The 72,089-nt window shown below is 34.9% G+C and overlaps 4 long non-coding RNA genes across 5 annotated transcripts; 1 reads left to right on the top strand and 3 right to left on the bottom strand.

Moving 5' to 3' along the window:
* Positions 1-33,361: 33,361 nt before the first annotated feature.
* Positions 33,362-35,240, bottom strand: LOC127851693 (uncharacterized). The gene is made up of 3 exons (XR_008035889.1): positions 34,684-35,240; positions 34,218-34,538; positions 33,362-33,839 (listed from the first exon to the last, which is right to left on the bottom strand). It is a non-coding gene; the product is annotated as an uncharacterized LOC127851693 (long non-coding RNA).
* Positions 35,241-39,107: 3,867 nt separating this feature from the next.
* On the bottom strand, positions 39,108-44,434 carry LOC127850322 (uncharacterized). Of its 2 annotated transcripts, none has more exons than XR_008035200.1 (4): positions 42,549-44,434; positions 40,539-40,749; positions 39,690-39,900; positions 39,108-39,221 (listed from the first exon to the last, which is right to left on the bottom strand). It is a non-coding gene; the product is annotated as an uncharacterized LOC127850322 (long non-coding RNA). The 2 variants fall into 2 exon arrangements; XR_008035201.1 differs by having other exon boundaries at positions 42,584-44,434.
* Positions 44,435-45,359: 925 nt separating this feature from the next.
* LOC127850323 (uncharacterized) lies at positions 45,360-49,050 on the bottom strand. The gene is made up of 3 exons (XR_008035202.1): positions 48,890-49,050; positions 48,187-48,252; positions 45,360-45,493 (listed from the first exon to the last, which is right to left on the bottom strand). It is a non-coding gene; the product is annotated as an uncharacterized LOC127850323 (long non-coding RNA).
* A 6,014-nt stretch (positions 49,051-55,064) lies between these two features.
* LOC127850319 (uncharacterized) lies at positions 55,065-57,937 on the top strand. Its single transcript, XR_008035197.1, has 3 exons — positions 55,065-55,594; positions 55,911-56,091; positions 56,449-57,937. It is a non-coding gene; the product is annotated as an uncharacterized LOC127850319 (long non-coding RNA).
* The last annotated feature ends 14,152 nt before the right edge of the window (positions 57,938-72,089 follow it).

Raw genomic sequence — 72,089 nt, 5'->3', positions numbered from 1 at the left:
ATATCTGAATCTCTTTGCAACATTATTGACACATGTAACATAAAACCAGGATTTATGACTGATCACTCTCTAGTTGAACTTAAACTGCATAATATACAACCTGAAAGAGGCCCAGGATACTTTAAAATTAACAACAGCATCTTATTGGATACACAATATCAAACACAAATAAAAGAGGAAATATTAAATACAGTTCAAAATAATAAAGATGCAAACCCAAACACCTTATGGGAAGTAATTAAAGGAAATATACGTAACACAACAATTAGATACACATCATTTAAACAAAAAGAAACACACAAACTTGAAACTGAAACCATCAAAACCATTGAAACACTTGAAAAACAATTGCATCCAACAAACACAAATGATACCACCGACATTGAAAATAAAATAACATTAAAAAAACACATATTAGATGGAATCTATCATACACGTCTCAATGGAATAATACTAAGAGCGCGTGCACAGCATGTTGAACACAATGAAAAAAATACAAAATACTTCGCAAACATTGAAAAACGTAGAAGTGAACAAAAAACTGTACACAAATTAGTAGTCAATGGCAAAGACATAACAAACATGACTCAAATACTAGAAGAACAACGTTTATTTTTCGAAACCCTCTATAAACGAAAAAATGTTGAAAATAACACCCTTTTTAAAAATACACATCACGCTTTAAACGAAGAGGAAAAACAACTGTGCGACGGATTGCTTAATGAATATGAATGTGGATTAGCCCTAAAAGATATGCAAAATAACAAAAGCCCAGGATCTGATGGCATCACAATCGAATTTTATAAAATATTCTGGAACGATATAAAAACACATCTAATTAATTCACTAAACTATTCATTTAACAACGAAAACTTAACCACGCTACAAAAACAAGGTATTATATCACTTATTCCAAAACCTGGAAAAAACTTAGAATCCTTCTGGCGCCCGATTAGTTTACTAAACAATGATTATAAAATTGCAACTAAAAGTATAGCAAACAGAATAAAAAAAATATTACCAGCAATCATTTCAAGATCTCAATCTGGTTTCATAAAAGGACGTTACATTGGTGAAAACGTTCGTCTTATCCAAGAATGCATAAACTATTTCAACAATTCAAATAATCCTGGTCTAATTTTCTTTGCAGACTTCGAAAAGGCATTCGATTCGCTTGATCATTCATTTATGTTCTCTTGCTTAGAAAATATGAACTTTGGTGAAAGTCTCATTCAATGGGTCAAACTATTTTATACCGATATTAACAGTTTAATCATTAACAATGGCTTCTTTTCAAACAGTTTTAACATCGAACGAGGGGTTCGACAAGGATGTCCACTCTCATCATCGCTATTTATTATCTGCATCGAGTATCTATCACATCACATCCAATCAAATAAACACATAAAAGGCATATCACTAGAACCTGACGAAGAAATCAAACAGTCCCTATTTGCTGACGATGCAACTTATTTTTTAAACGACACTTACGATTCTTTCCATAACCTAATAGAATCGCTAACCCTTTACGGAATGACATCGGGTCTGAAACTAAACAAAAGTAAATGTACTGTGCTACGAGTAGGTAAATTAAAACAAAATAATGTCCAATATAAAAAAGAAATGAAATTTAATTGGACATCCGATGAAGCCACAACGTTAGGAATTACTTTCACAAATAATGAAAAAGATACAGTTCTTAAAAACATACTACCTAAATTACAGAATTTTAAAAACTGCTTAAAATCATGGCATCACCGTAAACTTACACTTATCGGAAAAAACACAGTATTGAAAACGTTTGCACTTCCTAAATTAATTTATGTATTAACAGTCCTCCCAAATCCACCAAATGATATTATTAACGATATAAAATCAGCAATATTTAATTTCATATGGGACGGTAAGCCTGATAAAATAAAACGAACTCAGTTAATTCAATCTGTAGAAAATGGAGGTATCCAATTAACGAACATTGACTCATTCTTGAATGCAATCAAATGCAGCTGGGTTAAAAGATACCTAGATAATGCCAATACAAGTAAATGGAAATTATTCTATCAGAAAATTCTAAAAAAAATATGGTGACTCCTTACTCTTTGAATGTAACATCAGCAATACTATCTTACATGAAATTGCAAACGAAAACATATTTCTGTCTGATGTTCTATCAGCATGGAGTGATGTCACTCATAACCTAGAAACCCAAACAAGCAGCAAAACTATTCTATGGAACAATAAAGTCATAACTTCAAACAATAAGACGTTTTTCTATAAAGATTGGTTTGAACGAAGCATTAAATATGTCGACCAATTATATGACTACAGAATTAAGGATTTCTACTCTTTTAATGATATATGCTACATATACGGAATACCTTCAAATAATTTTTTGAAGTACTACACATTAATCAAAAGCATACCCATACATATTAAATCTGAAATCAATACAAATAATACACCATGTACTCAAACAACATTCGTAGAAAATATACTTGGAAGAAAAAACAAAACAAATAAAATATTTTACACACTACAAATTAAAAACCCTACAGAAAACTCAAAAACCCAAAATAAATGGCAAGTCCTTTTCGGAGTACATGAACTTAATTGGAAACACATATATACCATGCCATATAAAACAACTATTGAAAGCACTCTGAGAAATTTTCAATATAAATACATTCATAGAATTATAGCTACAAATAAATATCTCTTTAAATGCAAATTATCTAATTCAAATCTGTGTGACTTCTGCAGTGAAAACATCGAAACTATAGAACACCTGTTTTGGGAGTGCAAACACATCCAGCCTATTTGGAATCAATTAACATCTTTTCTTGAACAACAGCAACTAAACGTTAAACTATCTTTCTTAAATGTAAGTTTCGGAATTTACTCATTGAAATCAAAAGATTGTAATAATATTGTGAATTTTATTCTTATAATGATGAAATTGTTCATCTTTAAAATGAAGTTCAAAAAACAAGTACCAAATTTTAATTGTTTTATCCATAGTCTCAAACTTAAAGTCCAGATTGAGAAAGAAATAGCCCTCAGTAATGACACATTACAAAACTTTGAACAAAAATGGAATCGGATTAAATTCTCATGATGTTTGTCCACTTATATACATTTTTCTCTAATGTAAGTTTATCTTTCTAAAATATTTTTGTATGTTTGTTTTTTTTTCAATCTTATAAGATCATTTTGAATATACAACGAAACACACAAGTCCAGTATGCTTTCTTCCGACTTTATACAACTCATCATTTTTCATAACAATTCTTCTATTATTTTTTTCTTTTCCCTTTAAAAAAAATACATATTAGCATATCTTGTATAACATGTCTGAACTTTATTGCTTTGTACAATCACTATGTTGTATATATTCATGTTTACATTGTATGTATTATATTGAAAAAAAAAAAAAAAAAAAAAAAAAATTAAAAAAAAGAAAAAAGTAACCCTCAACGGGGCTCGAACCACTGCAACAGGAGTAAAAGTCTAAGGCTTAGACCACTCGGCCATCCTTGCTCGTAAAATGAATGATGTATTTTATACTTCATATAGCAATCCTCGTAGTGTCACACAATATAACGACAAAAACAGAGCTTTCCAAATTAGTAAATTGTTTCGCGTTGCAACGCTTTATTATTTTCAGGTTTGTAAATCGTCAAAAGATGCAAATATTGAATTTTTAGAGCATGTTAAATGTTCAGTATTACCGTTTCCTCACAAATATCATAACTACAACGAACATTTGCGTATCTGAAACCATTTTTGTAATTTGTCAAATTTCCAAAACATGAAAAGGCCCCTTTAATATTATAATACATGTATAGGTATGTTTAATTAAATGGCGACTGCAAAATTGCGAACCGTCTGCTCTTTTTTCTAGGTAGGTTTTATTACGCCACATTTGTCGTGTATTTACATCGTCGATACTTACGTTCGGTGATACCTGCTATTCATCTTGAAATCGGTGTATGTTGAATTTTGCCTCGCTCTGGAAAAACTGGTCTTGATTCAAGTGCGTAAAGCGACGTCCCAGATTAGCCTGTGCAGTCGGTCTGTGATAAGCCTGTGCGGGATTATCTAGAACAAAACTTTACGCACATGCATTAAGCCTCGTTTACCCACAGCGCGGCGCAATTTTAATGGCCGTTTTCAAAAAAGTTTGGGACGTGCGGAATACGCAACATACCGATTTAATGCAACGGCATTATGAGGTAAGTCTACAAAGGATATATGCTACAAGCACACAACTATACCAAATCCAGATTTATTTATGCGGTTTGTTGGCATTTTGTTCGGTTAACATTTTCTTGTTCAAAGTTTATGTTTAGTGTGTTTACGATCTGATGCTTTATGTAATCAGATTCTTAATACACACAAAAATAAAACATACAAAACTGGGACAACTGGACATAATGCACGTGCTTCCAGTATCGTCCTTTGTTAGTACGAGCAGGCTTCCGTTTAATGGAAATTTTCGTTTAAATGAAGTCTCTTTTGAGCAAAAATTCAATATAGGTGGAAAATCAGAACGAGGCTCAAATATACCCCAATTTACTCTGTCTGATTAAAAACATAACGGCTAATATGAGGTGCAATTTGATATTTAGCCCACAGCAAAACGTCACTTATGATGAATACTTTCATAAAATAACGTACACGAGAGATATTGTTTTAATACGTATTGAATTCCTGAAATAACATCATCATTTAGGTTGATTTGAAATGATTAAATCTTTTCAAAAAATGTAACGTGCATGTTTTGTGTAAATGTAATTTAAATGAGTTGTTAGAATAATAATTATTATAATTTTACATTCCTTAATATAACATTGTTATGATTTTAATTTATTTGTGTTAGGACAATCGTCTACGTCTACGCATTCGTCATCGTATGTATAAGAATAAATAAGGTAAACAACGATCATATGTGGACGAAAAGAAATCAGCACAAACATAAATATATACAAAAAATGACGTTATAAATGTAGATTTGTCAAAAGAAGAATCAGACTTTGTTACACTTTGGGACTTTTCTAACGCATCACTTTTCAAACTTGAATATCTCAGTTATGAGTAAAGACATTTATTTAAAATTTTACATACGATCATTTGACTACATTCTATGCAAGCTCACGATAAAATCATTCTTTCGTGACGATGGACGCTTTAGCACGTGGGCTAGGTGTGGTTCAATTTTTGCACGTGGAAATGTTGAAACGCGATTTAATTCTATTTTTATTTCAATTTAATTATTTAAGGAAGGCTCTTACATAAGGAAAACATAAAATTAATTTACAAAACAGTATAGCTCGTATAAATATTCAGGAGCGCAACACAAGCCGTTCAAAAATAAGGGGGCTATATTGATATAATAAAGTGATGTATTAGAAAAGTCTAAAAGTGTACTCGAAGGTTGTTGATAGAAACATGTTTCCTTTAATGTGTGTGTTTTTTCACTGAATTTATAAATATATGACCAGCGCTCTAGGAAAACGGCGCTTAATGCATGTGCGTAAAGTGTTGTCCCAGATAAGACTGTCAGCACTGGCTTATCAGACACAACACCCTCCGCTTAAACTGGATTTTCCTTTTTAAACGAAAACTTGCATAACAGCGGAAAGATTAGCCTGTGAAGTCCACATCTGGGATTACACTATACGCAGCATATTCATTAGTCCCCATTTTCCAAGAGTGCGCCTCATTTTTTCACTAAGCTCGATTTTGTTCACATAAAAAACTCTATACTTCATTGTAAATCAAATAATAACATATGAATGTCAGAAAAGATTGTCATCGCAAAGTATTGTCACGTTACACAATGATATAATGTAGACACGGAACCATTTAAAAAATTTGGAATGTTTACAACTAATCATTAATAAAAATAAATGACTAGTAAATATATTTAGTCCAAAAGTCTTAAGATCATAGTTTTTGCTTGTAAATGTAATTGTATTATCCGAAAATATATAAACATTTTGCTATGAAATGCGAGAATACAAGTTAATATATAGCCACGAATTGCTAGAATACAGGTTACATTATTTGAAAGAAGGATTATCGTATTGATGTTTACTGTTATTTAACGTGTCTACTACCAAAACTTATTATTATAATCATTTTTATATGCTAAAATTTTAACAATAATATTGGGAATATTTAAAAATGCATTAATCAGGAATCAAACTTTTTTTCTGGGGAGGTAAATCAAGCGTACTGGGCGATTCAGAGCCCTGTCCGTCACTACAAATAGTTCACATTCTACACGCTGTCATTTAAACACCGAGAGGTCACTTGTTCGCTCCCCACAGTGGGAACGTTCTTTCTCCCAAAAAGACACCAATTAGTGATGAAACCAGGAAACGGACTCGAGAGCGTTAAGTCTGGGGCTCTTCACGCAATCGAGCTACAATAAATATGTTTGAACTAAACGCTGTATGTAATGCAGATCGTATTGCTAGCCAAATTATCAATGAAAATGTTTACAAATGCTTCATAATTTTATTTATTTTGATTGACTTATTATCCATATACGAAGCGATGTCCAAATTGAAATCTATTTTTATGAATATATGACTTTCTTTTATTTATAAAAAATAATGTTTTGGGGTTTTTTGCTTTTAATATGCGGTTCCGTTGCCTAGGTTATACCAACATCCAGCCAGGCGCTCATAAATAAGAAAGGCGTACTGAAGGAGGATGAAGTGCGACCGACGTCGTCGGGACATCGGTCGGGATCGCAGTGCTCTGTGCCGACAGTTGTGAGGTAATATTGAAAATGCATCTGATGATGATGGAGATAGTAGCGATAGTGATGGTTTTGGTGGTGGTGGTGATGATGATGATGATGATAGTTAACATAATAATAATAATCATCATCATCATCATCATCATCATCATCATCATCATCATCATCATCATCACCATCATCTTCGTCAACATATCATCATTATCATCATCATCACAAATATGAGTTAAGAAACTCCTTGACAAAAGTAACCCTAACAAAGCCACAGGGCCAGACCAGATACCAGCTCGGATAATTAAAGAATGCTCTGCAGAGCTTGCACCTATCCTGACGCTGGTTTTCAACGAGTCACTTCAGCAAGGCGAAGTCCCAGAAGATTGGCGCCAAGCCAACGTCACAGCCATCTTCAAGAAGGGTTCAAGATATGAGGCCAGCAACTACCGCCCCGTGTCTCTGACCAGTCTCTGCTGTAAACTCCTGGAACACGTCATTGTCAGCTACACTTTAAAACACCTGGACGAGCTTAACATCCTCTCAAACTGCCAGCATGGCTTCAGAGCACGTCGAAGCTGCAAGATCCAGTTACTTATGCTAAGTCACGAGCTCGCGTACTCACTTGACAAAGGCATCCAGACCGACATGGTCGTGCTCGACTTCAGCAAAGCATTCGACCGGGTCCAACACCAGCGCCTTCTCAAAAAATTGGGCCACTAAGGCATCCGAGGAAACACAGATGGATTTCATCATTCCTGTCCAACCGTTTCCAGCAGGTCATTGTGGAAGGCGCCACCTCTAATCAGGTTCCGGTCGTCAGCGGCATGCCCCAGGGTACTGTCCTAGGGTCGCTGCTATTTCTCATATTCATCAACGACCTACCAGACGGACTGAAGTCATCTACAAGGCTGTTCGCTGATGACTGCATTGTCTATCGCCAAATCAGAGCCAAAGAGGACTGTGACACCCTGCAGAGCGACCTTCAAACATTATCTGAATGGGAACAAACATGGGGTATGGAGTTCCACACACAGAAATGCAGTGTACTAAGAGTCACCCGGAAGCGCCGTCCGATAGAGCATCCATACCTATTAAAAGGACCAACCCTAACTATGGACAAAACAACAAAATACTTTGGTGTGGACATCCACTCTACCCTGTCTTGGAACACTCATATTGATCGAACCACCAAGAAAGCTAACAACATGCTGGGCTTCCTACGTAGAAATCTTCGGCACAGTTTTCAAGCCACAAAAGTCAATGCCTATAAGACACTAGTCCTACCCCATTTAGAATATTGCGCTGGAACCCTCACACAAAAGAACAGGTAAAGAAACTAGAAATGGTCCAAAGAAGAGCTGCACCAACCGTTACCGCAATACCAGCAGCGTTACCGATATGTTGAATCTACTTCAATGGGAGTCTCTTGAGGACGGACGCACAAAACTCCAACTGGTGATTCTGTACAAGATAATACATGACCTGGTCGACATACCAAGCGATGCCTATCTATCAGAAGCACTAGCGCGAACACGTCGGAACATGCATAGTTTGACCTACAACCACTACTCAACATCATCAGATGTCTTTAAGTTCAGCTTCTTCCCCAGAACCATCCCAGTGTGGAACAGACTACCAGCTACAGTAGCTGAGGCCCCCTCTTTGGTATCCTTCAAGAGGGAGCTAGCGACGCTGCATTTATAACAAGGGGTTTCACTACCAGATGGTCGTATGACCAGCTGGGATTATCTCTCTTTATCCTTCCTTCTACTATGTATCTATCCTTATTATTCCTAATTTAAATATGAAGTATCGTGTACTTTATATGTATTATCTCTTCTAACCTTTTATTCCCTGAATATATACTATTATATTGTACTTAATTTGTATCACATCTTTTATTTTTATATCATCTATCTTTCTATCGATCTCTTTACCCTTTTATTAAGCGCCACTACCCGTTGAGTAATTGTCAAGTTTGACTGGTCAACGTACCGATGTAGATGTAGATGTAGATGCATAACATAAAAAAGAAATTAGTTTGACATCTACTGAAAGCAAATGTAATATTGGAATTATTTTTATATACACATGGAATAGAAAACTACGTCCATTACGGGAGGAAAAGGGGAGGGAAAAGCAAAAATATGACGAGCCTCATAATGGGAAAGCTGATCCTTATGTTTATGCATAAGAACCTTTCCGCTTATTGGATTTTTCGTTAAGAGGAAGTCTTTTCCAGACGAAAATTAAATTTATGCGGAGAGCGTCGTCCCTATTTGCTTGTGCGGACTACACAGGCTACTCTGAAATGACATTTTACGCGCATGCATTTATCCCAGAACGAGGCCTAAACAATAACGTAATAATGCACAATTTCTATTCTCGAAGTGGCGTGCGCTGGGCGGGACTGGTTCCTCAACGGAAGTTGATAAAGTTGACAGCCAGTCCACTTCCGGTCGATGTCGGCCCTACACCGCCGGGCTAGACAGATCGTCCATCTCTGCAAAGGTAAATGGTCGGTAATTGAATAGAGCCCGTCTTATAAAGCACCATACGATACATATGTATGGTCGGTAATTGAACAGAGTCCGTCTTATAGAATTTCATACGATACATATGTATGGTCGGTAATTGAATAGAGTCCGTCTAATAGAACTTCATACGATATATATGTATGGTCGGTATTTGAATAGAGTCCGTCTTATAGAACTTCATACGATATATATATATATATATATATATATATATATATATATATATATATATATATATATATATATATATATTTGTATGGTCGGTAATTGAATAGAGCCCGTCTTATATAACTTCATACGATATATATGTATGGTCGGTAATTGAATAGAGCCCGCCTTATAGAACTTCATGCGATATATATGTATGGTCGATAATTGAATAGAGTCCGTCTTATAGAACTTCATACGATACATATGTATGGTCGGTAATTGAATAGAGTACGTCTTATAGAACTTCATTCGATATATATGTATAGTCGGTAATTGAATAGAGCCCGTCTTATAGAATTTCATACGATGCATATGTATATGCTCGGTAATTGAATAGAGCCCGTCTTATAGAACTTCACACGATATGTATGTATGGTCGGTAATTGAATAGAGCCCGTCTTATAGAACTTCATACGATATATATGTATTGTCGGCAATTGAATAGAGCCTGTCTTATAGAACTTCATACGATATATATATGTATGGTCCGTAATTGAATAGAGTCCGTCTTATAGAACTTCATACGATACATATGTATGATCGGAAATTGAATAGAGGCCGTCTTATAGAACTTCATACGATATATATGTATGGTCGGTAATTGAATAGAGTCCGTCTTAGAGAACTTTATACGATATATATGTATTGTCGGTAATTGAATAGTGCCCGTTTTATAGAAATTCATACGATATATATGTATGGTCGGTAATTGAATAGAGGCCGTCTTATAGAACTTCATAAGATATATATGTATGGTCGGTAATTGAATAGAGTCCGTCTTATAGAACTTCATACGATATATATGTTTTGTCGGTAATTGAAACGAGCCCGTCTTATAGAACTTCATACGATATATATGTATGGTCGGTAATTGAATTGAGCCCGTCTTCTAGAACTTCATACGATATATATGTATGGTCGGTAATTGAATAGAGCCCGCCGTCTTATATAACTTCATATGATATATATGTATGGTCGGTAATTGAATAGAGTCCGTCTTATAGAACTTCATACGATATATATGTATTGTCGGTAATTGAATAGAGCCCGTCTTATAGAACTTCATACGGTATATATGTTTGGTCGGTAATTGAATAGAGCCCGTCTTATAGAACTTCATACGGTTTATATGTATGGTCGGTAATTGAATAGAGCCCGTCTTATAGAACTTCATACGATATATATGTATGGTCGGTAATTGAATAGAGCCCGTCTTATAGAACTTCATACGGTATATATGTATGGTCGGTAATTGAGTAGAGTCCGTCTTTTAGAATTAATACGGTATATATGTATGGTCGGTAATTGAATAGAGCCCGTCTTATAGAACTTCATACGATATATATGTATGGTCGGTAATTGAATAGAGCCCGTCTTATGGAACTTCATACGATATATATGTATGGTCGGTAATTGAATAGAGCCCGTCTTATAGAACTTCATACGATATATATGTATGGTCGGTAATTGAATAGAGTCCGTCTTATAGAGCATCATACGATATATATGTATGGTCGGTAATTGAATAGAGCCCTTCTTATAGAACTTCATACGATATATATGTATGGTCGGTTTTTGAATAGAGCCCGTCTTATAGAACTTCATACGGTATTTATGTATGGTCGGTAGTTGAATAGAGCCCGTCTTATAGAAATTCTTACGGTATATATGTATGGTCGGTAATTGAATAGAGCCCGTCTTATAGAACTTCATACGATATATATGTATGGTCGGTAATTGAATAGAGCCCGTCTTATAGAACTTCATACGATATATATGTATGGTCGGTAATTGAATAGAGCCCGTCTTATAGAACTTCATACGGTATATATTTTAGCAGCGCTCTGGGAAAACCGGCCTTAATGCATGACCATAAAGTGTCGTCCCATATTTGCATGTGGAATTCCCTAGATGCTCGCTAAGTCTTTTTTTTTCCTTCAAACAAATCATGCCATGCAATCAGAAAGTGTCATCCAAGATAAGCCTGTGCGTACTGTACAGGCTAATCTGGGACAAAAATTTTAGTTAACGCACACACATGAAGCCCAGTTTTTTCCGTTCGGGTTTCATATTAAGTTACGGTGCGCTTTCGGACGGAGTACAATAACAAGGTCTCGACCTCTCTAATAACAGTTAGAAGTGCAATAAAAAGTTTTTCACATTCACTACTCAGACATTTTCTGCTTTATCGCGATTTTCTTAATTAAACAAAAAACTTTGTTTTGGTGAAGTATCCGCTTCGACCATGCGCAGTTAGCTGACTTATCATATTTCAGCAGCCAGTCAGTCCTTTCCAATACCAGAAGTTACTCGCTCTTGGTTTCCGGCCCAGTACCCTCTTGCTGGACCCGGCCTGCGTGTATGATGTCACCTGCCACCGCGCCTGTAGAACGCATGCATCGTGATCCCGGAAGGAGAGCCCACAGAAACCAGACGCACCTAGCGGGATCGCGGCGAGGGGCGCTGTTGACCCTCATATGTAAGTATCACGTGTCATAAGTAAATGATTGATGATCGCTATAAATCTTTTACACGGTATTGATTTGGGTGTTTGTTTATCGTTTGTTCGCTCTCAGGTGCCAGCCTGTATGTTTAGATTACTTTTCTATCCATCGGGCGCTATATAGAAAATAGCACTGCACAAAAACAATCTTCCCTTTTTCCCATCCCCGATGAAATTTTACAATGCTCGTTCTGGGAATTCTAGGCTTAATGCATTCGCCTTAAGTGTCATTCCAGATTTACCTGTACAGTTCGCACAGGCTAAGCAGGGAAACCGCTTACCGCCTTACCTGGATTTTCGTTAAGATGACGCTTTCTATTACACAAATTTCCATTAAAGCGGATCGGATTTGCTAAACACAAAAAACAACAACAACCGAAAAATTCTAAATATACAGGCCAATTAACATATATTCTATAAAATTTATATTTAATGAAATTGTTGTCAATATAATAAACAATTTTATGTATACTCGTCAAACAAAACAGATGCAATGCTTTAATTAAATCAGTTCCAAATGAATAGCAAATGTATCAGATAGTAATTACCTTAAACAAGCGTTATTATATGAAAAATGGCGACCCCTGTCAACGATGACGCCTTGTTATTTCAATAATAATAAATGATAAACTCATGTTAAAAGTCGTTTTTTGAACACTTTTTTTATCCGCATCGATTTTGTACTCAAAACACGAATTTCATGTGCATGATAATGTTTCGAAAGCTGAGAGCACGAGCTAATTGTGACATTTTTTAAAGAAACTTAACCTATTAAAGGAAATGCATAAGATTATTTTTCACTTACAACGCAAGTATTTGAAATTAACGCAATGCTTTTGTCACGCGTTTCCATGTAATACGTTTGCCTCATTTTGATAAATGTCCGCCCCTTCAAATTGTATGATCGTTTTCTACTTCAATAATTTAGCTACGTAACTATGTTTTTCATACTTTTTTCTGCCGCTTAAGCCGGTCCAGCCCTCTTGGTTTCAGTGACGCGGCAACGCCGGACGATCTAGCTTGCCCGGACGCCAATGTCATGCGCAGTGACAACATCGACCGGATCGCCCCAAGTCTGCACATGCGCAGTGACAACATCGACCGGATCGCCCCAAGTCTGCACATGTACAGTGACAACATCGACCGGATCGCCCCATGTCTGCACATGCGCAGTGACAACATCGACCGGATCGCCTGAGTCTGCACATGCGCTGTGACACACCACCCAGTCGTCCGAACGCCGCAGTTTTCAGTTTCCGGAACAACGAAAACGTGTCCCACTCGAAGGTAAAAAATGGTTAAGGCTCCACTTACACGACCGCATCTTTTTACATTATATGTCCAGTTTTTGATAATGTTCTAAAACAACGTAACTTATTTAGTCCTGTAATGTTGGTGAAAATAAGAATTTAAGTTGTATGTACCAGATGATACTTTAAGAGATGCTCGATTGGTCAATGTAGACTGCACCCGAGTATTATTCCCGCCTTAAATTCGACGTAGTAAAACGCGCTACGGAATACTAAACAAAATCATCTTTGAAGAAAAACTCAACATGCCTTCAAGGCAGGAGTATCGATAATATAGTGGCTATTTTTCAGAATATTGAAATAAATATGAACATTATTAATATTTAAAAAAATAGCCGACAACGATTATTTTAGCTTTAGAATTCCCGTGTGCGAGTTACTAAATTCACCGTATCCGAGTCGACAATGACCAATCGAGCATAAGTGACACAAATCATAAAATGTATTAAAATTGCAAAAACGCACCTTGATTAAATTACATTCTTCATAACGAGTAAATAATAATTGTATAATTATAAACTACATATGTACTAGCCACGGATCGTATACTGACAGTAGTTGAATCGAGTATTTGACCCTTACTGTAGTAAATTAAATTGTATGCAAAAACTAACCATCCGATTTTATTGGTTTAAACGTTATCTTGTTGTTTATTGATTCCTCTTTCAGAAAAAGATAACTTTTAGTATATTTCCGTTGTTATTAATGGATTTATAGCGCGTTAAACACAAAAAATTAACATTTTATGTTTTACCCCGCGCGTTTAACTGTGTCGTAACTTAGTCACGTGACTGGTAGCTATCGATTAGCGCACATCAAATCGCCGAGGTTATACATTTGGATGTTCCCATATATCATTAGAAAGCCTACGTTTCGTAGCTTTCAGGTATATAAATATGTATATAAAGTTTTTTTCTGATTTGGGCAACGAGTTATAACTTTAACTTTTGCAAATATCATACCGTTTTAGAATCTAGATTTACGGTTAACATGTTCGTACTTTATACCGATTTGTAGCGTTTATAATTGGAGTTCGGTTTTTAAAACTACATCTTGCTTAGAAAAATAGAATTCTGTATACGATAGAAAAAAGGGTTTAAAAATGAAAGTAAAAAAGGAATGAAGGCGTACGAAAGTAGCGCGCGATCCTAACGCTCCGAACGTTTGGAGTTTTATAATCTAGGTTGATATGTTCTTACTTTATACCGATTTGTAGCGTTTATATGTGGAGTTCAGTTTTAAAAATTTCATCTTGCGTAAGAGAATAGAATTCTGTATACGACAGAAATAACTGCAATAACCACTGTTGCTGCTGCTAGTATTAATTCTAATAATAATTATGAGGAAATTTAAATAAAGAATGCTTCTACTACAACACCCAGTATATCCAGTAATACTACTATTACTGCGTCTACCGCTATTGCTGCTGTTACTGATATGACTACTACCCCTACTACAACCACTGCTTATAAAATCACGAACGGGTGCAGTACCTAATACAGACTCAACTCAACGTTCCGGTGCGAAGTATCCAGTTCGATCCCCTCGATATCCGGTCATCGCGACCAGGTGTCGAATCCCGCTGGGTCGTCGAATTTCGTACTACTGCGGATGTGTAAAAAGCTATACAGTCGGGATTTCTGGTGGACACGGACCGGTTGGTGTTTTACCATAACGATGACGTCACAAGACGCGAAACCGCGGCCTATAGAAACTACATGGAGGTTGTTAACGGCCATGCCGTGATAGCGGCGTCTGCTGATAACGCAGTGCGCGGGAAACTTAAACGCGCAGTTTCCAGCGGTCGATGTCACTCAAGACGTTTAAGATATTATGAAGATAACTAAATGGAAGTGACTCTTTGAAACTATGTGACTATGTCGTTATGTTAATTAAGGTTGTTTGGGATATGTACACTAGCATGTACCAACAGTGACTCGATTAGTACACATTCAAGTGGAATACCTACATAAACGCCATTTATATTCAAACATCCGCATTCATTTATGACAAAAATACGCTTCCCCTTTGTTGTCGAAGTTTTTGTTTGTTTTGAATACTTAGGAATATAATACATGTATTGATAATACTAACTTTTAACATATTGAATCGTTTCCCACTTCAAACACAAATTTATATCATGTATACATTAAACATATTTAGAACAAATATTTATCAGCTTAGTTGTCAAGACATTTTAGTTTAAAGCCCTCCCCGTCAGACAAATTGTGTGGACAAATTTGTGGACGGACCTACAAACTGACAGACAGACATGATGATGGACAGAGGGTTAGCCTACGGCCACCTATATCAGAACACATCTCTGAACACACAGTCGTGTGTTGTTTTTTTGGATCCATACAAACAAAACAATGTATTTGATTTTGTAACAATATATACAATAAACAAATATGGCATGACACACATATAATATTTATACTATAAAAACAGCATGTTTAATATATCTGCAAAACAAGATTTTGGTACCAAATATATATTTATAACTTATTATGTACCATAATATCTTTCCATTTGGTATAAATACCAATTTTGTTGACACCCTATAAAGATAACAATATATGATTTAAGAGCCCAAGAAAGTATCGCCCCTGATTAGCCTTTACAGACTGCACAGGATAATCTGGTACTACACTTTACGCACATGCAGACTGCACAGGATAATCTGGTACTACACTTTACGCACATGCAGACTGCACAGGATAATCTGGTACTTCACTTTACGCACATGCAGACTGCACAGGATAATCTTGTACTACACTTTACACACATGCATAAAGCCCAGTTTTTCCCAGAGCCGGGCTCAAATAAACAATTCAAACTTTTTCTCAACATTGTTTCATTCATAAAATCTTACATTAAAACAAACACAAGTAATAACAGCCACACTGATAAGGAAAGAACACTAGCTGTGGTTATTTGATACAAGTAAAACTCTTTGGTTGCTCACTGGTAAAGATTCCCACATAAAAAGAGATTGCCAAGCAATATTGTCCCCTACCGGTGAAACTCCACCATTGTCAGTATATTTTTTATATTTGCTGTCATAGCAACCAGAATTCTCGACGTAGGAATACAATGAAATGACAAGCATAGTCTCCATATTGCCATCTATCCATGTTGCAAGTTTCATGAAAAAATATGAAGAACTTTTAAAGTTATCGCAGGATTCAGAAAAGTGTGACGGACTGACAGATAGACTGACAAACAGACTGACAGATGGAGCGCAAACCATAAGTCCCCTCCAGTTTCACCGGTAGGGGACAAAAAGCAATAGACACAAAACACTTGGAGATGTCGAGTTTTGCAATTCATTAAGAAAGCAAGTTACTGCAGTAAAGTTTTTTCTCGTAAATTTTTTTTAGATACCAAACACTTGTTGAAAATTATGATTTATGCAATTCATTATTAAAGTAAGTTATCGAAAATATTTTACCGAATGAAGATAGTGGGCGTTCTATAAGCATTATATAACACAGGGCTAAAATAATTTTTATTATGTGAAAAATACTGAATAGCGGCAAGGTTTAGCATTTGATAATATCTACTGTTATCACTCATAACAAAATAATTGTTAAAAGACAAAAAAAGTACGTGTGTTTCAATTCCTTGAAATGCTCAATTAAAATGTTACTGTAGGCAATATTTTGGGTTTACGGACATAATGAGATATCACAACAAAGCCAAACGTACTATATTCTATATGAATGTTACTAGCTTGATTTGTAAATAGCAGAAACATTAAAATTTAATCAATTTAAGGTATAAAAACTAGCCTTGCTCTGTCAGTAAAGGCGTAATATTGTGTGTGTAAAGCGTCGTCCCAGACTAGCCTACGCAGTCCGCACAGGCTAACGAGGGACGACACTTTCCCCAAGACAGGATTTTGATAAGAGACTTCTTTAAAAAATTCACATAAATGGGATTATTGGGCTACATGCAAGTGCATGAAATGTCGGCCCAAATTATCCTTGTCATAACAGGGATGAAACTTTCCGCTTTTATGAAATTATTTGCTTAAACAAAAATCCAATCTGTGCAGAAAGCATCTTTCCTGATAAGCCTGTGCATTCCTGGGACGACACTAAACACACAATGCATTAAGCCTGTGCAGTCCCGGGACGACACTAAACACACTATGCATTACGCCTGTGCAGTCCTGGGACGACACTAAACACACAGTGCATTAAGCCTATGCAGTCCTGGGACGACACTAAACACACTATGCTTTAAGCCTGTGCAGTCCTGGGACGACACTAAACACACAATGCATTAAGCATGTGCAGTCCTGTGACGACACTGAACAAACAATGCGTTAAGCCTGTGCAGCCCTGGGACGACACTAAACACACTATGCATTAAGCCTGTGCAGTCCTGGGACGACACAAAACACACAATGCATTAAGCCTGTGCAGTCCTGGGACGACACTAAACACACTATGCATTAAGCCTGTGCAGTCCTGTGACGACACTAAACACAAAATGCGTTAAGCCTGTGCAGCCCTGGGACGACACTAAACACACTATGCATTAAGCGTCTGCAGTCCTGGGACGACACTAAACACACTATGCATTAAAACTGAGCAGTCCTGGGACGACACTATACACACTATGCATTAAGCCTGTGCAGTCCGGGGACGACACTTCTCGCAATATGCGTTAATCCTGTGCAGTCCTGGGACGACACTTCTCGCACTATGCGTTAAGCCTGTACAGTACTGGGACGACACTAAACACACTATGCATTAAGCCTGTGTAGTTCCGGGACGACACTTTTCGCACAATGCGTTAATCCTGTGCAGTCCTGGGACGACACTTCTTGCACCATGCATTAAGCCTGTTCAGTCCTGGGACGACACTAAACACACTATGCATTAAGCCTGTGCAGTCCTGTGACGACACTTATCGCACCATGCATTAAGCCCGGTTTTCCCAGAGCCATGCTCAATTTAGTCAATTTGTTGACACAGTAGCTTTCCTTGCAACTACCCTCAGCTAAGTAGCGGCTCATCTGTATACGTGTATGTTATTCAAATATTTTGTTCATATACCGGCATCTAATATTATTTTATTTACCTTAATATTTTGTTGATTAATTTGTTTTCAAGTTTCTTTTTTCAGGAACACTCATTTTTAAATGTGTATCTTATAATATTCAAGATTAAGGTATTGCTTGGGATGAACATTGAACTTATTGCTTAAGATGGTTAGCCCACTACTCATGATTCTGACCTAATAAGACTTACGCAATACTAATATGTCCTTTAAAGTTTGCTCATAAGACGTATAGTGAAGTGGCATAACAATTTCCCTGATCGTCTGTGTTCTTCGGAAAGTGCGTTAGCCATATTGGGTATTCTTTTCGAAAAACAGAAATATTAAAGATCAGTTAACACTGCCCAATATGATTATGCTATATTAAAACTAACCACAAGAAAAAGTGCTATACGAAGGTTAATTACTGTAGGAAAACCCTGTTCAAGAAACATTGGTGTAAGCATGATAGAGTACAAGCATTAAGTAACTTTTCAGGATCTAAAAACCGTTTCACGATGTGTAGTCTGAACAGGCTAATCAGGGACGATACTTTGCCATTACAAAAACTTGTCTTTTAGAAAAGACTGCCTATAAACGCAAAATTCCATAAAAACATTAATTGACGTCTCTGAAAAGCCTTATCAGACTTCGACGGGCTAATCTGACTTCAAACTAAAAGCGCATGCATTAAGCCCAGTTTTCCCAGAGCGTAGCTCAATGTTTCGACGAGGTTCCTGTCTCGACTGACTGTGACCAGGCGTCGACTACTTACATCGTGTTCCACCGATTGTCGTCCAGGAATTTTCTCGCAGACCATAGTTATGACTTATGATTATATATAATTTTCAGTATTTTTGCATAATGTCTAGCATGAAGCCACAGTTCCAATAAAATAAAATACAATACTCTTCAAAATTGACTTATTTAGTTTCCAGAGAACACAATCAACAATATGTTTTGAGAAGTCTGCGTTATTAAAAACGTGATACGAATACAGAAGATTGACAATACTATATTTGCTCGCTTAGTACGTATTTGTGTAAGCCTCGTTTTAAGACAAATGGGCTTAATGCTTGTTCGTATGCACAGGCTAATCTGGGACGGCATTTTCCGCCTAACCTGGATTTTCGCTAAGAATAGACTTCCTTGAAATGAAAAACACCATAAATGCGGAAAGTGTCGTCCCAGATAAGCCTGTATGCACTGCACAGGCTATTCCGGGACGAAACTGTACGCACATGCATTAAACCAAGTTTTCCGAGAAAGAGGCGAATTTCATGTTTGAATATTGGGAGAGTATACACAAAGAACCGTGGCAACAGGAGTATGAACTTATTAATCCACGGATATATTTGTATGCATCTACTAACCGGTTTATTTTATGCTTGTCGGTAGTTTATAGGGAAATATCAGTGAATTAAAACTGTGAAATGACGTCATTTTTTCTACGAAAAGATGTCATAAATCCAACGAAATTATACAGTTAAACTCTTTTACAATGTAAATAAACGGTGAATATGCTTAAAATGAAAAAAATTGTTGAATTCGATGGAATATCGATTTTTTATTCACTCGTGATCATACGAAATATTTATTTTCAGTCGTTACTGCGCCACTCGTGAAACTATTATTTTATATGATCATTCGTGAAATGAAATCGATATTCGATCGAATTCAACAAATATCCTATATATATAAATAAATACATTATTACATGCATTAACGTATTCATCAATAATGTATACACTAGTCATACTCATATTATGTAAATGGATTAGTATTTCTATGTTCTGAAAAATAAGCACGCAGTTTATTTTATCGCGTTTGAACAGCCTTTATATACCCTGAATGTACATCATATGTTATACCCTAAGAGATGAATCCATGCTTATTGTTGATCTCAGATACTTGTTTTGTATTAATAGTTACTCGGCTCCTTACTGACTGCCTAAGGTGTAATAGGGTTAGTAAATTCATACACGTTTACTTTCCTGTGTGGGGTATGTAAAAGGCAGTGCAATGAGTTTATCTTACCGAGTCAACTGAATTCTATAGAAAAACAGGACGTTAGTTACCGGTTTATTGTTTTTGAAGGCGTTATTCAAGGCTTCTGACTGCGTGTGAAAATCTACGGACTTTACATAGAAAAAAAAACATGGTCAACAATTGATCTTGCTTTGCAAATGAAAAAAGAGTATTCTGTAAGGTGAAATACTTGTCCATATAAGCTAAGAAGCCTTTCATATGCAGTCGGCAACGCTAACCAGTAAACGTTTGTCATGTTATTGCGTTGAATGCTGGATAAAGAAAGGTTCTCGATTAAATAAATTTTAAGTTAAGATTCAGCAACTACGCTATGTTATCTGTAACTTTATATTTTACTCCTTTTTATGTAAAAACCCCGCTCCATCCTCTTACAAAGAATAAGTCACCGCGTCTGGTGTCCCACTCGCCCCCTACTCGCTCATATTCCCCACGCTACCTCGACCAGAAGCGCCGCACACGTTTGTACCTGTCGTACACAAATTAACTTGTAAAATTAACGGTCTTGACTAACATCGTAAGGAGCAAAATTAATAAATGAACTCAATCTAAGACTCAATACTTTGTCCCAGCTTAATAGGACTGGTTTACAGATAAATGAGATATAAAAAAATGAGGTATATTAAAAAAGAAAGCATTCATTATGTTTAAACAAACGAAACAAAACATATGAAAATTGCATTTTGTTTCTTGATAGGTAAATCAATAGCGTTTGAAACTTTTTGTCGATAAATTGGAAAGCACATGCATTACAAACATATGTTATAAATTAAACGGGAAAGTTTAAAGCTTAATTTACTTAGTGGGATGGTTTAAGACGTGAGCACCCAAACGAAATACGGTCAATGAAATATTTGTATTCAACAATTATTCTTATTATATACCGCTTTCAAATGTTAAAGTTTTGTCTGTAAATTCATTAAAAAAAGGATGTTTTTGCTTCAAACTTCAGCGAACAAGTCCATTTAAAAATAAGCTGGTTAAAGAGCTAGGGGAATAATAATATTATTTTAAGGGCATAAATACTAGAGCCAACGAATATTTATCAATTTCTATCAGAGGGTATACTACATGTCTACCAAATACCAACTTGTGGGGCGGGTAGTATTTAACCGTCATAATGCTTGATAAAAATGTAATATCAAGAAGTGGAACTCCAGCTGCTGGAGGTTATTTGTTTGAGTATCGGTAATCACGCATTTTTTCCGTGTGTTATATACCATGACGGGCTAATAATCAATACTGTATCTTAATATGCTTACATTCTTATATTAGTAATATTATTATATATACGAAGGTTAACGCAATAACATACCACTTCGCACGAGTTCAGTACAGCAGTGTTTTTAACACTTTAAGTCAACCCATTGTTCGTGCATATCAGGTCCCTGTGCATGTGTACACATTGCAGGCATATTACAATGATTAAGGTAGCGCACCTCTAATGATTTCCCGCGATTTATTCGAAGGTTGAAGAGCCTTATATTAGGTGCCGTAACCTAGTTGTTAAGGCGATAGACTAGAAATCGTTTGGGATATTCCCGCGCAGGTTCGAATCCTGCCGACGACGTATACATTTTTGCGACGCGTTTTATTATTTTTCTAACGTTATTTGATTTGATATGGCAAATAAGCTATGTTTATTGTTAAATATGTTGCAATTTTTATGCACATTCTTAAATTTTTTAATTAAAACAACGTTATGTCTAAATTGGGTGATTTACTGCTAAAATACGAACCATGCATGCTGCATTTTTATTTATATTTCAAAAAGAAGATGGTAAATCTGTCTATTTCTTGTTATTTTTGCTGTATATACTGCACTTATAAAAAACTATAAAGTTCAAAATATTACTTAAACAAGATAAGTATTGATGCAAAGCATCAAAGGCGTCGGGAATTTCAGTGTAAAAGGCACTAAATGAAGTTACTATAATTTTGTGTTATAACCCCCAAATAACCATTATTTATGATGTTGTGTTATAACCCCCAAATAACCATTATCTATGATTTTGTGTTGTATTCTCCAAATATTTCTTAGTTCATTTTATTTACATTGGTTTCCCTTCTTGTTAATGACATCCGTACAAAGTTTTCATTAATGGTACAGAACTGTGTAGGTTTTACAAAATCTGCTTCATCTTGTAAGCGTAATTTCATATTTTTCTTAACTTCAAGGGGAGATAATTCTGAGCTTATTCTTACGTTGCTCATTTGCGATAGGCGTTGAGTACTTATTGGTATGAAAACACTGTAAAAGTTTGAAATTTTTTTGAATGAGAACTGTAAATTGCATAAAGAAGCTGCATTTCACAAAACTTTGAAATTCAGTAAAAGATCATAATAGATTTATTGCTCCGATATTCACCATTTTCAGTAGGGTTCGAGTAAGGCTGATATAAAAACACTTAACAAGTTTGGAAAGATTCAGAGGAAAGTTGTGAAATCTTTTAAACAAGTGGAAATTGATTGTTTTGCCAAATTTAATAGAAATAGATTCTGGACTTATTGTCCCGATGTTTCTAATTTTAAATGAGGTAAAATGCTAATTGATATGAAGACACTTTAAGTTTGGACAGAATCTGATGAAAAATGTTGACATAATTACCTAACCAAGCAGTTTTTCACTTTTATTTTTAAATTCAAAGAAACATAATTTTGGACTTATGGTCCGATATTGCTCATATAGAGTCTGGGTTGGGTCCTCATTGATAAAAAACCCTGTGCAAGTTTGGGAACAATCGGAGTAACATTTTGGACTTCGAACAACGATTTCAAAATTTCTCAAATTCTAAGGAAGATAACTATGGACGTAATGGTCGGATAATGCTAAAGGGCCCATACCACCTGGATAGTAATACGTGTCGCGCTTCGCGCCCTGTATGTGGTTCTTAGAAAAAACTCCGAGGAGTACTTGACTCTAAGGACACGGGTTGCTGGGACACAGCTCCTCCTTGATAAGCGGCTGCTTCCTTTATCGCATATCATTGTTACAATCAATAATACGTGTCGCGCTTCGCGCTCTATATGTGGTAGGGATAGTACTTAGGGCCTATGATAGACAACCATAAAAATACATGGATAATAGATGTGTTGTTTGCATTTATTTTTTAATATAAAAACATGTGTATTTTTTATAAGATATTTAAGTGAAGTAAGAAATTTTAATTAACGTTGTCACCACGCGGCATCCATTAATTTTAATAAAAATGTCCAATTGAAGTAAAATGGATTTTAAAATGTCTACGTAAAATAAAGCTTTATTATATTTATTAACCTGACTGAACAAATTGTCAGCCGCCGAACTGTTCCGTTTGTGCCGGAACCCGGGAATGAACCGGGGGTCTTTAGATGATTGTTGCGTAAACAGCTTCAGTCTAACGCTCTCCCAATTGAGCTATTCCGGCTGACATCATTTATGTACTGCTATTTGGTGAAATTGTGTATAGCCTTTCGTTATTATATGTCTATTAACAAACTAATACGTTGTACTTTTTCGTACCACTACGCCTTCCAATAGACTTGCTTGCGCGATAGGTCGCCAATATCGTACTACATTGATTCTCCACTAAATAAGCAAATTAGAAAAATCACAAAATAATTATATTTTTATTATATTTAGTTTTTATACAAAACCAGAAAGTTTCGCGTATTTGCCCAGTCCCTGTGATCTTTCCCCTGCGATCAGTTGTGGATCAATTATTAATTAAAACAATTAGCTTTGCATTATTGGCAATAAATGTTGTAATAAATGTAATAGGAACAAATGCTGTACTTATTTACACTAATTTACACAAAAAATCACCACTATGCAAGATATTCCTAAAACAAAAATATATACATTGATCCGTAAAATAACTTCTCCTCCCATAAGCGAAAAAAAAATGCATTACATACCAGTCGCCGCTCTCCAGAGCGACGCCAATGATACTATTTTGAATTTTATGACACTTTGTTTTCAACCAACCCAATATCTACTTGCCTGAAACCACTAACATGTCATTGCACTCTTCCATAGATAACAAGTTATAAAAAATAAATGTCTGTAAAAGAAAACTTTTTTTCATCTTGTTTAAACTTAAAACACCTTTACTGCATATGTACAGACCAACTGCATGCCTATATTTGGAAATCGGGATGAATTATGGAACTTTCATATACCCCAGGGGTGTACATAAACTGGACATAAGCCGAGTGTGCGGGTGGTTTGAAAAAAATCACTGTATTTTTAAAAAAAGCATGGAAAGTCTACCTAAAAATCTGCATGCAAATCAGTGAAATGATGCTGATTAAGAAAATAATAGATTTGATTATATTTGGATAGGTTCCCATTACGGGTGCGCTACCTTAAGACCAACTTGTATACGACTTTCCATTAAATATTAACAGTTCGTTTTATTGAACAAGATCGCTGTGTGATAATATACTAGATCCGTATTAAAAAGGAACAACACACAAGCAGTACGTTCGCGCTTTTTACAATGTAACCAGTCGCAGTTATAATGGATGTCTTCACATTATTGAAATAACCAAAGTTTTAATACAAAATTTTAAGCAAATCGGTTGCTTGATAAAAACGCTCATCAAATACACGACAAACCCCAGTTTACCAAGTCAAAACAAACACGACCGACTTGGCTACGCATAGCTCTATTGGCACGTTACTATCGTAAAGTAATGAGTGCGAACATTGCATGATCATAGTTACACATCGTATCAATATACATGTATTGAAATAATTTTATCTTCATAAGATTTACAATATTGAACATTAGGTAGTTTTAAACCATTAACAACAAATGAATTTTACTGCGGGATTGGTAACAATAGCTCTACCTAAGCCCAATGTTACAACAGTGTCATGTTTTGTTTGTACGTTTTCTACATGTAACATATAATTTTATTATCTCTAACATCTTAAACTTAACCTTAAATAACATCGTATACCTCATTTGCAGGCAGTGGCTAGCCGTACGGCCTCGTACGGCTAGCCTGTATTGGCTAGTCATACCGCCCCGTACGGCTAGCCTGTATTGGCTAGTTACACGGCTCTGTACGTATAGCCTTTCCTATGGGGATTGTCTAGCCGTACGGCTTAATATAGTGTAGAATTGTCACTCAGTGCTGTTAATCAGTAAGTAGTTTGTTTAAAGGGATCTTTTCACGTTTTGGTAAATTGACAAAATTGAAAAAAGTTGTTTCAGATTCGCAAATTTTCGTTTTAGTTATGATATTTGTGAGGAAACAGTAATACTGAACAGTTATCATGGTATAATATAGCCATTATATGCATCTTTTGACGATTTAAAAACCTGAAAATTATAAAGCGTTGCAACGTGAACCGATTGAATAATGTGGAGCTTTCTGTTGTTGTGGTAATATTTTGTGACGCTAGGAGGATTGCTTATATAAAGAATAAAATACATGACTCATTGCATGAGCACGGATGGCCGAGTGGTCTAAGCGATAGACTTTTACTCCAGGGGTCAGTGGTTCGAGTCCAGTTGAGGGTTACTTTTTTCATTATTAAATATTATTCGTTTATTTACTTAAGATTTTAGAAACATTGTTCACAATTATCAATACAAAGCATTTAATGACAAACTTCAATACATTCAAAGGACTGTTAAAAGGTCCCTTTATAATATTGTAACATAATTCTCGCTTTATTTTCCGTAGAAAAATAATACCATTTTGTTTTTAAAATATAAATACCAAACAATACATTACAAAGAGGTGTGCGGATGCTGAGCAGGTCAAAGTACTAGATGCCTGTCACTAAAATGTCAATCACATTGTCAACAATTCGTGTAATTGACATGACGCCTTATCTATGATCGCTCCGCCCACTAGAATTGATCCACCAATCAGCGATCGATAAATCGGGCGCACTCGTTAGCAACGACCTGTCCGCCATTTTCTAGACAAGCTACATGTTTAGGTTCACTTTTATTCCAACGAGTTTCTTTTGTTTTCCTCTTAAAACAAAACGATTTAAAAATGGTTAAACGGTGTCAATGGGGATTATGTAATTCGGACAATCGATATCCGGACAGATTAGTTGGTGACATTGAATTTATTTCGTTTCCAAAGCCGAAAAAAGATGTTGAGAAGTGTAAGAGATGGATAAAGGCTAGCTAAAGAAACTTCAGCGTACAGTTTATATAGTATTGACAGACCTGTACGCTGAAGCTAACCCCGTATCGAAAGTCAACCAGAGTCATAACATATTTATGTCACGCTATAAATCAAAGAAAGCTCATTTTCTTGGATACATTTCTACATATATTGGTGAATGAATATAAATTACTGCATCGGGGATTATTTTAAGGTTCAAATGTTTCAAATGCATCTTACAATATATGAAAATAACTCTCATCGGGTGCTGGCCGTTTCGTGCCACTACCAGTTCGTGCCACTGATATTTGTGTAGGAGGGCAATGGACGTTTCGTTCCACTGTGATATATAGGTGGATAGGTGGGAATAATACCGTATAGGTGTGAAATCATAACAAGGGACTTTCGCACCTTTGATTGTAACATCTGTTCAATGGGAAAACAACGTTGTTTTTTTTCAAGATTGTTTAAGAGTCAATTTAAATGCTTCATATAATACATTAACAATACATTACATAAATATATTAAAACATCAGAAGTGAATGCAAACATACATTTTAAACAAAAAAATTGCATCCTACCCAATCTGGTAGGATTATCTTGTGTTGGCAGAGATTACATAAATATATACAAACATTTGCAAAAAATTGACAAAAACAACATCAGAAGTGAATGCATGCATACATTTTAACAATATCTATATTGATAACATAAATATATTCAAACATTGTTTTAATACACATATACAAAAGTGCACAAATATAGAAACACAAATACAACAGCATACTATCCTATCATACACATACACAAATCATATATACAATGTATTGCATTTCAGAAGTCCTCATCGTGGATGTCATACTGGGTTGTGCTCGGTCCCAGCCCGATGATATGGCTGCACGTTCTCAGCAGTTGAGTAGTTGTCATGTCATCGTCTTCGTACTTCTCCCAGATCTCGAAGAGCCGCCCGTGCACTTCTTTGAAAATTTTCCGGTGTACCCGAGTCAGGGCGTGCTCCGACACAAGGCGGATTGTCAGATCCACTGTTTCTGCCTCACGGCGCAACAGGGGGACGAGCACGTAAACCCTAGGTCGGGACGCCCTGCTCGACCGTTGATTCTGCGATGCCATCCTGGAAAAAAGAAATATGTTGTGAACTATGATGTATATTAGTTTGTATTTAATAATATTTAAATTATTACTATCCAATGAAAATATGATATATTAGTTTTTATAAGATAATATTTAAATTATAACTATCAATTGAAAATAATATATTGCTTTATTATTCTATAAATGTAAAAAAATACCTTTAACGTCGTTGTTCGTACCGTCTGGCGGTATTATATACTGTGTGTTCAACTGACTTTATTTATTCCTTCAATGAATTACACAGTTTGTATCATAATTAAAGCGGTGAGTTGTTTACTAATTGGTTACTAATTGGCCATTAAAGGCCAGTGTCGGTAAATTAAAGGCCCGAGTCGGTAAGTAAATGTTTGCTAATTACGTAAATACACATACGGCTAATTGAAAGATTGTGAGTCAATAGTAAAGCATAATTAGCTTTTCTTAAAAGAAAAAGACCATCTTTATTTAAAATTGTATTATTGTTCATTCATGTTATATATTATTATTTATGTATATAATACATACAATTGAAGCATAGAAAATAACAGCATTTCATGTTTTATATTTATTAAACATAATGAACTATGCACACATGTTTTTATACTAACAATAAATCATTTTATTTTATTATTACAAGCGCATACACCAGATTCATAAAAAATAACAACACTTTATGCTTTATGTTTATCGCATATAATTCACTATTTACAAATATTAGTATACTAACGATAAATCATTTTATTTGTTTGTTATTTATAATCATCATTGTCAACATTGTTGTAATTTTCTACATTGATATACACCCCAATATCATTCACACCTATACGGCACTATTCACACCTATCCGCCTATATATAATCAGTGGGACGAAACGTCTACCCCTTTTCAACACAAATATCAGTGGCACGAACTGGTAGTGGCACGAAACGTCCATTAACCCTCTAATAGTCTGAAATTCACAATTTTGACGCCATTGTCGCTTTGTCACGTGACGTGTTTTCATTTGGATACTTTCGGATCGACCTTGACATTATTTGCTGAAATTGTAAACATTACTTTCGTTTTCTGAAATCTATTATTTGTGGTAAACAACTTACGTCTGGTGGATTATAAGACTGATTTCAGTGTGAATCAGGTAGTTTTAAATAATATTTACTTGAGTTTGTATTTACACTCCAATTTGTTTACAAAACAAGCCAGAATAATCTAAAATACCGGGAAATGTCATTCTGAATTTGAAAACACTTGAGCACATGGTATGTTACTAAAAATAGAAATAACGTCATATGACCGTGAAATCTCGTGAGATTCGCATTTCAAGTAAGTCTGTCACATCGCTGTTTTTCTCGATATGTAAAAGCAGAATAGATAAATTTTAAATGTTTAAGATAGTATTTTGTGACAGATTATATCAGTTAAATGTGAAACATGTCAATCTTTCCGATCAAGTGGTTGATTTGGGCCAATAACTGCATTTAAAAGCTGTTTTGGACTGGTCTTTGTTAACTGTCAACTTTTCGGGAATTTCTGGTTGACTTTCCTAATGGGGTTGGTCCATAACTATAAAGTCGCGCCAGTCAAAAATCATAAAAAGCAACATTTAAAATTGTGGTAGCCAGAACTAGATAAAGGCATGCTGAAAATACGGGATTTGACGTCGATTTCATCGTTATACCCCTAAAAATTCGGACAGAGTCAATGTACGACTCATTAGCAAATTTTCTTCATTGAATTCGTTGACGTAGAAAGCATCTATACGGCAAAAAAAAATGTTCACCAAAATCATCGGCTATATCGCTTAACCGTAGCATACACATGTTCATCTGCATTACTTTACGAGAACTGAAACCCAGCATGAAGCCTAATTCATGCTGTGTTTTATTACTCTGATTTTAATGCACTTAATTGACATCATACATGTTATTTGAAGGTGACATATGATATATTATTTTATTAACGGTATCTACACATTTGCACTCATGTGGTGTCACCAATAAACGCTTTTAATCCACACTAGGAGCTCGAATGCCTAGATCTCATTTTTTAAACGAGTTTCGTTTATTTTGTTCGGATAAAAAACGGAAATGAAATATGGCAAAAACGGTGTAAAAAGAGTTAATGCAACTCTGACATTTGGTATCCAGAAAGATAAACCATTTCCAACGCGGCCATGCGGTCTTGACAAGAGCGAGTGGAAGCTTCAAGAATTACCGAGATCCCCTTCATAGAACATTAATTTATTTCACAAACTTGAAATGTCATATAAACAATAACTAAGCATTATTAAGTATGTATTATGTCACATTGCATGTAAAATAATTGAGAATTTTGGTACCCAATTCGTGTAACTTTACGAAATCCCCGTTACAAATCGCGTTTCTGTGTGTGTCAGAAACAAGTGAAAACCATTTTGTTATTATTTTAATAAAGACGTATCGATAAATGCTATTGTAAAAGAGTTATTTTTACTGATATTAGTTAACCAATAAATGCGGTAACTTCGGGGAAGTCGGTACCTGCGCGTGCGTCTGATATTGGTAGCCTTATTAATTTATAAAAGCCTGGCCGTATTCCATTTCGTACAACGTTAATTTTATATCAGACATGTCAAACAGTCTGTGTTGTTTTTGCGCTTTAAATTATAGTGATTGATAAATGTCCCATAAGCAATGTTTAATATGATTAATATCACTTTTATACGCAATAACATGTGGGATTGAGGTACCCACCCGGCGTCAGAAAGCGCGTAAAACTTCACAGAATTCCCAGTTATAAAGCGCTATTTCGTGTCAAATACACGGGTAGGGGGGAATGTTTCGGTAATAATTTTGTTAATATCACGGGTAAATACCGGTGAAGTGTTGATTTATTGCAAATACCAGCATTACACGTAATAACGGGTTCGATTTCGGTAAGCGCGTAAGCGTTTGAGAGCATGTTTAATGTACCGATTTACCCGTTATAAATAGCTGATGTTCTCTTTAATCGTATATGTTTTGCATTTGCAGAATAACTAAATGGCATCAACCCCTTTGCAAGTGTAATATGGTGTTAAACAAGTCCATAAAACCATCCAGAATATCGCGTAAATCTATATGCAGTCTATAGGCAAAGAAGCCATTTTGGTGTTAGCTTGTCTAGGTTTTCTTCCCGCTGAGCCACGTGATTAAGTGGGCGGAGCGATCACTGATAAGGCGTCATGTCAATTATTTAACTAGCTGCAGCAAGCCCTTGTTTGACATTTGTATCACTATGTGTGACATTGATCTTTGCGCAAGGGGCACAGGACTTGTGCATGATATGCCATCTTCATATGGTAAACATTTATGGTGAGTAATTTTCAATTTACATGATGAATAATTAAGTTGCAATCAGGACACTCTAAATAATGCTCATTTGACTTTTGACGTTGAAATGTGATCTTTGCTTTTTGGCTGGGGACAATGATCTCACACACATCGTCTTCACATGGCGAATATATTTGGCAAGTTATTTAAAATGATTATTGATGAAGTAACTGTTTGGACTTGATTTTGTACTCTAAGTGTGACTTTCAACCTCGTTTAGACAAGACAAACGACCATATCCCGTCATTATAACCATGTTGAAATACGTGACCCCTGTGACCTCAACCAGGTGAATCCTAATTAAACAATAGTAATCTGGAGGACGACCAATCACCACGTGAAATATGCTCTAAATTTGTAAGGCATAGTTCTTTAACTTCTGAAGGATAATCAAGAGTGACCAAAGTGTGATGGAGGCCTAACGGACGGAAGGACAGTACAAAGAAAACAAAATGATCTCCCCAGGTTCAATAGGGGAAAGCTATATATGTGGAAGTGTATAAATGGAAAGACAATCCTTGGACATTGTATTTGTAAGAACAACAAAGAGTCACTTAACAATACTATTATATATTAATGGCTGTGCCCTTTATCGAGAGTGTCACATCAATATTAGAGCGGGAAATACATATTACCAACATAAACATAAACATGTTTAATTCTTTACATACAGCATGGTTTTTAGAAATGGACAAAACAACAGCATTAGTGTAATGCGCTTTGTCTTAACAAACACATTTGAAATTCTGTATGTATTTACCTGTTATGTCGAGGTGTAAACGAAATATTAACTTACAAAGGAGACATCTTTGCTTTTATTGTATAAGCAAATTATATTGGTTTCTAGTATGACCAATAAAGACTCTCCCTTAATATGTGATTGACTTGTGTCAAAAAACGAGGTATTCAATTTTCTTTGTATAATTTTTAACAAAAAATATTTTTTTACGTACTTGTCCTTAATTAAAAGTTGTTTCCGATGCCTTAAGTATATTTTTCTCTTAAGAATATGTTATGCTGTATTAGTTTAACAGTTCAATACATATATTATCATTCACACAAGCAATTTTTTTATAACAATGGTTCGTAGAAATGAATGTGAAATATGATTTGTAAGGAATATGTATTTCTTAAAATTATGAAGAATAATGAAGAGTGACAAAAGTGTTATACAGGACTTACGGGCGAGAGGACAGTTACAATAATACAAAATGTGCTCCCCAGGTTCAAAAGGGGAAAGATATATAGAGGTGGAAAGCCAATCCTTGAAGATTTTATTAGTAATAACAACAAAGTATCACTAAAACAATACTAGTCCACATAAATGGTTATGTACTTTATTGAGTGCATCATCAATATTAGATCAGGAAATACATTATTACCAACATTAACATGTTTAATTATTTACATACAACATTTTGTATAGAAATGGTGGACAAAAACAACAGCATATGTGTAGTGCGCTTTGTCTTAATACGAACACCACAATAGAAGTACGCACGATTATAGACAAAATTAAGCTCAGTAAGCCAGAAAATATAAACACGTAAAAATAAATGCAACAGATGCCCTGTTACAGTTTAGACACTATTTTAACTTTTAATATAAAAATCCTTTTTAACAGTTATTTAACAGATATTTACACAATTCAGACATAGGCATAAAAAATCATGCATGAATTTAGAAAGACCCTGATCAATATGAAGTACACAAACGATTGAAAAGTACCTACGGGTAATTTCCATAGAGATTATAAATGTATTGATTTGCTTATTCAAAATGCTTATTTGGAGTCGACGAACATATTTAAACATTATATTTCAAATTGCATTTAATACTGTTTTACGAATATATCTTATATTTGTGTTTAATAACATTTTTTGTTTAGCTAAACATACAAATTAACGCATAATGAGTGTTAGTCTCTATGTATCAATTTGATCAACATGTCACACAATTTACAAACATCAATATAAAGAAGTGAAACTCCAGCTGCTGGAGCAGTATTGAATTTTCATTAAAAACAATTAGTTGGTCCTTTATTTAAGGCAAGTGACCGATTGCCCAAACAGTACAAAACAGCACAATACAGCACAATACAAACCAACATAAACACAAAAACAAAACACTTCAAGCTATTTTCAGCTATTCTACAACATAATAAACATGTTTCATGCATTCAATAAATGTTAAAAATATACAACTCCAAGTTTTAGGAAATCTGGTCTTCAAACATTTGCTGAACTTTAACAGTGGGAGATTTACAGATAATGGCTCCATTGAAGGCACTGCACTGACATCAATTGCGGGAATGTTAACATCAAAGGTCAAACACATTGTTACAAAACTAATACAAGAGTTCCGCGGTCGGAGATGACCGCATTGAAGCCGGATTTTTGATTTAAATGACAGGAAAGTACCTTTCGTGTTTTTGTCAATGCAATACTTAAATTACGGATATATTGTTCAAAGGTCAAAATGAAATGTAAGTACTTTTCAAGGCATGAGCAAACCTTGTGTTATGTTTTGAATGCATGCATATACATGAACAACAATAACATTTAAGGTCACAAATATGAACTTGAATTGACAATTAGGAAAGTTTGATCTCAATTTTTTTATTAGCAAATTAGTAACATATTGTTTGAAGTTTCCATCAATTTCATTATCAAATGTAAGAAAATAAACTTAGATGCAATAATACTATTTATTGTTTTGCTTTCACATACCTACACAGAAATCCAGACAGCCTTATGATCACTCCAAAAGGTTTCTATCACACCAGTTCTAGCAGATAGATTGGACACATAAATATGATCCAAGCTTGAATGATAACATTTAAGTTCACAGTGACCTTGACCTTCAAATGAATGACATTGAAATGAATGACCTTGAAATGACCAGTGGTCATCTAAGTGTGCTTGCAAACCTTTACGTCAAGTTTGAGATTCTAGGTCCAAGCATACCAAAGTTATAACAATTTTAACATTTTAACATTGAAGGTCACAGTGACCTTGACCTTCAAATGAATGACATTGAAATGAGCAGTGGTGATCTTCTAGTACTGGCCAAACTTTATGTCAAGTTTGAAGACTCTAGGTACAAGCATACCAAAGTTATAACATGGAATAAGAACTTTAACATTTTTACCTACCAAAGTTATAAGAACTTTAACATTTTTACATTCAAGGTCACAGTGACCTTGACCTTAGAATGAATGACCTTGAAATGACCAGTGGTCATCTAAGTGTGCTTGCAAACCTTCATGTCAAGTTTGAAGACTCTATGTCCAAGCATACCAAAGTTATAACAATTTTAACATTTTAACATTTAAGGTCACAGTGACCTTGACCTTCAAATGAATGACATTGAAATGACCAGTGGTCATCTTCTAGTACTGGCCAATCTTTATTTCAAGTTTGAAGACTCTAGGTACAAGCATACCAAAGTTATAACATGAAATAAGAACTTTAACATTTTTACATTCAAGGTCACAGTGACCTTGACCTTCAAATGAATGACCTTGAAATGTCCAGTGGTTACTTCCTAGTTCTGGCCAACCTTCATGTTAAGTTTCAAGACTCTAGGTCCAAGCATACCAAAGTTATAACAACTTTAACATTTTTACATTCAAGGTCACAGTGACCTTGACCTTCAAATGAATGACCTTGAAATGTCCAGTGGTTACTTACTAGTTCTGGCCAACCTTCATGTCAAGTTTCAAGACTCTAGGTCCAAGCATACCAAAGTTATAACAACTTTAACATTTTTATATTGAAGGTCACAGTGACCTTCACCTTCAAATTAATGACCTTGAAATGACCAGTGGTCATCTGTTAATCCTGGCCAACCTTCATGTCAAGTTTGAAGACTCTAGGTCCAAGCATACCAAAGTTATACCATGAAATAAGAACTTTAACATTTTTACATTCAAGGTCACAGTGACCTTGACCTTCAACTGAATGACCTTGAAATGACCAGTGGTTACTAACTAGTTATGGCCAACCTTCATGTCAAGTTTCAAGACTCTAGGTCCAAGCATACCAAAGTTATAACAACTTTAACATTTTTTATATTGAAGGTCACAGTGACCTTGACCTTCAAATGAATGACCTTGAAATGACCAGTGGTCATCTGTTAATCCTGGCCAACCTTCATGTCAAGTTTGAAGACTCTAGGTCCAAGCATACCAAAGTTATACCATGAAATAAGAACTTTAACATTTTCGAGCACGCCGTCACCCCGCCCGCCCGCCCGCCCCCCCGCCCGCCCGACAACATCAATCTATAAGCCGAGATTTTTTCGAAAAAAATCCAGCTAAAAATGTCAAACTTTATTATCAGCAATACGTAAATACGTTCACGTTTAATATAAGCACAAACATAAGTGTTTATTCCACATACACTTACAAAGCAGACATCTTTGTTTTTATTTTTTGAAGCAAATACTATTGCTCTCTACTTTACCAATAGAGACATTGCATTTTTTGACAATTGTTAGCATATGACAACACTCTTCCTTAATTTGTGAATAACTGATTTCAAATAACCATGGTACTAAATTTTCTTTAGATAATGTAAAACAAAATTAAACTTATTTTAAGTAGTTTGTCTAAATTAAAAGCAGTTGATATAACAAGGTGTTTATATTTCATTGAGTACAGTTTTCTCTTCAAAATCTGTTACTGTGCATTATTTTTACAGTTTAATACATATATTTGGATTCACACAATCAATATTTTAATGACTATGGTTTGTACAATTAATGTAAACAGTGAGTTTATCTTATAAAAATTGCAACAATAAATAAATAATGTACATTTAATATACTATTGTTTCACAGTTGCTCTGTGTATAAATGTCAAAATATACCTCTACAATGTATGCAGTGATCAAGAGATATTGATTAAGATACTCAGTGATTAAAGAGGATACAATTCGGTCGTCTTCATATGCATATACAAATATAAAGCATTATAAACTATTATGTCCGAAAATAAATCTAAACACTTATGACCATCTAAGTCTATGATCTAACAACACAAATTAACATTTATAACTTTTGCCATTTTTCATTAAACTAAAAAAAAAATATATTTTTTTATTTTCATTTTTTTCCCAAAAATGCAAAAGCCATTCTAGACTATTTAACAAACAATATCCATTGAAATCAACAAAGTACTGGTAGTAAATACAGAATCGATACTTTTAGGTACATTACATAAGTGTGCACATAATTTATTTAGATTTCCACGAATGCTATTAAACAAGATTCTTGTTCGAATACCGACCCGAATGAGCAAATTTACTAGTATTTTTTTAGAAAGATTGATAAACAGAAAAAGCTGAAGCGTAAAACTTCTAAACCTATCTTTACACTACTTTTATCTAGCTTATCTATAATACGGGTATAAAAAAAACAGAAAACTGAAACATGTTTTATAACATGAAAATACTCCAATATTATTTTAATGTTGTCCAAGTTACCAACCTCATTAAAACAGCTTTTTCACACTTTGAAAGTCTTTGATAAAATATATTTCCCATTAGTTTACCAATATCAGGATCATAATATTTAGTGATATCATAAAATAGACAAAGAGATTGCATATACGTGCAATATGCGTGCTTTTAAAATACTTAACATGCTATATTGAACACAACGTTTCAACATAAAGACTGACAGCATAACAATTCCCATAAAACATAAACTATTGTTTTTGTATAAATATAAATTGGTTGGTCACATATAACATAAATTGTAAGCTATTGTGTTTTTTAGTATAACTTGGCTGGCAACATACAACATGTGGCTGTTGACATGACTTTGTGGCTTTCCACTTGAATTGTTGTGATGTGTCATTCTGCCATTTCGATCTGAACAAGGTCATTTATTTTCACCTGTCATAACATTCAAAGATTCAGAGTAAGTGATGAACAAGCCAGGAGGTATGTGAAGACTAGCATATCTAAAACAGTATGTAACTCTGAGCTTCATAGGTTTCACTGGGGTCAATATGTTAACAATTGCTGCAACAGGCTGTATTTCTTATTGGGGGGTTTGATTTCCTCAAATTGTATCTGAAAAAAGAAAGACTCGTTACTGTAGATGTCAGTTTTTTTATTTATTTTTATAACGATGACAAATCAAGAACAAGCATAGCACTTGGTATTTCAGAATGTTACAACTTATCTAATTTGAATCCATTGAGGCAATGATAGTCCTGAGACTATTTATAAATTAATGATAGATAATAAATAGTTTAACTGGTTTGCCATCATGCACCAACATTTTGCTTTGTCTCAAAATTCCACTAATTTAAAAGACAAAGAACCAAAATACACAAGTAGGCAAGTTCACAGAATGGCAAATATCTTTGGTTTAATCACACTAGAAGCAATACTTTTTGAGTTTAGACTTGACATACAAATCCAACAGCTGGATGTACGTATGACCGGACAATGGTACATCTACATGCATTCACACATCTCTGAACTTGGGAGAATGTAAAAAACATCGACACGACAAGAACACTCACCTGAAGTTTGTTCTGCAAGATCTGTACAGACTAAGGGTCCTGTACCTTGGATATACCAGAATCTTGAGATGATGACTGCTGCTGGTTCATGTGCTGTTATGATTTTCATAGACTGAGGGTTCCACACCATAGACATGCCAGAAACTCGAATGATGACTGTTGCTGGTTCAAATGCTTCAAAAACAAACCAATGCTTTGCTATCCGGGTTTCTGCAATTTAGTTTGTCATGTGTTAATTAAGATAACAATTTTTAAGTCTTTACTAGCATTTCATAAAAATTGTCAAGTATCAAAATGCGGGTTCAACCCTTGTAACACACTTAATACTCTCTGAAAAAGCCATTAACTTTAAAAAATAGATCTTTGTCATAGACGTAGCGAACACCCCCACATGAAGAGCTGATGAAAAGAACTTGAAATGCTGAATGTGTAAAACGCATCCGTGACCCCGCGACCTAGTTTTTGGCACGGCATGGCCCATGTTCGAACATTACCTAGAGATCATCTAGATAAAACTTCTGACCAAGTTTGTTGAAGAGCGGATGATAAGTACTTGAAATAGAGAGCGGACACCAATCTGAATGTGTAAAACGCATTTAATGACCCCATGACCTAGTTTTGCCCGGCATGGCCATGTTGGATAATTGCCTAGAGATCATCTATAAAAAAACTTCTGACCAAGTTTGGTGAAGAGCGGATGATAAGTACTTGAAATTGAGAGCGGGCACCAACTGATTATGTAAAAAGCACTAAGTGACCCTGTGACCTTGTTTTTGGCCCGGCATGGCCCATTTTCAATTGTTTCCTATAGATCATCTAAATAAAACATCTGACCAAGTTTGGTGAAGATTGGATGAAAAGTACTTTAATAAGAGAGCAGACAACATCATGAATGTTTAAAACACACTAAGTGATACCATGCCCTAGGTTTTGATCCTGCATGACCCATATTCAAACTTGACCAAGACACCATCTAGGTACAACTTCTGACAAAGTTTGGTGAAGATCGGATGAAAACAACCTGAATTAGAGAGCGAACACTTAATACGGATCGACCATCAGACCGACAGACAGACAAGTTCACTCCTATATACCCCCTTAACTAAAACATCACTGACCCCTCTTCGTTATTCAATGTTATTTTAAGAACCACACTTACAGTTGATATGGAACATGATTTTGTAAAGAGTGAAAGAGTCAGATATGTTGGTACCTGCTGATAAATTGTTTGCTGTTGTTGTTGTTGTTGTTGTGGTTTTGAGTTTTAATATAACTCTAGATGTTAAATTTAAATGAAAATTTGAGGGTTTAACTTGAAACTTGTGCACTTTCTTCAAATTTCTTTATAAGATAAAGTAGTTTGTGGCTGAACCCTTCAAATTAGATTATATAAACTGGTCAATTAATTGAAGAGCAGAAACCCCAGTTTGTATTGGGTTTTACCTATTGGGTATTTGTGAAAGCTTTATTGCATCAAAAGGTTTAGGCTATTACAACTGGGTCTCCTGAATGCTTTGCCACAGTGGCCCCTTTTGCAATGGCAAGGTGACTTATCTATTGAGATGCAGAGTTTGATAATTTGAACATCGCTCACTGGGCTTGAACTTGTGAGTATAAGACCTCTGTGAACAGATAGAAAGACCTTAGGGCATCCCAGGAATTTGTCCCTGTAAACCAAATAGTTCAATGCATTCTGAAATGGCATCAGTAATATAAGAAGTCAATCAATGTTGTTTGAGTAAAAAAATATTTAAGAAAAAAATTATGTTGGAAGGATTTTGATACAAATGGGATATAAACTAAACACTTGATACAAACATAGCCTTCTATATATTGTACACTTGATACAAACATTGTGTGTCCCTCTAGAACCAATATTTATTAAGTTACGTGCAACACTAAAAGATGGGACGGACATAAGGAAGGTTGAAAGGAAGAACGGGGTGAATTACTGAGCCCTTTCAAGGCAATCCAAATGGCGGCTATTATAAATATTTAACACTTACATAAATGATTTGTTTAAGTAAGCAGCCAGGATAGAGTTATATCAATATTAAACACACCCAAACTGTTCAAATTGAAATTTGGAGTGAAACACTGCACATTATAAATGATTAATTACATTACCAACCTACCTTATTGACGAGGTTATCTTGACCCCTGGCCAAGAAAGTATGGAGCCCCAGGTTTAGTGTGGCTCCACCCTGCAGATAGGATTAGTAAAGCATTTGCCCCAAGGTCCTGTGCCAGGAAGTGTCACTGGGCGTCTGGGCCCAGCTGACCAGACAGCCTGTTGTTCAGCTAGGTACCGATCTATGATTGCATGGGTTCCTGTAGGAACAGGCTCTTAAAACAAAATCCAGTAATTTAAATAAATATTGAAAAAAAAGAAAATAATTTTAAAATGAGCTGAAGGCTTTTACATAACTATTTTACTAAAATTAAATATAATTTAACAATTCTATTAAAGCAGATTTTTATTCAAGGATAAACTTTTGGTTCAGGGGCTGAATTTCGGTCGAACATATACAAAACTTAATGCCCTGACCTTCTATGATTAAAATTGAGATCAATCAATGTTGTTTGAGTAAAAAAATATTTAAGAAAAAAATTATGTTGGAAGGATTTTGATACAAATGGGATATAAACTAAACACTTGATACAAACATAGCCTTCTATATATTGTACACTTGATACAAACATTGTGTGTCCCTCTAGAACCAATATTTATTAAGTTACGTGCAACACTAAAAGGTGGGACGGACATAAGGAAGGTTGAAAGGAAGAACGGGGTGAATTACTGAGCCCTTTCAAGGCAATCCAAATGGCGGCTATTATAAATATTTAACACTTACATAAATGATTTGTTTAAGTAAGCAGCCAGGATAGAGTTATATCAATATTAAACACACCCAAACTGTTCAAATTGAAATTTGGAGTGAAACACTGCACATTATAAATGATTAATTACATTACCAACCTACCTTATTGACGAGGTTATCTTGACCCCTGGCCAAGAAAGTATGGAGCCCCAGGTTCAGTGTGGCTCCACCCTGCAGATAGGACTAGTAAAGCATTTGCCCCAAGGTCCTGTGCCAGGAAGTGTCACTGGGCGTCTGGGCCCAGCTGACCAGACAGCCTGTTGTTCAGCTAGGTACCGATCTATGATTGCATGGGTTCCTGTAGGAACAGGCTCTTAAAACAAAATCCAGTAATTTAAATAAATATTGAAAAAAAAAGAAAATAATTTTAAAATGAGCTGAAGGCTTTTACATAATTATTTTACTAAAATTAAATATAATTTAACAATTCTATTAAAGCTGATTTTTATGCAAGGATAAACTTTTGGTTCAGGGGCTGAATTTCGGTCGAACATATACAAAACTTAATGCCCTGACCTTCTATGATTAAAATTGAGATCAGATCAAGTGCTATTTGGATTTTATTTACTAAGTGTGATCAATTTAAAAGCACATAATTCCCATTTGATGCTAGAAACTTTTCAGGCACATAAAATACTGATGTGAAGTGAAGTATACGAGTCTCATTCTGGGAAAATAGGGCTTAATGTATGTGCAGTCTGCACAGGCTAATCTGGGATGACACTTTAATAGGACTTAATGTATGTGCAGTTTGCACAGGCTAATCTGGGATGACACTTTAATAGGACTTAATGTATGTGCAGTCTGCACAGGCTAATATGAGATGACACTTTAATAGGGCTTAATGTATGTGCAGTCTGCACAGGCTTATGTGAGATGACATTTTAATAGGATTTTATGTATGTGCAGTCTGCACAGGCTAATCTGGAATGACACTTTAATAGGTCTTAATGTATGTGCAGTCTGCACAGGCTAATCTGGGATGACACTTTAATAGGACTTAATTTATGTGCAGTCTGCACAGGCTAATCTGGGATGGCACTTTAATAGGACTTAAGTATGTGCAGTCTGCACAGGCTAATCTGAGATGACACTTTAATAGGGCTTAATGTATGTGCAGTCTGCACAGGCTAATCTGAGATGACACTTTAATAGGACTTAATGTATGTGCAGTCTGCACAGGCTAATCTGGGATGACACTTAAATAGGACTTAATGTATGTGCAGTCTGCACAGGTTAATCTGATGACACTTTAATAGGACTTAATGTATCTGCAGTCTGCACAGGCTAATCTGGGATGACACTTTAATAGGACTTTATGTATGTGCAGTCTGCACAGGCTAATCTGGGATGACACTTTAATAGGACTTTATGTATGTGCAGTCTGCACAGGCTTATCTGGGATGACACTTTAATAGGACTTAATGTATGTGCAGTCTGCACAGGATAATCTGTGATGACACTTTAATAGGACTTAATGTATGTGCAGTCTGCACAGGATAATATGGGATGACACTTTAATAGGACTTAATGTATGTGCAGTCTGCACAGGCTAATCTGGGATGACACTTTAATAGGACTTAATGTATGTGCAGTCTGCACAGGATATTCTGGAAAGACACTTTAATAGGACTTAATGTATGTGCAGTCTGCACAGGATAGTCTGTGATGACACTTTAATAGGAATTTATGTATGTGCAGTGTGCACAGGCTAATATGGGATTACACTTAAATAGGACTTAATGTATGTGCAGTCTGCACAGGATAATATGGGATGACACTTTAATAGGACTTAATGTATGTGCAGTCTGCACAGGCTAATCTGGGATGACACTTTTATAGGACTTAATGTATGTGCAGTCTGCACAGGCTAATCTGGGATGACACTTTAATAGGACTTAATGCATGTGCAGTCTGCACAGGCTAATCTGGGAAGACACTTTAATAGGACTTAATGTATGTGCAGTCTGCACAGGCTAATATGGGATGACACTCTGATAGGACTTAATGTATGTGCAGTCTGCACAGGCTAATCTGGGAAGACACTTTAATAGGACTTAATGTATGTGCAGTCTGCACACGCTAATATGGGATGACACTTTAAGCACATACATGAAGCCCCATATCCCAGATAACGTCTCTTATACTAATTGTTGTTCTTGTTGCTGCTTCTGCTGCGACCAGGCCAAAGACAGAGATGAAGCCCCGACGCCAAATCGCCATACCAAAGCCGGAAATTCCTGACAACAACTGTTGTTGAATTGGGTCAATCACAGACAGCTAATCTGGAGTAACGCTCACATTATTGGACAGCAACATATCGAGGTCAGTCACATTAACAGACGAGTCACGCAGCGCCTGCTCTCTGTTTGATCGGATCGTTTCAGTTCGAGCGACTCGTTCGGAACAATGTGTCGATGCCCAGCTCCCCTGTTGAAAGCCTTGATGTAGCCAACTTAGGAGATGTTTATAAGAGGCTTGCTACATGTAGGCCGACGCAAGACAAACTGAATTTCTTTAATTAGTTGTTGTATTTGTGCCCAAACTGGGTCAGAATTGTCTTGGACTTTCACTTAAACAACGTTAGTTTTGTTGTCTAATAATGTTTGCTTAAAAGGAAATGACAAGCAAACTGATTTTTTAGTGACAAATGAATATTCACTGTAACACATTACTTTACAGACCTGTTTTTTAATGCCAAACATTTCATCTATTATTGATATTTTGGATATCGCAATTAGAACTCAGAATAGCAATGTATCAATATATTACGCGCACAAACTTTAAATTGAAATTTTGGTGTTTTAAACCGCGAAACATTCATGGTAAAGTACACTGTGTTGCAAGGTGTGATATTGCAAAGGGCTAAGAATGAGTTTTGATAAACTTCAGGTTGAGAGTTGAAAGGATTACTGGACCACACAACACAACTGCTGTAATTTTTCAAAGTCTTCTTTTGCATCGATTCAATGCGAGGACCTTTGGGCTCTGAGTGGGAAGTGCTCATAACAAAACCAGACGTGTTCACTTTTAGCAACTTGTTTACAATAATATGCAGAATTCGTGTCTGATGCACACCCCATGGATGTATCGTGCTCTGGGTGTTCACAACCAAGTCATTACTGCCTTTCTATGTCAGCATTGATGTATCATGCTCTGGGTGTTCACAACCAAGTCATTTCCGCCTTTCTTTATCAACATGGATGTATCCTGCTCTAGGTGTTCACAACCAAGTCATTACTGCCTTTTTTTGTCAGCATGGATGTATCGTGCTCGAGGTGTTCACAACCAAGTCATTACTGCCTTTCTTTGTCAGCATGGATGCAGCGTGCTCTGGGTTTTCACAACCAAGTCATTACTGCCTTTCTGTGTCAGCATGGATGTATCATGCTCGAGGTGTTCACAACCAAGTCATTACTGCCTTTCTTTGTCAGTAACATTGCCAAAAGTCTGTTCTATTATGATATTTTGGCCGCTGAGAGGACAATCTGGGGCAGTCCGTAACTCTACTGTCGTCCTAACTATCAACAGCAGAAGTATCCCACTAGGAAAGCTTATGCTTTTATTGTTCCTTGATTTTTCCCCGTTCAATTTCTGTTTGTCCCATAAAGATTGGAACAAGTTATTGAACTTTTTATTCTTCATGATATTTGTTGTGATGTCCAACAGCAACAACTGACTGTTGGCGTTACCATAACTACTGCTATAACTTTTTGTGTCTGTAACACTCATCCCTCTCAGGCCCACGGGGAACTCTAGCTTAACAAAACTACCCAGGCTTATGTGTGGACAACTTGAAGAGGGCATTGTGTTTGTTCAGAACAGAATCATGCTCAGAATTTCCTGCAGAACGGAGTTGTTCAACGATGCTGACTTTTTGAGTCAGGAGGTCAAGGGGGAGGAGTTAGAAGTCAGGGGAGGGGAAGGGTTGTCCTGGACTGGGGCTCCTGCAGGCGGGACTCGTGCGGTAGCTGGGCCAACTAGATATCAATGCTGGTGCTCTGCTGAAAACAATAACAACACAGTGGGTGATAGGAACTTGTAACAAATTATATTATAATCTATAACAAACTATGCCTCTTGACAGGTTGTGAAGGTTTTCAACAACATGGATTTCTAATCTGGCATTTTATTGGTTCCTTGTCCTTAATAGCATGAACATAAATACAATTAAGTCATTTAGTATTAAAACAAGAAAAGTGTTGGCTAATGCTATACTTATCTGTACATTTATATCTATTATCTTTACTCCATTTTCAGAGATGTATTTTCATAAGCCAATATGCGGATCACTAATGTAAGAAAGTGTCGTCCCAGATTAGCATGTGAAATTCACATAAGCTAATAAGGGAGGGTACTTTCTGACTAGACTGGATTTTCGTTAAGAGGATTATTTGTTCAATGAAAAATACCTTTAAGAGGAAAGTGTTGTCCATGATTAGCCTGTGTGGACTGCACAGGCTAATCTGTGCCAACAATTTAAGCACATGCATAAGGCCCCATTTTTCCACATCACAGCTTATTTATCTATTAGCCAATTTTTCGCTGCATAACAAAAAGAAGGAAAACCATCTGGTAAATTTTTTTATATTTTTTAATTGTATTTATTCTATTAATCACATTACTTTTAAAATGCTATTAGATATGTTTTATTTTTAATATATGTTTCAATAAATGGGAGGCATCAATATTATTATTTAACAATAATATTAATGTCTCACCAACGTTGCAAAAAACACACACACACATATTATTTTACCATGCCTTTACAGATCTTTGATGGTTAAAATCTGTTTAAATTCACACTAGAAAACAGTTTTAAAGTCAATCAACAAGTAAGTTGTAAGGCATAATAAAAATAAATAAAACATTAAACAACTTAAGGGCAACAACTCACTGCTGGTGCAGATCTATAGTTCTCTCCCTTGTTAGTTTCAGCTTAAATGTCCTTCATGTTGCAATACGAGGACATGGAGAGGCTGTGTCACCCTCACAACGCTGGACTTTGATTTGGCTGAGCCTTTCACTACTCCTTTATCTTCTGTGCTTAGCAGTTGCTGTAACATTGAGAAACCAATATGAAGTCTTTTGAACTAGTAAATTAGTAATACACCAGCAATTTTTTTGCCAAATTGAAAAAAGTATCTGTACCACACCAATGAGGAAAATTAGCGTAATAATATCCTACATCGGGAAAATTCTATCTTTTAATTTGGGAATTATAAGTCTTTTTAATTGCATGGAACTTAATTGCACAAATCCAATTAAAATATATTCGTTGACATGCGTTTTTGTTGAAATGTTCAGTTTCAGTGCTCATTTTATTAGTCCACTTGCATATAAGGAAGTGCCTATTATGTGTACTTTATAAAGATGGAAAGAAAAGGCTTTTTTTCACATACCCCTTGGAGTAAAAATTATGTTACAGGTCATTTGCCCTTAATTACTATCATATTACAATACTAGTTTGCCTGTACTTTGATGACGCCTATAAATCTATATTTTCACAGTTACCAATAACAAAACAATATTTTGTCCAAGTTATTTTAAACATTAACTGTGTTTGATATGATATTTTGTGAACAAAATACTGCCCGAAATTTTCAATTTTGTGAAAATGAGTAGCCAACTCTTTAAAAATGACACACTATGTTAAATTGGGAAATTGTGAGCTACTATAAGAATTGCTCAATATGTAAGTTAAATTTTCATTTATATGTACACCGATGTCTCAATTACCAGTTTTTAATCATAGTGGTTTTATACCATATTTGTTCAAATCAGAATTTACAAATACCAACAGACTGGAAGCAGACAAAACTTGAGCCATATTCTGGACAACTGGGCTTAATGAATATGTATAGTACCACATTAGCCTGTGCAGTCCACACAGGCTAACTTGACACTTTCCACCAAGACATGATTTTTGTTTAGAAATAATTTCTTTAAAGCGAAAATTTCCTCAAAAATGGAAAGCATTATCCCTGATAATTCTGAGTGCACACTGCACAGGCTAATCTGTGGATGGTACATAACATGCATTAAGCACCCTTTTCCCATAACAAGGCTCACCTGGTATCAATTTGTACAACTCTGTAACAGACTGTAGCGGGATTTACTTTGAGCCTAATTCCGAGAAAACACTGCTTTATAAATTGTGCACTAAGTGTCTGCCCAGATAAGCCTATACAGCCACACAGGCTTATCAGGGACAACACTTTCTGCTAGACAAATTTCTTTTACTTTACCTTCAATTGGGAATTTTAGGAAGTTGTTTGGGAAAAATACATAGTTCCAGCATTTGATATGGGGCCAATTTTGGCCCCTATAATTGACAAAAATACAATAACACAGTATACACCTCAAGAACTTAACACCTCCTTGCAAACAGGCTCTATAGAACCAAGGCATTCAAAGCTTAACTAAATATCTCACAACTTTTTACAAACTCAACACTGTAAACATGATACATAAAAGAAAAGACACAATTTTAACTTCTATGAAATCATATCATAATCTTGTCCATTTCATATTTAGCATTTTTAATACAGAGGTAACACTGTAAAACCATTATTATGCGTTTGGGGCTATTTTTGTTGATTTTAATGTTTTACCGTGCCACAAATTTATCACAAACACACGGGAAATGAACTGACACAAATTCCTCATTTATTTTTTTAAACTGAGTAATCCACACATTAACTAATAATATGCCCATGAAATACTTTTGTAATCACCAAAATTTGATGAGGAGGAATATCAATGATTATGCAATATACAAACAATTTAAGAGGATATTTTACCATATGTAAGATACAAACAATTTAAGAGGATATTTTACCATATGTACTATATACAAACAATTTAAGAGGATATTTTACCTTATGTAAATTCATTATGTTCTTTACCACCTCATCTTTTTGCATTCTTAATAAACAGGAAAAACACAAAACGGCGTGTTCCTGGTGTATATATGGGTCTGTAAAACGGACCCATACCCGAAGCATTTTATTTGTTTTTAAATAAGTGCCTTACATGTATTAAAATTACAGTGCTTTCAACAGATATTTTTTTCAGGCGGCCCGGGGCCATGGGGGGGGGGGGAGGACTGCACCCTACATATGTGGGTTTGTTTTTTTTCAGAGTGAAATGACGTAATGACAGTGCGTTATGACTCTTCAAGAAAAAACAGCAATAAAGTCATTAATAACGAGATTTAACAAAAATTCTTTTAACCCTTTTCCACATAGATACCCATAATCGCGTCTCGATCGATTCCTTAATACATCCGTATGAAACCATATTTTTTTATCTAATACTGCCAACTTACTACTTTTAGCGTTGCTACTCATTACCCGATACTCCCGTATATTCCATTATTAAAAGGACATTCTGATAAATATTTACCATAAAATTGCTCAAAATTTCCAAGAAACACAAACATTCACCATTTGTTGTCAAATTTTGGCATATATGATACTGTGTAACAATGTGATAAAAAAAGTCCAATCGGAGCGGTTTTTTTTCCACTAAACACGCGTAAATTGCCTGACGTGATGTTCCGGTTTTTATGCATTATAATTATTATATCTCAATCAATCATTATTCATATAAGTTGATATATGAGAAAGAATGATATTAAATTAGTTTTTCCCAAATCAATTGACTTTTCACAGGAAAATATTCCAAACCCACAATGGCATTTTTTCCCAAATGACAAAGAAAAGGATGGACAAAGGGTCTATGTTACCTTCTGCGTAGTCAGGTCATCCTTGTCCCCCACATCCTCAGCATCGTTGTCCTGACTCAGCAGCGACTGTAGCAGCAGAATAGCTTGATGTATTTCTTTTATGTATATTTAGGACTCAAACCAATTTATGAAGAATGTAATTAACACACACATGTTTATATTAATGTAATGAAAATCAAAAACAAATGTTCAACAGCGAAAAACATGGCAAATTAATAAATATTACATCATGTGTTACCTTTCTGTAAACATTGCGTACAATATCAATATATACTCCTCCAAAGATTACTTAAACAATTTCATATTTTAGAAAAAAAAGTATTCATCCATATAAATTTTTTACATGGCATCATGGTGTTTATAGAAATGAAAGTCTAAAAATAGCCTCAGTTGCTATGTACATGTGCATCTATGTACAAATATTACATTTTCAGTTGAAATGATTTGTTTTTTCATGCAAGAACTTTGTTTACACGAACTAAATTTTAGGACCATAATGGCACAAACGTTATGACAACATATAACATAATATTCATTAGATGTAATGTTTAAACAAAAACCCTCACATTGTGTAATTAGATAACAATATGTGTACATAAATTATTTGTATCTTTTAACTACACACTTGCACTACAATGTTGGTATGCTAAACAACACATTGTCATTGAAATATTTATCACTAATTACAACAACTAATACATACATGTACACACTATTCCACTCTGAACACCAGGATTGTGTCGCTATTCCACTGTCCCACAATGATGGATGATGTGGTGCTGCTGTAGCAGACTGACTCAGGGTAACTCAGTCCATCACTCTCCCATGTAGCCAGATTGGCCAGCTCACTCCTCCCCTCGCTGTCCACCTGTAGTACAGTGTTGGACCAGCTTCCACAGACCAGCACCTGGCCTGCAGGGGTCACATGTAGACCATATGGGCCATCTTGTGCTGGGTTTTTCAATGTAGCCAGGAGTGTTCCATCCCTGGCCAGGGTGAGAGGCTTGTTCTGGGACCAGCTGGTGATGTACAACCTGTCCCCTGTGGGACTCACAGCACACCGGTTCACTGCAAAACAGAGTAACATCAAGATATTGAGTTACTGTCAATGTTAAATAATCTTATTAAACATACTGCAGTGATATTGTATTATGCATATGTTGTTATAAATAGGCCTTTACACATCTAAAATATATGCATACATTTCAATGATTCAATAGTTAAGTGTGACAATAAACTTCAGTAGCAGAGCTATTGTGTTAACGTTTGACATGTTGAAATGGGACTGGTGAATTAGATATGAATTGAAGCAAAATTACACAGATTGAAAAAATTACACATACAGAAACAATTGTACAGTTCAATCAACATGTTTATACCATGTTCTATGTGCAGCATGAATAGATTTCCCACACATATATACATTTTATAACCATGTACTGAAATGAGTGAAATTGACCAGAGCAGACATAATTCATACATGTGCCGTGTTACAACAGTATTTGTGTTTTTCAAGTGTTTGTAACAAATAATATTCAACACAACAGTTCTTGACAATTTTCTAGCTAGTTTGTTACCGAACCTATTTCAACAGCAAAATAATTATATGAATATACTTCTATAATTACATTGTAACTAATACATACATTTGAACACTTCATAAAAGAATACAACCACAAAAAAACTTTGTTATATGGTGTTTTGAAATTGTTCCATCTATCAAACATATTGTACATGTACAATCATTAAAAAATCACAAATTAAGACCAGGTCAGAAAGTGTCTCTTTCCCAGGAACTCAGTTTCTATTTAAAGACATGTCATGTAGTGACAGTCAAAATACTTCATTACTCATATTTATAAATCAATATTTCTGAATCTTGTTTTGGCTACTGCAGAAATCAAAGGGCACTTATGAATTCTAGAACAAATAGTTTATAATACATCAGTGGGTTTTCTGCTATGACATCTGAATTTATTTTATTTTCATCTCACAAAGTATATAACTATAATTTATATGATAACAAAACAACAAGATAAATGCCTTATGGGTCAATATTTGTTGATTAAAAAAATAAATCCCAATTCGGTTCATTAAGTCGATAAAAATTTTCAAATATGTAATTGTATGGATTTAAAACAAGAGCACAGCATAACAGGTGCCAACGTTCGGCTGCAAAAGCTTGTCAGATTTGTTTTTTAGAGGTCACAGTGACCTTGACCTTTGACCTAGTGACCCAACATTTGGTGTGACATGTAGAACTCATCAAGGTTCATCTACATATGAAGTTTCAAAGTTGTAGGTAACAGCACTTTGATTTTAGAGCCTATTTAAAGTTTATATTAAAGGTCACAGTGTCCTTTGACCTCGTGACCCAAAAATGGGTGTGGCGTGTAGAACTCATCATGGTGCATGTACATTTAAAGTTTCAAAGTTGTAGGTGGAAGCACTTTGATTTTAGAGCGAATGATAAGGTTTGTTAAAGTTTTATATTAGAGCTCACAGTGACCTTGACCTTTGACCTAGTGACCCAAAAATGAGTTGGCATGTAGAACTCATCAAGGTGCATCTACATATGAAGTTTCAAAGTTGTAGGTGGAAGCACTTTGATTTTAGAGCCTATGTTAAAGTTTTATATAAGAGGTCACAGTGACCTTGACCTTTGACCTAGTGACCCAAAATGGGTGTGGCGTGTAGAACTCATCAAGTTGCATCTACATATGAAGTTTCAAAGTTGTAGGTGGAAGCACTTTGATTTTAGAGCCAATGTTAAGGTTTTAGCACGACGCTTACGACGGACGACGAGCTGGCTATGACAATACCTCGGGTTCTCTCTGAAAACAGCCGAGCTAATAACAAAATTTGACTAGACTCCTTTTCCCACAATGGCTAGAAAAATCCCTGTACATAATACAAATGTTATCAGGATGGATTCACCATGATTCTTACCTTTATATTCAAATGACCTATATAGACTGCAGACATGTTTGCCATTCAGTGTGTATTTGTGCAGTTCTTCACCAGAGGTGACAAAAAGGTCTCCTTGGTGATGGGCGATACCTCTACATTCATGTTGTAACTGAAACTTCCTGCCAGGAACAAGCTTTCCCTGGTTGACAGTGATAAACTGGACCTCATGTATGTTGCTAATATTCACAGCCACTGCAACCTCACTGGGTGTGATCAAACAAATGTCAATAGGCCTAGCATTCACATCCCAGTGACTCACCACCTGGTTTTGCTGGTTTAGCAGCTTGACATTCTGATTGTCCCTGTCTACAACCAGTACCTGCCCATCGGGAAGAACACATATGCCTCTGATATAACATACATCTTTATCACTTGGTATTCTAACATTGTGCTTAGTAATACTCTGGACATTTAACACCTTGTCTGACTTTCCTAGAAGAGTCAATGCCTGCTGTATTATATGCTTACATTTTATGCTGGCTATAAGGCAGAGCTCCTTATTATCTCCAATTTTCTGAACAATTTCATGGAAATGTGACAAGTCATTGTGAAAACTGGTGCATTTATGAATAGAACTTGTAACTGACCCTTTTATGCTTATAACTTCCTCTTTTATCTCGTTTAGTTCCTTCACAGTAATATTATCAAATTCATTCAAGATAGAAGGAACACTCCAACACATTTCTTCTTTTAAATTTTTGCCCGATGTACCCACAGAACTATTACAACACTTATCTATATTAGTATTTAAATTGCCACGCAATTGTTCTATCATGACTGTCCCATGTTCCTTGTATGTTCTCTGCAATGACTGAACACTGGCCTCCTGATTTATCTGTAGGCTTTTGATTCCCCCCATGACAGTTTTGAGCTCCACTGACAGTCCCTGTAGGTCTGTGGGCTGCGAGTTGGTCAGCTCCGAAATCGGGGTCACTTTACTGCACCTGCTAAAATAAACAATTAATACATGAACATACCAAGGAATAGTCAGTAAAATAATGTTATGCTTCAAACAAGTATAGTGTCAAATAACAAGAGCTGTCAGAGGACAGCGCGTTCGACCATTCGAGTGCTTGACAATACAACATAAGCCATAATGGGGAAATTGTTCATAATCAATAATTTATAAGAGATCTTTCAAAAATAAAAAATAAAAAATATATTATAATTAAAAAATGGGGGGGGGTAGGGGGGTGAGAGGGGGCTATAATGTGGGGTGTGGTAATTTATTAGATGTTTAAAAAAAAATGGGGGGGTAGGGGGGGTTGAGGGGAGTATAATGTGTGTGGGGTAATTAATTATTTGATGTTTAAAAAAATATTTTTTTTTTGGGGGGGGGAGGTTGAGGGGGGGGAGGGATTCTGGGTAGGGGCGTGGGTAATTGTTCGGGTGGAATCTATTGTGGTATTCAGGTAAGTGTTGTTTTGTCAAAGTAATAATAAAATGTGATCATAAAATAAGAATTTATGGCAAATTAAGCAAAATTGTCAATTATCTAAGTGTAAAAGGGGCCATAATTATGTAAAAATGCTTGATACAGTGGTCTGCTCCTGTTTATAAAATGTTTAAAAAATGTGAAAAAAAAGTGAAAAAAAATAGTCGCTTACATTTTAAATATTGAACATTTGCATCGCAAATTCATCAAATTTGTGCAAAAAAAAGCCATTTGCTAATGAAGAAAAAGCCCCTAGTCTATTATAAAAAGGTTTTCAGTTTAAAGAAATTCTTAATTATTTTTTATCGGCCATTTCATATGCCTATATTATCATTTTTAGATGGTCGCTTTAGCGACCGTCTAAAGTGCTTAGTGTGAAATTCAGGTCGATACGGCCTAGGTATGATTAACCCATTACCCGCTTGCGTATCCGCGCAAGAAAGAGTTGTATAATTTATGCAAGAGGTTTGAGTTCTCCAATTATGTGTATTCACAAATGGAAACATTATATTAATATCGTGTTACATTCAATATTTTCGAACGGTGTTTTATAGAAAAGAATCAATAAACAATGATCGTATTGTACGTGTCGCGGAGGAGATTGTTTATGAATGATTAAAATAGTCCACTTTCTGCTTTGTGTGCGTGACGTAGTATTTTCCCTCAGCTCATTCATAAATCTGAGACTGTCGATAAACAAAGGGGAGTCCGTGTGAGAATAACGCAATAGTATAAGGTTACACTTGTTTATATTCCCAGGTCTCAATTAATAATACGTTGACCACGAGTTCAGCAATTATTACAGGGATACGATAGACAACATAAAAAAATGTTTCATTATCGCTGAAACTGTTGAAAAACATTTAAATATAACAATAATATTATCTTAAAAATGTAGTCTTGCTGTTTTGAAATAAGGTTTGGAATTTTGTTTTTTAAATAACTTAATTCAAAACAAAAGTTTAATTATAGTGTTTTTAACTTGTTAGTCGCATATTTACCGCATTATAATGTGTGTTATAATAGGTAAACCATACATTAGTAAAATTCAATCTGCCTTTGCACATAGAAGGAATGGGTCAATTAGGTGCTGCGCTTCCTTTGCTTACTTCAGTTAGAGGTCAATTATTTACGTAATAGCAATCACAAGGCTCCGGCTTCAAAGGAATTGCGGAGCGTTCTTACATAAAAAAAGTCGTAGTCGCCTGGTATTTGCGTTTTGCGTCCTATTTGGTCACGTGGTTCTTTTTCGCGGGTGTTTTTTCATTCATGATATGAGGCTATTAATAGATGCGCCTGTCGATAAACAAAGGAAAGTTTACAGGTTATAACAACGCAATAGGTTACGCTCTCGCATACAACTCAATGACGTAGTACAGGTCGTAAATTGAGAGATTCGGGAAAAAGTTGACGCTTATTTATATTCTCAATTCATAAAACGTTGAACATAAGTTCAACAATAACTTCAGCGATACGATAGACAAAAAAAAGTTTCATAATTGCTAAACCCGAATATAACAAACAATTTATAATAATAATACGATTGCAATAGTAGAAGGTTAGAAGAAGGTAAAGCTTGTTTATATTCACAGTTCTCAATACATAGACAGTTCCCTTCTCGAAATAAAATACGCTTTTTAACAAAATACACTTTAAGAAGTGCATTTATTCTGCGCTTTCTCCAAAAAAGTGTATTTTTTCTGCGTCTTTCGTTTTAAAAGTACACTTAAGTGCATTAAAGTGTATTTTTCGAAATTAGAGCGCGTTTTTTCATAATCTTTTGAATTGCCAAGTGTATTTTTTCTGTACTTTTATATGATTGAGTGCGTCTTTTCAATGGAAGTGTATTTTTAACTATATCTTTTCCAAGACAGTGTGTCTTTTCAATTTAAGCGTATTTAAGTGTATTAATAAGTGTATCTTTTCTGGGTCTGAACATATTTTATACTTTTCATACATTATATATTAGTAGTAAAAATTTTGTAGTATTTACAAAAACAACACAAATACAAGTGTTATGTATGACATTATCAAATGTTTATTGATTATTTGAAAACATCAAGAAAATAATACTATTCATAATAAATTTTTTAACAACAATGCTTAACAGCTTTAAAAAGCACAAGTTCAACTAAATCAGGCTGTGGGTCACTTATTAAAAATATTGAACGTGTCAAAAATATTATGTGGGCTTCTGGCAAGCCCACATAATATTTTTGACACTTTGAATATTTTTAATATTTAAATTATATTTTCTCAAATTTCTTATACTGATATTTAACCCAAATAAAATTAATATCTACCACATTGTCTACTAAACACATTTTTTAAAGGCAATTAAAATAATATTTATAATAGAATTATAATTTTCTAACACCTTTCAGTATGTCAAATTGAAATATTCACAAATAAATATAATATGCTAAGGGTTATGTGCATGTATTGTAATTTGTGATTTCATAAACAATAAACAGATTGTCATTTCTCAGTAATGATATTCAATTTAAGGTCACAAAGAGAAGAATTGTTATCAGTGATGTGTATTATTCCATAAATATTTTGGTGTTGAAATTTGCCTTTATCAGTAGATATATCTCAAGCTGACACAACAGATAAAAGATCAGCTCTCCCCCAATTAAATCAAATATGCATCATAAACACTAATCTCTTATCAGTGATGCAGCAATGCCTAACAAAGGGGTGCATATCATCTGCATACTTTTGATTGGTTGATAGTTTTTGTTTTGAAAACAAGCCACTTTTGATTGGTTTAGGGCACAGGAAGTAAATTTGTTTAAACAAGCAGGTGTCAGCAACTGATAATGAGCTACATTTTTAGACATGATTTAGCAAATTAAGATTTTAAATTGTACTTGTAGTGTCAAATGTCTTGAAATACTGTCAGCATGAAGTATTGTGTGATGAAAACAAAGTGTATTTACTACAATGTAGTAAATCAAAGGAGGTCCAAAGTGGCTGGATACTGAAGAACAGTTGTAACAGGTTTGTATTTTTATTTCTGCATCCCTTTTTTAATTAAGTTCATTGAATTAATTATGATCATTATCATGTTTATGTATTGTCTCTGGTATAAGGATAAGTAAATGCATTGTAATTTTAAGGAAAACTAACACCAATTGAAACAAAAATAGATAAATATACAAATTAAAAAGTGTTAATGTTGTGTACAGTGAATTATTATGGCTGTGTTTTATGGTTATTGTCATCTTAAACTTTATTTATAGCTAAGTCTGGTCATTACTGAATGGACTTCTTTCCCTCATATTTCAATGAGAACTTTTATATTTTGATTTTAAAGGTAAAACTCTTGCCCCAAGGAAAGAATGTGCATTATCACCTGCTAAAAAAGGAAGAAACAGGGGGATACTGACTGATGTATGGACTTTAACACCAGGTTTTTACCCTTCAAGAGTTGGCCAACTAGAGTGAAGCAGGAGAGTGGGCTGTGCTTGACTAAGAAAAGCTGGATTTGTTGAGAGGTAAAACTATACAGGTTATTGCATTTAAAATGCATCACACTTCCAGCCAGTCCAGACAGCCAAATGAGACCATGCATCTTAGTTCATTTTCAAACTGTATTGTCTACAAAACGCTATTTCTTTGATGATAAGAGTTTAGTCACATGTGATCACAGGATGAAAAAATTGCAAAAATAAACAAACAAAAACAACAAGCAAACAAACTTGCATTGATTTAAATTTCTAATTATAATCGCAACAAGATTACCATTACAGCAATATTTCATAGTTAAGTGAAACAAAAACCTTACAATTTAACAAGTATGAAGAATGCCTCGCCCTTTTGATAGTGTGTGATATCATGTTTATCTTTTGCAGATCAATACGCATTCAAGATCCTTAAGAAGAGAAGGACACAAGCAACATCAGTGGTAGATGTCACTCCAGCCCCTGCTTTTCCGGTCTCGCCTGCTGCTTTCCAGGTCCCTCCAGCTGCCAAGATCAGGTCTAGGCACTGGCTGCCATCCAGGTCCCCCTGGCGGTTGCGGTCGTGTTCTCAAATGGCTGCTGTACTGGACTACTGGTCCCACCACCATATTCGGTCAAGGTCTCTCCAAATGCTGAAGTCCAGGTTCCTCCGGCCACTGCGGTTCAGGTACCCCCAACAGCTGTGACCTAGTTCTCTGCAGCAGCTGCGATCTAAATATATTGACCCACTGCAGAACACTGCGGTTAATCGTTTTTTCCATACAATCTTTCACAAATGCCTCATTTTATAATGAAGTGTACAATTCTTATGTTCATATTTGTTTGTGTTATAAAGATGATTTTCCTGCCCATTGTGTTTTTTCCCCTTAAAACTGCATGGGGCTATTACTTTTTTTACTGAAACATATCAGCACAAAATTGTAAAAGACTTTAACATACTTTAATACAAAAAAGTGTTTAAACCCACAGGAAACCACCTTGCCAAAAACCCACAAAAACTTACTGAGCAGGTTATTGTTTGCCAAAACCTAGCGAGTGTGCGTTTCATTGTCCATATGCTTATAAATTTAATAATTAGAATGAATTATCTTTAATGTATTTTTTTTAGATATATAAACTCAAGAAACTTACATAATTTTTGCGCCACATTACAAGTTTATTTGAATTTGTGTCACTCCTAAGATTTTCCCAAGGCCTCCGAATGTCTCTCTTACCCTCTGAAAGTGTTTGTGTTTAGAAATTATTTATAACGTTATTTTTAATAAATAAATCTATTTCAGACTATAAAATACTGTTCTAGCTGTTGATATGTCCCCTTTATAGTTAAAACTGAGATAACTTGTGAGTAAATAGTTGTAAATGGTTGTATATATTTCCAAGTTTGGAAAGTTATGTAGATCTCAAATGTGCTTTCATGTCCATAGTGCTTATATATTTAATAATAAGAACGAATTATCTTTGATGTCATTTTAGGTTTTTTCACATAAACTCGAAAAACTTACATAATTTGTGCGCCACATTACAAGTTTGGCAAGAAAAAATCTTTAACAATATTAAAAACCATGTGAGGATTGAGAAAGATTTAAAAAAAAACTATTTTGCTATTTGACAATTTGGTAAGCCTACATGTATGTCTTTGTCTTTCAACATATTTTATTTGCCATTGTTATTTATTGTGATATTGTTTGAAAAAATTGTATATTGACATGTTTTTTTTCAATGCATTCTTTGTATGGAACAATGTAAACCAAAAAGTATAGGGACAGGGGGAAGCAGTTGCAGAGGAAAGCGGAAAAGCTTTTAAGCACCCATAGAATGGCCTTAACTACTTGTTTATTTTAAAATGATTTATGTGAATAAATGTGTTTATTTCAAAGTTTATTTGCTGTTGTTCTCTCAGATCATATTTAAACCGGCCACTTTTCATATCCAAATGAATGTTTTTTAATAGACATTTTCAAAGATACACTTAAGTGCACTTTATACACTAAAAATACACTTGAGCGTATTTTTTTCCCCAAATTTTTCAAAAAATACACTAGAGCGTATTTTTTTCAAAAAATACACAAGAGCGTATTTAAGTGTATTTTTTCATGTTTTCCTAAGTAAATTAAAACGCTTAAAATACGCTTCAAGTGTACTTTTTGGGGAACAAAAAAAAACGGTAAGCGAATTAATACACTTAAATACACTTAAGCGTATTAATTCACTTAAAAACACTAAAGTACACTTTAAAATACACACAAAAGTGCATTTATACACTCAAAAAGTGTATTATTTGAACAGAAAAATGCACTTGTTTAGTTAAATGCGCTTTAAAGCGCATGTTATTGGCACCATATTTTTTTCAGCAAAAAATACGGTGCCAATAACATGCGCTTTAATGCGCATTAAAAGCGCATTTAATGCGCATTTAGTGCACTTTTTCGAGAAGGGTTGGATATGAGTTCATCAATTACTACAGGCATACTATAGGCAACCTCGAAAATGCTTTTTAATCGCTAAAACCGAAAACAACTTAATATATCATATTAAATATATTTATAACAATAAATGTCTTTTAAAAATGTAGTCGGCGTATACTTTGAAATAAAGTTAGCAATTTACTTTTCTAAATAATTAAATACAATTAAACAAAAGTTAAACTATTGTGTTGTGTTTTTCACTTGTTAGCAGCATATTCATCGCATGAAATGTGTGTTAGCATTTTTAACCACACATTAGTGTGAGTAAATAAAAAAATATACTACGGGAGAGCACTTCATATGTGTCCTCATATGCCTTGTTATGAGTATCTTTCTTCACTATTGAAATATATCGTATGTTTATATTTGATTTAAACGCAGTTTTCTTTCGACACATTTAAATCACACGTCAATAGCGCCGTCATGCGAAAATGGGTCTTATGCATTTCGGCAAGCGTTTGTTAAACCCAACATGTGCTTTTGCGCAGTCAGGCCATAGGCGATGCTGTTCGCTTTAAAATCACTCAATATGTTATGTTTCTCCTTACCAGAAGGAGGGATAGCTGAGTGGGCTATTTATATGATGGGCACATATGGAATAAGACCCATTTTCGCATGACGAGTGTCATTACAAATCTATTTGCAAATTGAAAATGCCACATTTAAGAACAATGCTTTTTGATACAAAATTGAATTGAAAATAGCAAACGTGTTAATAATGGCAGCCTATCCACACATTAAGGAATGATTTCCAGACGTGCTGACCAAGTACGGCAAACATTGTGGTATGATAATTAAACGATTTTCTCTGTCTGACACTATACTATTTCGCTAATGATTGTTTTCTCATCTTGGAGGCGAAAGTGAAATTCTGCGAGATAGATTGTAACGCGTAATTGTAACAGGGCCACAATTTGTGTCGTTTGAGCATACAGAAAGTAGTCCGGAATTCCTTACACTGAACAGTGCTACATCCTTTGAATTGAGCACATACGCAGTGATGTAGCAAAAATTCAGAGGTTGTATCTCGAATCAGCTTATTAAATATTCGAAAATATTCATGCGTGTCTGTTGGCCTTATGTAAAAGTCACTACGATGAAAACTGAAACAGCTATGCCTAAAAGCGCATTAGTGCTCTATACCTATGTTTATGTTAGCGTTGTTGACACCGTGTGAACTGCTCGGGTAACAAGTAAAGCATAAACAGCAATGTTTATGTACTTTTATTCCTCCATATACAAGATACGAAGATTATTGTATATTTTGAATTTGTATATGGTGTCAAAAATCAAAAGGTTTGTACACGGAACTTTCATTATGAATTTATATTCTTGGTGAGATAGTCATTTGATATTAGAAAAAAAATATTCCTTTAATATGATGGCGACTGCAAATTTTCTATATATTAAGTTATCATTACCATTTTCATCATACTTTCTATGATTTCAGAACTTCCAAAAAGCATGTTGTTTTTTATTTTGTCTTACCGGTAGTTATTTCTATGAAATAATAAGGATGATAAAAAGTGCACACAAAACTCGCCCTGTGCGCTATGACACACACTTTATAAAGTTGAATGGCGTGTGTTCATTTCAAACTTGCGATTGATTTTCAAAAATGAATTGCGTGTTAAATTATGCAATAGCGAACATCTTCAGTGCCTTCAGCGCTTTGATTTTGATAATGATATTGTGTGCCTGTCTAAATTGTAATTTGTTCAAGTTGTGCTATAAAAATGTTATTTTAATAATCTCTATTTTGACATTTTGTCTCATGTTGGGTTTGTAAGGTTTTATTATAGAATATATATATTTTTTAATTTTATTTGCAGGAAGTTGCAACCACACCTTTTGATTGGTCATGATGATCATTTTCCCAAATTCTTGGCAAAACAGTTCTAGCCTTATCAGTTTAACCGGTCTCAGTCTTTCTCTGCCTCTCAAAGAATTCAAGATATACCCATGCTGCATTCCAGCACAGCTTCAAATCAACCCATCTAATTACTTTTTTTGGAAAGGTGAAACTTTTTTCAACAGATTTATTATTGAGTAAAGTGTTTTTATGTTATTGTTTTATCTTTGAATGTTATAAATCTTAATTCAAATAAATAGTCTAATAATATTTTATAATTTTTAGATTTAGATTTTTATTTTAAAAGTAGTTGTGAAATGAGTGCTTAATTATGTTTTTATAAAGGTTTCTTTATTTCATTTTCAGGTTAACTAGAGTACTATAGACTACCAATGTACACAAACATTTTCTGTTTTGTTAAAGATGTGGAGACAGAACCAGTTTTATGTAAAATTATGATTTTAGACACTTAAAAATTGAATAGTTCATGTATTATTAGATATCATATGGCAGGTATTGACTAAGAAAGAATCTTTATTGTTTAGAATTTTTCTAAAAACTTGAAATGTTTATGTACATGTGTATTATAAGTAATGGCAGGAATTGACTAAGAAAGCATCTTTATTATTTATAATTTTTCTTTGTTGACATAAATTTTTTGTGTATGATAATCACTTTTTTGCCTTGCTATTTAAAGAGTGACACAAACAAGGAACTCATTTGCATCTTTAAAGTATAAGTCGTCCTGAATTCTTCTTTTGATCAAATCTGTCATGTTTATTTTTTTTATTAAAACCTATTAAGTTTATTATAGTTTCTTATTAAGTGAAGCAAGTGAGGCCCAAATTTGTATTTGTTTTATTTTTCCCATAGATGAATGCTCATTTCTTTCATGCTTTCCATTTTTTATAAACTTAAAGTTTTAATTATTACTTACTAGTTATGGATTTTCTGAATACAATATGAATGGTTCAGTTTGTTTACATTTTAACGACGTAAGCGATATTCCACGCCTCCAAAAAAGTAGTTCTCAGTATGGGCGGGACTATTAAGAAAACATTGAACGCTGCATAAAATAATGGTGAACTGAGTGACAAATGTGGGCGGAGTTAAAAAAATTATATTAATGGGCAGAGCTTAAAAGTGTTATCGGATGGGGTATCCAATAACACTTTAAAAGATCATGTCAGCGTCTCCAACGTAAATGTGCAGTAGTGGCATAATACAAAAATATATCAGGCAACGTTATATCATGCATGCAGATATCAATGATAAAAAGAGAATAACAGGTTACTGTCCCATCGTTTTGTAATGTATCAAGCGAGGCTTATAATAATATAATGGCGAGGCTTGTCGAGCCTAATATATTACAAATGCCAAGCCTAATGTATTACAAAACGATGGGACAGTAACCTGTTTTTCTGTTTATCATACCATATTTTCCTTAAAATCTGCAAAATAATCAATTTTTTATATTTAAAATATACGGATCCCTGCTGATTCTGCTGATCGGGCTTTTAAACGTTGACATACATGTAACAACGGCGTTGGAAAAGAGGACACATATAATCGTTTAGAGAAAAATAGTTGTTTTTACTACGAATGGGAAGAGTGCACCCGCTTTAATTATAAACGTCTTTTATTGGAGATCAGGAATGGAATGCAGCGACAACATTTAATGTTTAATTAAGACACATTTTTCTTTAACACATTCAAATAACACTATTACATCCCTGTCATGCAAAAATTGGTCTTATAGCATATTTGGCCAGTGTAGCTCAAGATTTCGTGATATCTCCTGAGTATCCTCTACATAATGCATATCCTGAAAAGTCTGCTGGACTGGAGCTACGCTGGCAGCATATTGCATAAGACCCATTTGTACATGACACTTTTATTTACAAATCTCTGCATCTTGTAAATGGAACATCAAACCACAATACTTTCTTATAGATAAATTGAATTCATACTGTGTTATTTATAGCAAAATGGCAAATGTCAGTTGCCTATTCTGGATTACAGGAAAGATTTTCAAACAGACTAAGTGCGTACATGTACGTCACGTATGTGTGGCTAGACAATTCAATGATTTCAGATCTAGCATGCAAACTATATTATTTTGGTAATTGAAAGACAAATGCAAGACAAACAACATTTACCTATATAATTTAGGTTTTCAATAATTTATTTCCATAAAATTCATGGGATCGTTATTTGATATCTTAAAAAGCAATATTGTATTATCAACATGAGGAATTTATTAATAGTACAGTCCATCTTCCCCTGACAATTTGACCAAGCATGGACCCTGAACTTATTGGAGACAAAATTTATCTGTAATGCCTAACTGTAACTGGGCCAAAATGAATATGAAAAGAAATGTCAGCATTTCCCTACTCTGATTAGTGTTTCATCCTATGTTGCCAACGTTCTGGGGGATACTGTTCAAATCAGCCAATGGAATGAATCGAGTGTATTCATTTGGGTTTGTTGGCATTATGTAAGGATCATTTAAGGTAAAAGCTGGGTTTTTAAAAGATGTTGAATGAATTTATGTTTTGATATTACCCACTACTGTTAAGGCTATGACATATATGCTCACTGGGTGTACAGTAAATCATATGCACTAATGACAAGGTCATGACCTTGACCTTTGACCTAGTGACCTGAAAATCAATAGGGGTCATCTGCGAGTCATGATCAATGTACCTATGAAGTTTTATGATCCTAGGCATAAGCGTTCTTGAGTTATCATCCGGAAACCATTTTACTATTTCGGGTCACCGTGACCTTTGACCTAGTGACCTCAAAATCAATAGGGGTCATCTGCGAGTCATGATCAATGTACCTATGAAGTTTCATGATCCTAGGCCTAAGCGTTCTTGAGTTATCATCTGGAAACCATCTGGTGGACGGACATACGGACGGACATACAGACCGACATGTGCAAAACAATATACCCCCTCTTCTTTGAAGGGGGGCATAACAATGTATAGGGCTCTTAAACCAGGCAATCACTTTTTCTAGGTAATCGAAGTAATCTAGGTAATCATAAGTAGTTTCTTGACAGCTTTAATTTCTTATTGTAGCTGGATAGAAATTTCTTCAATATTGGCAACAAAACACTAGACAAGAATTCTAGTACACATAAAGGTAGTCTTGTCTAAAAGGCTTGTGAGAATTGCTCATGCAGTGTGACTGATCTGACAATGATTATAGAGCTCATAATTTGTGTTGAATGCACTTTGTTAGAAGTTAAAACAATACAATCATAAATCAAACATGAGCTCTACTTTGGACAAAGAACTCAGTGTATAATGTAAATCTATTCTATAATAACTCCAAGCTAAAATACCTCTCATACCTGAGCATTTAATATATACTAAAATTTAGTTCTGTACTGTTTGAATTAAAACCCACCTTCAAACTTCTTGTTTTTCTGACGCATGGTTATTAAGGACACAGGTTATAAATGTCATCACAGGAAATATTAAACTCCCATGAATAAGAAGTTCAGGAAATTTCTCAATTATACAGTATTTCTGTGAATGCAAATAACAAGTCCAGAAAAGACAAAATTTCAAATTAATTTCCAATAATTTGAAAGAAAGTGTAGTCGTAAAATTTCATTGTATTTGATACTTTTCACAAAAACTTCGGGAAAAATGTGTTTGTTAAAATACAATAAATCAAAAATGCAAACTTGACAATACTTAATTATCATTAAAATTGTGACATTATATAGTTCATTGATTTCTAAACACGTTTATGTGCCGAAGTATTTCAGAAATACCTGTGATCATTGAAGGCACACTTTGTGCAGCACATCTGACTACATGTGGTCTACACATAACATTTCAATTTTGTCGTCCTTGTGCGCTTGACACTTCAATAGAAATTCCTCCACTTGTTTCAAAACTGGCCATTCTTTCATGTCATTCCTTACATACGCTGAATGTCTTTTAAACCACTTATCATGCAAGTGAATACATTTCCCACAATAAAGTTTCAAACATGTTTTGCAGTAAAAATCTGCATTTGCTTGCTCTTTGCATGACGAACAAATAAAATCCTTAACCTCATCAGAGCCTTTGCAATGAGAAGACGTAGACAAGTCCGCCATTTTGATAATTGACATTTTAAGCTAACAAAACGTTCAGGAAAATTCTTAATTTCACAGCATCTCTGTGAATACGAATAACTAGTTCAGAAAAGACATAATTTAAATCTTTTATTAAAAAGTCAAGCAATCACAAAATATGTACTGAACAAAAATCCAGTTAAACCTAAAATGGTTAAGCCATCAAGTATTTTGAACTGAACAGAAACCAAATAAACTGTCAAATGACAATCAATTGTAAGCAGTAAACAGTGTTACTATGTAAACTGTAATGGGACTATTGGGTCATGTGGGTATTGAATATACCAATTGTGGCAAAGAAGATACCGAATTGGAAATTAGATCGTGTTTAACAGATAGATAGGCCAGACTAAATGCAGTGAGTTCGAATGCATATTGATGAATGGACAGAAATATAACAATGTATAAGGCATGTATTTAGTGAAGGCCAACATCACAAATATTGTTCAATATTTTCTAACATGAACACAAAGTCTGATTACATCACAAATATTGTTCAATATTTTCTTACATTAACAGGTTCTCTAGAATTTGTGTGCAAACTTATATTATGATACCAGATCATGTGACATTGCCTTAAACTTTATATGTTTATTACTTTCCACCAAAGAAATCACTAAACCTTGTGACACTGACCTTTGACATGTTGACCTAAACATTAACAAGTGCATTCAGGTTTTCACTAATAATCAACACACCAATTTGCAAGATTGTACACCATAAGCAGAACAAAAATAGTCTACATACCGACCTACAGACCAACCCATAATGGGCATATGCAAAGCATTAATATATACAAACCAATTATTCGAAGGGAAACTTAAGCTCCATTGGTCATTTTCGGTTCGGGTACTACTAAAATTTACCCCTGATACTCCTTAGTATAGTTAAATGTACCCCGGGTACGGAAACTATACTGAAACGTAACCTAATGCTAAATTGGTCTTTGTCAGCTTTTTTCAAATTAATTATATGAATTCATATTTATGTCAATATTCTGTTAAATGACCTTTATATTATCGAAACTCCTGCTCAAAAAGCATTTTGACGACATTGGATTTTAGGCGGGAATGCATCTCTGGTACAGTCTCAATTGACCGGATACGTGTTAGTATATTTTCGGTATGCGGGGTACATTTAAGTATTATTAAGAGTACCCAGGGTACATGTAAGTACCCGAGCTGACAATGACAAATCAAGTGAAACATAAATACATATATAGGAACTTAAAAACATTGATTTTAAGTTTTGTAAGTTTTAAATTTAAATTAAAGTAATTCAAGAATGCCAATATCAAAACTACTATTTCACACAAATCTGACATACAAAGTGCACAAAAAGTAATACAAATAATATGTTGATAAATTTCCAATGCTTATTGGAATGGGTTAAATAAACCATGCATTGGCTAATTTGCTTAAATATCATATCGAAAATTCTTCAGCTTAAAGGATAAATAATACAAATTAATGGATGTGGATATTTGAGCATGTCTATTTCACACAAAGAAATTTTCTTTAAAGAGTATCTCATTTGCTGAGTTATTTAAAATTTTGTGCGGAATATTGATAAGTTTTAAAACATCATAGAAACTTGTTCAACCAAAGAACATTAGTTTGTTTTCCATAAAGCTGTTTAAATTGTTTAAGAACTAAAGGATTACAGTAGCTTAAAGGGGTATAACAACAATATTTTCCACTTACCATAAAAATTATTTAAGCAATACATATTCTCTCTTTTCAAGCAGACATTTATAAAGGAACATCGTTATATTTATTTATTTTTTAAACAAGAGGGCAAAGAATGGCATTGATCGCTCACCTTTGTAATGGGGCATGGCCAAATTTTACCCCAGGGGCATGTGTTGAACAGTTTTTTATCGAGGACCAAACAATATCTGACATCACATACCAAATTAAATGTGTGCTTTGTGTATCTTAAGTTGTTATGCTACGATATACATGTACACTATGAAATATTTCAGTGTAAACAACTACAGACATGGTCAATTTGAACCCTAAATAATGATTGAATCAAACTAAGTACAGGACAACTATATGATGTTACATGCCAAATATTACACCTCCCACTTGGCTTGTAGAGAGGATTTTAAAAATAGTTCAACTACATGTATGTAGGTCTATATCAATTATGCCACTATGCGTCTTTTTAGTGGAACACATTTGGATTTTACATACAAAATATCAACGCTGTAGACACTGTGGTTTAACAGAAGAAGTTATTATGCTAAATAAATCCATACAAAAAATGTGATTCTTGGGGAATGGTCAATTTTTTTTACCAAGGGCTCCATTGAACATACAATGTAAAGCCTTTAAATTTTGAATCTTATTTAGAATGGTTTGATTTAAATTAACTTTTACTCTCTGAGGGACTACACATGTATCAAAATAGTATCTATTTGGTAAAGGGTTCATTGTATTCTACATGTACATTTATTTAGGGTGATTTCATTTGCAGTTGCACACATGCTATGCTTTTCTTGAATGTGTTCAATGTTTTGTTTGCCTTATGTATTTATTAGTGCCTCGGTATGGTTGAGGAAGATAATATTCATTAGTTAAATGAAAATCCTCCCAGGCATGTTAATGTTACAAATAAGACACTTTAACCTAGAGCTTGGATTTTTTTTGACACATTTTCTGGTAGTCAGGGAAATATAAAATATAAAGTAACAGGCATTAAAATCTTTTTAGGAATGCAAAAATTACAGAAATGATACTAATTTCAGACAGAATACTCACACACACACAAGAAGTCAGGCATAGACTTACAGTGTGACTAACATGTGCCCTTTTTCAGGAGTCTAAACATGTCCCAGGGCTATATATAACAAGCGTATTTGCCTTATTACGCAATTAAAATAAAGTGGACCAAAACACAAAACTTAACCAAATTTTCAACTATAAAGGGCCCATAATTCCGTCAAAATGCCAGTCAGAGCTACATAGCTTTGCCTGCACAGTCCCCTTACGATATATAGTAAGTGTTGAAAGTATGAAAGCAATAGCTTTGATACTTTAGGAAAAAAGTGGACCTAAACACAAAACTGAACAAAATTTTCAATTTTCTAAGTATAAAAAGGGCACATAATTCAGTCAAAATGCACGCCAGAGTTATCTAACTTTGCCTGCCCAGTCCCCTCATGATAGTAAGTAAGTGTACCAAGTTTGAATGCAATAGCATTGATACTTTCTGAGAAAAGTGGACCTAAACGCAAAACTTAACCGGACGCCGACGCCGACGCAGACGCTGACGCCAAGGTGATGACAATAGCTCATAATTTTTTTTCAAAAAATAGATGAGCTAAAAATGGACCAAAACACAAAACTTAACCAAAATTTTCAATTTTCTAAGTATAAAAAGGGAACATAATTCAGTCAAAATGCAAGCCAGAGTTATCTAACTTTGCCTGCCCAGTCCCCTCATGATAGTTAGTAAGTGTACCAAGTTTGAATGCAATAGCATTGATACTTTCTGAAAAAAGTGGACCTAAACGCAAAACTTAACTAAAATTTTCAATTTTCTAAGTATAAAAAGGGCACATAATTCAGTCAAAATGCACGCCAGAGTTATCTAACTTTGCCTGCCCAGTCCCCTCATGATAGTAAGTAAGTGTACCAAGTTTGAATGCAATAGCATTGATACTTTCTGAGAAAAGTGGACCTAAACGCAAAACTTAACCGGACGCCGACGCCGACGCAGACGCTGACGCCAAGGTGATGACAATAGCTCATAATTTTTTTTCAAAAAATAGATGAGCTAAAAATGGACCAAAACACAAAACTTAACCAAAATTTTCAATTTTCTAAGTATAAAAAGGGAACATAATTCAGTCAAAATGCAAGCCAGAGTTATCTAACTTTGCCTGCACAGTCCCCTCATGATAGTAAGTAAGTGTACCAAGTTTGAATGCAATAGCATTGATACTTTATGAGAAAAGTGTACCTAAACGCATAACTTAACCGGACGCCGACGCCAAGGTGATATCAATAGCTCATATTTAAAAAAAAAAAATAGATGAGCTAAAAAACAAAAAAACCTAGGGGGAAACTAGTTGAGAGCTAAACAACCTGATACCCATGTGACAACAAACTACTCGAAACATACTCATTTTTGTTTAATGATCATGTACGTTTAAATATATAAAGTGTAGATTTTAAATAAACTCAATGATGTATTTATACAATATCAATAATTATTGCATGTACACTCTTGTATCTATAAGCACGACACAATAGGAGAAAACTCCCTGAGAAAACATCTTTCTATAAAGAGAGTGTAAAGTTTTATTTCAATTAACGGCATGACCATACTTTCTTATATTTAAGTATGCATGGTTGGAAAGATGAGGTCATAATCGTTTGTAAAAACACCATTTAAAATCCTGTATGTGTTTTAACTCAAAATATTTATCTTTTGGTCATATTCTGTCTTTTATAGGGTAAACTCAGTATAAATGTAGCATCATGTCAGTGTAGGCCATGTCAGATGTTATAGGACGCCAGAAAATGGCTTATTTATATGTTATTTTCTCGACCCCTTAAACGTCTACGTTGGATGTGATTTCTCAGTCTTTGGGAATATGTGAGCCTGTCCGTCCAAAAGGTGAATTTCTTGTCAGCCAAGGTTTAGCGATCATCAGTTTGCATCATATACTATTTTTCTGCAATAGATGATCAACTGCTCCAATTGAGCTGACAATTGTTTGTTTGTTGGGTTTGAATGAAATGAATCATGTTATCAAAACATTTACGGGCCCTTAATTTTACATGTACTGACCGCATACACCACAATCAAATCAGAGCTTGTAAAATCACAGTACAAAGACTTTTCATACCTAACTAAGCTGATAAATTCAATCCCATATTGTAGTAATCTTAGTTTGAGATAAATATTTAACGTCAACAATCTGAACTAATATGTTTCTACGATTATGAGGACGATAACCCAAAATGTCCTGTGGATGTTCTTACAGTTAACCTGTTTATTCATGTCAGGTCTTTTTACCACGAGATCATTTATAAAGGTGAAGTGAATGTAAGATAATTTAAATAGTATCAGACTTTATCTATTGGTTTTCCATTTATAGAACATGGGGTGATTAAACTATTTGTACTTTGCTCTTACATATGATATACAGATAAAGGTTGCACAATTTTAGTACAAACAGCAGTTAATATTATTATACATTTGTATCAAAGCTTTGGGTTGATTTGTATGACACACTGGGCACACTGACCCCTATACTAAAATAGAACACTTAGTAATTCTTACAAATCCAATTATTATGTATCGTCAAAATATTGACTGAAACATGACCGCAATATTTTTGCTCACATTCATGTTTATCTATCTATCTATATATACTGCTAGTAGCCAACAATTAGCAATACAAGCATGCGCGTGTCAGTGCTAGGAAATGAAGGAAATTAAGGAAGAAGTGTATAGGAGATTAAAAGTAATACATAATGTATTTGTGAGACATAGAAACAAAGGTGATAGTGTTAGTTAAAAGATGAAATATACAGATAAAAGGTTAAAAACAGCCAACCTGCTTAAAAACTGTGATCTAGTTTGGTCACCCCCTGCCTAAACTGGTCCAGGGTAGGTGCCTGTACAATATTGGCTGGTAGAGAGTTCCATAGGACAATAGTGGCTGGATAGAAGGAAAATTTATAGTAGTTGCTTGGAGTGGGGATTTGTCTGAATGAAAGTGGGTGCAGATGTCTAGTGAGCCGGGTCGAAGGAGTGACATAGGGAGGCATTGGTACAGCAACCAGTCCGTGGACAATTTTATAGAACATCAGTAGCCGGGAGTCATACCTTCTGTTCTCAAGTGAACGCCACCCTTATTTGTCTAGCATGTGTGTGACACTGTTGTGATATGAGTAGTCATTTGTAACCCATCGAGCGGCCCTGCGTTGGACCATCTCGATATTGTTGGTGTTGTGGTGGTGTGTGTTGGTGGTGGGTGGCAGTGGTGGTTGGTCATGATGGTGGTAGGTGGTGGTGATGGTTGGTGGTGGATGTAAGTTGGTAGGTGGTGGGTGGCAGATGTGATGGTGGGTGGCTGTGGTGGTGGTAGCGGTGAGTGGCAGTGGATTTTTGCTAAGAAGAGACTATCTTGAAAAGAAAAAAAAAGCGGAGGGTGTCGAACCCCGATTAGCCTGTGCCAACTCACAGAGGACGGCTCATTTATAAATCCCTAATATAATTTACAATCTATGTCTTGCAATAATGCCTGAGAGTTGACCTGTCAATGCGAATGACAGGGGGACATGGCCTTATTAAAGATAACGCAGTTAATATAGCTTATGACACATTATCCTGTGATAACAAAAACCACTGCACACCTTCCCATGGTACCTTTTTGTATAACTGGACCAAAATCACAGCCACCACAATGCCAGATGTTCCAGCATGTTTGAACAGAATTACAATTTTTACGGCAACAAATTCCGTTCCTTGACAGCGTCAGGATTTTAATCTGCTACTTCCGGACTTCATGTCGCCTTCATAACTGGTTAAATAATTTACCTATGATTAATCAATAGCCACTAGGCCCAGGTAACAAATTTATCAATAAACAAATTTTGATTTCATTGGTAGTGACATTTAAAAAATTGTCGGAAAAGGTGACATTCTAACTTAAATTTGCTGACAACACAAAACTAATGGTTGGGAGAGGTCAATGTAGGCATATTATGGAAAGTTAGGTGGTCTATTTTAGGAGGTTAATGTACGTCGTAAAGTAAGTAAATACCATAGTTGACCCATGTTACACACAGTACCCTTTTGAAACTCTCGTCTCTTTTTACAGTACTGGCTTTGGTTGTCATGCATGGTAAATGGAAAGGCTCCTATGATATTAAAAAAACAACTCTGCACCAATTTGTATGCATTTATTTTGTTTTGGCAACAACAAATTGAAGTTTGAATAATGGTCATCAAAAAGTGTTAGAGAATTTCTTCTGACAAGTCAGTGTCTATGTTAACAAGGGCTGTTTGTAAAACATGCATGCCCCCCATATGTGCTGTCAGTTGTAGTGGCAGCCATTGTGTGAATATTTTATTTGTCACTGTGACCTTGACCTTGACTAAGTGACCTGAAAATCAATAGGGGTCATCTGCCAGTCATGATCAATGTACCTATGAAGTTTCATAATCCTAGGCCTAATTATCCTTAAGTTATCATCAGGAAACCATTTTACTGTTTCGAGTCACTGTCACCTTGACCTTTGACCTAGTGACCTGAAAATTAAAAGGGGTTATCTGCCAGTCATTATCAATGAACCTATGAAGGTTCATGATCCTATGCGTAAGCATTCTTGAGTTATCATCCAGAAACCATTTTTGTAAGTTGAGTCACCGTGACCTTGATAGCCATTGTGTGAATACGTTTTTTGGCACTGTGACCTTGACCTTTGACCTAGTGACCTGATAATCAGTAGGGGTCATCTGCGAGTCAAGATCAATATACCTATGAAGTTTCATGAACCTAGGCATAAGCGTTCTTGAGTAATCATCCGGAAACCATTTTACTGCTTTG

This window comes from Dreissena polymorpha, chromosome 11, assembly GCF_020536995.1.
Source record: "Dreissena polymorpha isolate Duluth1 chromosome 11, UMN_Dpol_1.0, whole genome shotgun sequence".
NCBI lineage: Eukaryota > Metazoa > Mollusca > Bivalvia > Myida > Dreissenidae > Dreissena > Dreissena polymorpha.
The sequence above is the reverse complement of the archived record's forward strand: the minus strand, read 5'-3'. Positions and strand labels throughout refer to the sequence as shown.